The 72089-nt window shown below is 40.1% G+C and overlaps 1 protein-coding gene, 1 long non-coding RNA gene and 1 pseudogene across 2 annotated transcripts; 1 reads left to right on the top strand and 2 right to left on the bottom strand.

Annotated features, from left to right (window-relative positions):
• Nucleotides 1-29872: 29872 nt before the first annotated feature.
• LOC147612872 (uncharacterized) lies at nt 29873-33297 on the bottom strand. Its single transcript, XR_015263300.1, has 4 exons — nt 33156-33297; nt 32227-32302; nt 31103-31187; nt 29873-29952 (listed from the first exon to the last, which is right to left on the bottom strand). It is a non-coding gene; the product is annotated as an uncharacterized LOC147612872 (long non-coding RNA).
• A 1788-nt stretch (nt 33298-35085) lies between these two features.
• LOC147612871 (uncharacterized) lies at nt 35086-40684 on the top strand (annotated as a pseudogene).
• A 3229-nt stretch (nt 40685-43913) lies between these two features.
• On the bottom strand, nt 43914-44492 carry LOC147612870 (uncharacterized). The gene has a single exon (XM_086782120.1). It carries the CDS (start codon nt 44490-44492, stop codon nt 43914-43916), a length of 579 nt encoding a protein of 192 aa, XP_086638246.1.
• Between the last annotated feature and the right edge of the window lie 27597 nt (nt 44493-72089).

The following is a 72089-nucleotide window of genomic DNA, read 5'->3' as shown; positions in this document are numbered from 1 at the left end:
TATGCAATCGGTCACTCTTGAAGCACTGGAGGAGGCCGCCGAGGCCTACCTTATTGGTCTTTTTGAAGATAGTAACTTGTGTGCAATCAATACCAAGCGTGTGAGAATCATGACAAAAGACATGCAGTTGGCTCGACGCCTTTGTGGAGAAAATGGCCAAGAAAAATAGGGATTGAAACATTTACATTTTAATGTAAATGTGTCTATTATGAAAGGAAGAGATGCTTTCTTTATCTTGTTTCTTTAATTTTACTTAATGTTTGGACTCTGTTATTAGTTTTGTTATAAGCGAAGTACTTCTTCAATATAATATTTTGAATTTACATAATTATTGAGTTGAAGTTCATAGTTGTAAAAGGGTGTGAAAAGGGCCTCTATACGGGGAGCCCACACCTCGTATTTTCACACCCTTCTGGACTTCGTAGTTCATTTTTGTTTTAAAGCAAAATATGTCTTGAGTGCCAAAAGGGTGCAAAAATTTGTTCTACGGGGAGCCTGCATCACCCATTTTTGCACCCTTCTGGACTTCAAAATTTGAATTGTGTTAAATCCTAGTTATAAGTTTTGTTTATGATCTACTTACGTTCACATTGTGATCTATTTGATTTTTTGGACTCTGTGTGACAGCTGTGTGCATTCATATATGCATAACATTAGTGGGATGACTAACACATGATATCAGATTACCATGATTTTCATGATATCAGATTAGCGTGTCAGAATCGTAATCAGGTTCGTCATTGTCGAACTCGGAACTAGTAACATCTTGAGATTCTTCTAGTGTTTCTCTTATACATAATGTATCAATTAGGTAAGTTGATTGATCAATCACAATTTGCACACGTTCAAGATTATTATTGAAAGATATTTGATCATTCTGATGAAACAGTAAGTGCCATTGTTGAGCCTTATGTAGCAATTGAACATTGGGATTTAAGTTATTGAAACTTTGTGGGTTGAAAACATTATATCAAAAAGATGCTGAGTTGTTTTTTCTAATACTAGCTGGAGTCGCAATTGGCTTTGTTTAGAATTCACACTGTTAATTCTCCCACTTGGTTGCGGTCCGTTTCTTCATCAAAAGAGAACACTAGGCAATTGATGATTTGAAGAAATGGTTGAAAATGTTAAAAGGCATGATTTCTAAATTGGGAATATAGTGGTATGTGAACCAATCCATTGAGTATTGGAATGAAGTCATGGTGAAGACAATCCTGTCCGCCAGGACGAGTTGGATGAATGTGAGATTTTCATCCCAAACTTAGTCCCAAGTTGTTTGTTGTAGACAGTCAATCAGAATAACGGATCCTTGAATCTCCATAGCATATGATCCAAGAATCCATTGAAGGATTTGGATTTGTATGATGTTGTGTAGTTGACTAATGTGGGCAAGAAGCTAAATTTGTGCACCATTGTTCATGGTGCTGGAAGCTTGGAGAGAAATGAAATGGTAAGGGTGTGATTGTGTGACACAGGTACGTGAAACTTGTATCCTTGGATAAGGGTTTATATGCATGTAGGCAGGGTGTGGTAATAATGCTTCGGGGTGACCTGGCGTGGTACCCAACTAGCCGCGCCGTTGGTGGGTGAACTGGCGTGGTGGCTAATTGTGGCTAATTGGTGGCCAACTAGCCACCAACTACATGCTTAAAAAAAGAGAATATGAGACGCAAAAAGATTAAAAGATACACCCATCCCATATAGAGTTTGAGGGTTTTGTGTGAACATTAATTAGCTAGAGTAGGTCATGTCCCTAGTAAATTTCAAGAGATAGACATGAATGGATCAAGCCATGGGGATACCTCTTCGGGGGAGTTCTTTTTTTGACTGGAAGACCTCTTTGTCTAGTGGGGGACTAAATTCCCAAACTACTGATGTATTGATAACTCACAAGTAAAATGCTTATAAAAAACTAGCTATTTGCTTTACGACATAGAGAAAAGAATAAAAGTTAAGGTCAAATTATAAACATTTTCCTAATTGCTCATGCATATGGGTATGGCTAGACAAAGACACATTCCTATGTATGTCCACATAAGGAGATGACTACGCATATATTAAGGCTTGTGTGCACTTTGCAAACCCAGTCATTGATCTCAAATATCACTATATTGTTCACTAGGTTTTGACTATGAATCTTCATTGTTGACGGAGATAAACTCATAAGGTTGATTCAAGGTTGATTCAAGTAAATCTTCAAGAAGTTTTTCCACCCTTTTGGATTTTTTAGTTCATTTTTGTTTTAATGCAAAGTAAGTTTTGAGGGCCAGAAAGGTGCAAAAATGGCCTGTACGGGGAGCCCGCATCATGCATTTTCGCACCCTTCTAGACTTCCTAAATTGATGTGTTTAATCCTAGTTATACATTTCATTGCGATCTACTTATGTTCACATTGCGATGTACTTAAGTTTTGACATGAAATACTTGTGTGCCAGAAGGGTGCAAAAATTCCATGTACGTGCTCCTCGTTTAGTCAATTTTTGCACACTTCTGGCCTTTCTTTCTAAACTTCAAGAAGTAATACACCATCATGGTGGTTGTAAAGACTTTTCCTCAATAAAAGACAATTCCTATAATGAACAATAGAAAATAGCGGGCTACAAATGGTAATTTGTATTCATATAAAAGATTACACATGTGAGGAGGGAATTCTTTTTACAAGGGATGTTCAACGCTTTTTGGCTATGGGGTGGTCCCCTGTTACAATGGCTTCGACAATGTCCTTTGCACACCGCTACCCAACAAAGGCCAGGAACAAGTTGCCTAGCACCAATCTAATGTAGAAGCCTTCCTCTCACCAAAAAATGTAGCCTCAATAGGCTGGATAGCACTCAGAGAAGCCAAATCCTTGCAAAAAACAATACTATCTATAGCAATATGCTCCAAACCTCCAACCAAGAGAATGTACCCACAACTTGCAAAAAACACTACAAAATAGACTAGCCACCAAAATATGATCCAAACCTCCAACCAAGAGACCGTACCCACAACTTGAGGCCATCGGTCAACCGCTCCAAAAGAGGGGGTTGAGAAAAAAAAATGTAGATCTGATGAGCTGCCAAAAAATGCAAGGAAGAAGAGCTCACCACACAGTTGAGAAAATGTTATAAGATGGTGCAAGAGAGAAAACGCAAGCCTCTAGGGAAACCTAGAGCTCTAATACCATGATAGAGTGGCACAAGAAAGCGGAAGCAAGAAACACAGACTAGAGTGTCCGTGGAGAGAGTGCACATGGAGAAAGATGAGAGAAGTAAACAACTAGCACTAGATACCTCAAAAGGAAAAGAAGAGGATGTTGGAATATGATCAATGTAATGGATTAAGGTTGAAGGGCACATCATGTAATGGTGAGAAGGAAAAGTAAAAATGTGGAATCTACTTGGAAAGAGGACACACCCCACTTGGAGCAAGCGAGTTCAAGAAGATGCCTTGTAAGCAAGATTGTAGGAGGTCATATGGAGGGAATCCCCTTGGATACCTTTGGGATTATGTAAGCAATGATGTCACCATCTCATGTATTTAAAGGCTATAAAATGGATCCTTCATTAATGGAAAATCAACGAGTTTTTTTTATGTCATGATTATGCCCTCATAATGTTGTGATTTATTGCCTACTTAATCTTGTTTAGTGTCTCTAATCACTCTAGCTTCATGGCTCATTTTCATCAATTACATCCCCCATAATCTAATCCTCTTGAATTGTGTAGCTTAGTATTATATTCCTCTTGAATTGTGTAGCTTAGTATTAGAATCCTAACAGAGGATACAGTAGAAGTGCTCCCAAGGCAAGGGACATGGCAGTCCCATAGGTGAAGGGTGCATACAAGGCAACACACACTACAATCCAAGATGACGTGGAATGAGGGAGTAGGGGGCATTTATATAGGCCTCCACCCTTATAGTCAGCTCACTACAACATGCCAACTTGAATAAAATATGCCCAATGACTAGAAGAAAGATGCACCACAATCCCATGAAAGGAAGTCACCTAGGGCTAGCCCACATGAAAAGGAGCTCGCTGATTGATAACAATATGGGGGCACTCCCTCTATTGGGGAATGGTGCCCCCCACCATGTCAAGGGTGGCCAGCCCACAAACAAGGGCTAGGATGAACCTGATGAACCTGGAAAAATGGGGAAAAATAGGGGGAGGGTCCCAAAACCTCTAGAGACACCAAGAGGACCTCATGGCACCGTAGATGGGGTTGAATTTCTAACACTAATTATGTAGGCTAGGAAATCATGAAACCATGCATAGCCTATGACAACATTAAGGCCTAATCATGTATCTATTTAGTCCAATGCATTAATTAAATTTTGTGGGTACCTATTCATTTTTGTGTTCTAAGGTCTATTAAGGTTCTTGATGTACTTTTTTCTAAGGTCTATTAAGGTTACCCATATAAATAAAAATCTTGATGTACTTTTTTCTAAGGTCTATTAAGGTTACCCATATAAATACAAATCTTAAAAATATTTCCACTGTAAAAAAGGCTCTCCATGTTTTATTTTCCTAAGGTTTTTTATACCTCCCACCCTCTCCTCCGCCCCTCCTCTATGCCCACATGGCCTATAACCCACCCTCGTGCCCGCCCATCCTCCCCCCTCCTCTCCTACCTATCCTCCGGCCCTTTCCACGGCCTTGCCTACTCTGCGTGTGCCCCCTTCCTCCTCCGTGGCCTCCTCTATAGTCCTACATTGCACCCTTTCTCTATGCATGTCCACCACCTTCCTTAGCCATCTATGTCTGCCCACCTTCCTCCTCTATGCCCCTCAGCCTGCCCACATTCCTCCTCTTGCATGCCCTCGCTTGCTCCTACCCACCCTCTTGCCTCCTCTACACCCCCTTTATCCATTAAAACTAATTAAATTAACTTGATAAAATAAACATTAAATTAACAACTAATTAAAATTAAGAAAAGGATTAGGGAGCCTACCTCTCTTAAGCGCAGTTAATGGAGGTCCGCTCGGTAAAAATGGAGAAAATGAAGGGGGTGGGGGCTCCTTATAGCTCTCCTTATAGCTTGATCGAGGTACATGAGAACAACTAGGATTGCATTCAGGACCTGGATCGAGGTCCAATATGCAATCTTGGCCGTTAACTACCTCGATCGAGGTGTATGGATGGCCATGATCTCATATATACCCGATTGAGGTAGCAACTAGGATTGCATCTAGGACCTTGATTGAGGTCCAAGATATGCAATCTTGGCCGTTGCTACCTCGATCGGGTATATATGAGATCATGGCCATCCATATACCTCGATCGAGGTAGTCATTAGGAATCGTTTGGGGTCTTCTTGGGCCCTTTTATTTGGACGTTTAGTGAAATTCTTACGATTCTAATCAAGCTTTGACCAAGCTGGAAGCCTAGGCCTGAAAATGCATATTTTCTTTTTTCCATAAATAAAAAGAGCCTCAAAAAAGATCTAATGATTAGATCCTCTCACCTAGGGAAGGAATGCACCCTTTAATGCTTGGAGGTGGCTTTTGGCTAGCACTACCCCACTCTTCCCCATGTAGATCCTACACCTCATCTCTCAAGGAGGGTTCCAAAAAAGGCGGCACTCCTCTCTCTCCCTTTTTGGAGGTACTGTTGAGGTCTCTCTCTCTCTACACGCTCTCTCTAAAATGCCCTGGGTGGGTTTTACTTGGGTAAACGCTTCTTTTCCTCTCTCTAGAAGCCCATGCTACCAGATCTGCATCTCACATAGCCTCTCTCTATTCTCTCCCATCCCTCTCTCTTATGAGAAGCCATTTCCCTCCCATTTTGAGCTCTCCATGGCCTCTTCTCTCTCTACTGTTGTGTAGGGGTGTAAACTTGCACATCCTTGCTCTCCCCCTCCATTCTTTCTACCTCCAACCTCTCCATCTTCACTCCCATGATAGCCTCTCTCCTCTCCCTTCCCACTCTCTTCCATGAAGCCATTTCAGCTCTCTATGGTCTCTTCTCTGTCTACTGTGTAGTGGTGTTTATCTGCAGAGCTCCATTCCCTCTACCTTCAACCTCTTCGTCTTCACCCCCACATTTGCATGCACTCACTAGGACAGAGGAGCTTCAATGCAGCTTAAAGCTTAAAGCTTAATCAAGGTAATGGAATCCTAATGGGTTCTGCACATTATCTTGTTTGTGTCCTGGGCTCCTATTGTGTGTTCATTTGTTGTTATGTTGAAAGCAGGGAATGTTCTCTATGGTCTCTTCTCTGTCTACTATGTAGTGGTGTTTATCTGCACATCACACAGGAGCTTCAATATGCAGCTTAAAGCTTAAAGCTTAGTGAAGGTAATGGAATCCTAATGGCTTTTGCACATTATCTTGTTTGTGTCCTGGGCTCCTATTGTGTGCTCATTTGTTGTTATGTTGCAAGCAGGGAATGTTCTCTATGGTCTCTTCTTTGCCACTGTGTAGTGGTGTTTATCTGCACATCTCCATTCCCTCTACCTTCAACCTCCCCCACATTTGTATGCACTCACCAGGACACAGGAGCTTCAATGCAGCTTAAAGCTTAAAGCTTAATCAAGGTAATGAAATCCTAATGGCTTCTGCACATTATCTTGTTTGTGTCCTGGGCTCCTATTGTGTGCTCATTTGTTGTTATGTTGCAAGCAGGAAATGTGAGGAGGCACTGTTGGGCATCAACACCTCAGACGAGTCTGTGCACATCATCGACAAGAAAGCTATCATGAAGATGATAGCTGACCTTGCACAAAATAGTTGTGTGACAGGCCCTGTGTGGCACAGACTAAAGTGGTAGGCAAGGAAGGTCCTCTCCCATATTTTCATTGAGTATTGTGTGTGAATCACTAGTGAGTGGAACTACTACAAGCCCGTTAACTTTGTGAGCTTATGTGATGTTTTTGTTTGCAGTGCTTGTGGTAAACTGAGTCGTCGTTTGTCTTCTTTGATTGTCTTTTGTCTTTTGGATGATCGGCGCTAGGGGGTTTGGTCTGCATGGTCAGGCCCTCGTGGAGGGTGGCTCCACACCTCTCGCCATGTGTGCGTGAAGTGCCAGTTTTTTTAGTGTTGAAAAGAAACAAGAGGGAGAGTTGTTCTTGGCCCTTCAATGAGTAAGTACCCCTTGCTTTCTTTTGTGAATGCAATATGGATCTCTGTTATACTAACAAGTGCTATTCTACAGGAGGCTGGTGCACACAAGTGTCACTCCAACCTTGTAAGTGGATCCAATTACTAATCAGGCAATGAGACAGATGGATGAAGAAGCAAAAGTGGTAAAAGCCTGGCAAGGACCGGAGTTGCAAGTTCCAATGACAATATGTACCCAGAGCAATGGGTAGAGAGAGGGGTAAGTGACTGGGAGTTTAAGAGGTGTCCTTGGTGGCTAGATTATTTACTCAAGCGTGTGCCAAGAAGTGAGGAGCTTCTACAAAAAGGTGTCAAATTGTTCAGAAGTGAGGAGCTTCAATTCTTTAAGGCGACATATTATGAAAGTGGTGAGTGGGGATATCTCAGATCTAATGCACAAGATCATGGATAGCCAGTTGTCGACGGTGTGGCTCTGTCTGGGCCCTGACGTTATTCCAGTTGTAATTTTTATTATTAACAATTTTCATTAGCAATTTCATTAACAACTTAAAATGGTCTTTTTATAACTTAAAAGTCTCTATTTTTGTCATTTTCTAAGTTTAGCTTGCTCTCTCTGTCTTTCAGTCTCTCTCCCAAACTCTGCATCCTCACGATCCTCATGTATACTCTCTCGATAGTCTGCACCATGGAGCAGCCTGCTGACCCTAGTGGTGCAGCGGATCAGAATGATATTTTCACCATTGAAAGCATATTCGGAGACCTTGGACCACTTCCTTCCGCGACCAAAACTCCATTCCCTACACCACTCGAAGTGGAGGAGGAGAGAGCGAGAAAGGCAGAGGCTGATGCAGAAGCCAATTGCATGGAAGAGAGGAGGAGAAAAAAGGAACAGGAAAGGCAAGAGGAGGAGCAAAAGAAGCGCCTATACAGGAGGAAAGGAAGTTTAAAGCCAAGGCAACAGACATAGGAGCTGGGACAAGCAAAAAAAAGCAATGATTCAAGCAATGTGCAAAGCGCAAGTCCACTAGAACAAGTGAGGAAGCAACGCAGAGGGAGGATCGCAAGAAGAAGTACAAGGCAGACAAACCACCTTGGGGCCGACGGCCTCAAGCCCCTCCACCCCCCTCAACCTAAAAGAAGAGACGATTCCGACCAAGGACTATGGCCCTACAAGAAAGTCTCAAATTCTTCGTGCCATTCTTCCACCTTTTGCTCGGCTGGTGAAAGAAATTATCGATGAATATTTGGACATGTAGCAATCAGGGCATACATCAAACTACCAACTGTAGATACATATGGCACCTTTGCCACCATCTCAGCCTTATCTGTATTAGAATTGGGACAATCTTTTTTGCTAGATAACTTCACATATGAAGGCAATGGTGTACTCAATGGCTTCCCACTTTCCATATGAAAGTGTATGAGCACCTTGTTAATGTATTCTGTCTGAGACAAATGAAGCAACTACTGAGATCTATCTTGTTGAATACGCATGCCCAAAATATGACTAGCATCACCCAAATCTTTCATATCAAAATTTGCATGTAATTTTGATTTCAAGGCGATTACATCATCACTACTTTTACTAGCAAGTAACATATCATCCATATGCAGGATCAAGATAATCAAGCTACCATCTGCAACTTTGTTAGTGTAGAGGCAATGATCAAAGTCACTTCTTTTGAAGCCTTGAGACAGCATGAATGAATAGAATTTATGGTACAATTCCCTTGGTGCCTGCTTCTTAGGACCATAAAGGATCTTCTTGAGCTTACACACCAAATGCTCTTTGCCTGCTGTCTCAACAAAACCCTCTGGTTGCTGCATATAAATATCTTCATGAAGATCACCATGCAAAAACACTGTTTTCACATCCATCTGGACAAGCTCCATGTGCTCTTTGGCAACCAATGCAAGAACACATCGAAGAGTGGTCATTTTCAGAACTGGTGAAAATATCTCATCAAAGTCCACTTCTTGTTGTTGCTTAAATCCTTTAGCAACCAACCGTGCCTTATACTTTGGTCGACCATCATTGGTAATCTCCATCTTATAAACCCACTTACATGGCAAAGCCTTTTTCCCACTTGGTAAAGCCTTTTTCCCACTTGGTAAAGCCTCCATGAAATGTTCAACTGGTTCTATCACGTTCTGGTTGGAAAAAAAGGCAAAAATCTCACGGTAATGTGTCTCTTAGGCGTCAAATAATGAAAACTGTTAATGCAAGAAGAACTGAAGGATACAATAGATCAAATGCTAGGGAGAGACTACGGCAGTGGGTAGCAAGCAAGCGTCGGTGTGGTTCCTCATGGGCTTAAACTCTCTGATTATAATCTTTTTGTGTTTTTAAATTTTCTAAAAGTTTTAAAAAATTATATTTATAGACATATTTAAGTCATTTTTCATTTATAACCACCACATTTCAATTTTTTCTTTGTGCTCTACTGTCTCTTGCCCTTCCACTATCTCTCGCACACGTACATACCTAGGCCATGCCAGAAGAACAGGAGCAAGACTTGCGGTTTTTTGATCAACTCGGCCCACTACCTGCTACAGCAAAAAGGACAAATCTACCTATAGTAACAGAGCAAGAGGCAAAGGAGATGAGAGAAGAAGAGTGCACGAAGGAGGCTGAAGAAGCGCAACGCAGGAAGGAAGCTGAAGAAGCAGAGCCTAGTAGAGAAGCAAAAGAAGAGTAGCGTTGAAAAGAAGCCGAGGAAGGTCAAGGGCAACCATCGGAGATTGTTATTGAGGCCGACACCCTAGAATAGCTAGAGGTTATCTTACAGAACAGGGAGGCCAAGCTCTTGTCCTATGGCATCACGAAAGATACCATTGACAAAGAGGTTGCTCTTGTGAGGGCGGCTTGGGAGACAGAAATGCAAAAGAGACAACAGCCCAAAGAGGACGCAAGGAGGGCAAGCCAAGCATAGCCACAAGCAGCCACAACATCCAGACGTCCAGTCAAGAAGTGTGGCAAAAGAATGAAGGGCAAGTTTCGAGACTAACTAGAAGAGGAAGAGCGTGCACAAAAGAAAAAGAAGTTCAGTTTGACCACCATGGGAGAATCAAAGACCACCACCGCCTCCACCAGTTACAAAGAAGAAGAGAAAATGGAGACTTGGGACAATCGCGCTATGAGAGATTAGGAAATATCAGAAAAGCACAGATCTTCTCATCCCCAAGGCACCATTCTCTCGACTGGTGAGAGAAACAATGGAGAAATTTACTGACAGGGTTGACCGCATATAGAGCACAGCTCTTGAAGCTCTTCAAGAAGCTGCTGAAGATATTGTAGTTTCTGTTTTTGAAGACTCAGTGCTGACTATGGTACATGCCAAGAGAGTCACTTTGAAGCCTGTAGATATGTCCCTATAGCGTAGCCTTCTAACTCAATAGGCTAACCCACTTTGTTATTCTCCCTACAAACTTTTGTAATGTTCCCAAATTCTTTTGTAGCATTTTCAAACATTAATGAAAGCTTTTTGAGTTGTGTTACATTCTTTGTTGAGTCCAATTTTTTTTGTATGCTCAGTGCCAAAATGAATATTTCATTAAAAAAAATATAAAAGCACTATACACACAGGAAAACACACACACACACACACACACACACACATATATATACACACACATATATATATACATATACACACATATATATACACATATACACACATATATATACACACACACACACACACACACATATACACACACACACACACACACACACACATATATATACACCCTTATTGAGGGCCTTATGAGCCTCAAGACCAAAAAAATAAAAAATAAAAAGCCATGTACGCTATGGCACAAAAATCGGTAGTTTGACTAGGTCAAACTGTCGATTTTTGCGCCGTAGCGCACATGGAATTTTTATTTATTTATTTTTTATTTTGTTGGTCTTGAGGGGCTCATAAGGCCCTTTAGGTGCCCTAATAGCCCCAAAATCTTATATATTTATATAAGATATTATATATATATATATATATATATCTTATAATAGCCCCAAAATCTTATAATATCTTATGTCTTATATATTTATATATATCCTATATACCTTATATATATATATATATCTTTTATATATATATATATATATATTTTATATATGTATATATATATATCTTTTAATACCCCCAAAATCTTATATACATATATAGGTACACACACACACACACACACATATATATATGTATATATATATACATATATGTACATATATATACATATATGTACATATATGTACATATATATACATATATGTGAGTGTGTATACATCTATAAATATAACACTTTTTTGTACCGCTCTAACCTAATCTCGAATACTTTTTTTAATCACGATCACATTTAAAATGAATCCTAAACAATATTTTCTATGAACACATGAACAAAATCTTGAAATTGCGAGGTTTGAAATGGTGTATCACAAGTACGCCAGGAAAAATCACAACTTACAATGCACAACAAAAAAAATGTATTAAACTTGGAAGAGAAGTTTGCATTACATCTTTTTAATAAGCTCTTGGAAGAGCTCAGGAGAGAGAGTTCTAGAGGCTGGTTTCTGGCCTAAGCTTTGGAATATATCACTTGGCTCATTGATTCCTTGAGCCAAAGAAAGGGCACAATGGCTTAAAACTGAGCCGGGATGCTTGCCCGTAAAGCAATACAAGGCAGCTTCCCTAGCTACCAAAATACATTTATTTATGTTTGAGACTTCCCTAGCTACCAAAATACATTTATTTATGTTTGAGGCTAAGGGGTTCTCCGACAAGACTGCACTAAAGTGCTTTACATTTTAGGAGCTTGGCATAGGCAATCTCTGAATAGTCTAAATGAAAAACCCGCACTATGTCGGCTCTGAGGGCAGGTATATAGTGCCAAAGAGATGCATCTCGACCCTCTGACTTTGGCCGCGTTCCTCCTACGCGCATAGCAAACTTGTCAACATGTCAATATAGAAGTTAGGAAGCGTGAAATGATAGCAATCTGTCGACATGTCAATATAGAAGTTAGGAAGCGTGAAATGATACAACTAAAAATAATTTGCTCTACAAATAAGAAGTTAGGACATACCTCAGTTGCATCGTCACTTGCAACTAGTTGCTCATTTGTCAAGTTTATGCTTCCTTGGTCTTGAGCATCGCTAGCAATCAAGGGCATGTGTGGTTCAAAGGCAGCTACGCTCTCATAGAATTGCACATCTTGCTTTATTTCAACGAGCGCTTTGGCCACTACATCTTCCAAGGAACTGCTACCAATATCGTATGCAAGCGCTTTTGTGAGGTTGTCATCTTCAAAAGAGATTTTCATTTTCCCTTTGTCTTGACCCCCCAGCATTCACGGTAATAATAGACAGTGCCTCATCCTCGAAACCCGAGTGTCTTGGCAATGTCATCCAGAAACAAAAATTCTTTCCCATCAATAATGATTGGATGCAGACATGACAACAAGGTCTGGGACCTCCTCAAGTACTTCATCGCCCTCTAGAACCAGGTCCGGAACCTCCTCGGGAGCATTCTCTTGTAGAGCCACCAATGCCATTGAGGCCTCCCATTGTTCTGTAACATTCTCTTCCTTAGCATGGGCCTCTTGGACCTGCTCCATTAGCTTTGCTTTGCCCTTTTCTTTTTCCTTGCCACTTTCTTTCACCACACCCTCTTGTAATACAGAAGGACCAAAACCATGTCCCAGCGCTCAGGAAAGAAGTGCCAATGTTGCCCATTTGTAGATCCAAGAGTAAGTCTTCCTCCTCATTCCTATAGTCCTTTTCTGTGAGGGATTTTAAAAACCTTGATAGGCGGAATCTAAAATTCTTGTCTTCCCTGAATATGTACTTGATGAGGTCAACCGGAACCCATAGGCCCTCATCACCCTCAAACATGATGGAGTACGTGCTGATGTGTTGATCCATATACTGAATGACATCTGTAAAAGCATCCGCGTGTAGATTCATTGTTGCACGCACATCAATTGCTCCCTCAAACATACGAACGATCTCATCAACCCTATGAAGTAGCTCAAGCTTTCCTAGCTGTGCAATAAGTGCGTCAAGTAGAGGTGCCATGACTATGAGTGATTGCAAGAAATAGAGAGTGTGTGATACAGAAAGGTGTGTGAAATTGAGAGAAAGTGTTAGGAGAGAACGATAATTGTCAATTGATGAAAATGAGTAAAGTATCGTTTATAAATGGGCGACCTTGTTATAAAATTTTTAAAAACTTTTAAAATTTTTAAGTACCAAATTTTTTTGAAAAAATGGTATGCGAAAGCAAGAACGTATCCTTCCATCGTCTCGCAAGGTCATTTCTAATTTACCAGTGGCTCAAGCCACAGGTGCTTGTGTGACCAACCTTACACTATCATAAAAAAATAAAACTTGCACAAGACAATTGAAAAACCTTAATAAGACAGTGAGGCAAAAAAATTGAAATTGTATTTACTTCAATCCAAGATTACATATCTAGTGGTTATTTGATAGCTACACAGCCAGGGAAAGTAATTTCTCTACAAAAAGAAAAGATCGTTCTTGCCTTTTGCGCACTACTCTACCATTGATTATCAAAGCAAAATCACCACTCAGTGAGAATCGAAGAACTAAGTAGTCACGTAAGTTGGCAAGGGACCAGTCATCATCATTCACAGCAACATCTTCTACATCCCCACCTTGCATGGATATATGTAGCACACCTTGTTCTGTTGAGGTTGTGTCGGAGTCTAACGCCTCCCATTCTCCATTTGTAAGCTTCCATCGCCTGTAAGGAAATGCAATGGACAACTGTTGCTTGCCAATATGGTAGTGCATCACAACCTTCTCAACTATTACTCCGCATCTGATGGTGTCTCCATTGTGTTGAACAACTTTTTTATCCCATGCAGGTGATAAGAAACAAGTCAGAGCTCTCTCCCCCTTTGCAATCCATAAAGTTGGGGTGCGATGTGTGTCACTTGTACGGAATAGGTACACAAAGAGGTGTAGAGGTATGAAGCAGGTTATGGTTGCTTTGTGACATCCATATGTGCACTTCATAGCATTTTGCACCTTGCTTTCTATTTGTAAACAAGCCATGGCCACTGAAGCATTGTCTGGAATTGGCCATTCAATAGATGTGAGAGTTGGTGTAGGTTCTGGAACTAATTTTCCAGTACCATTTGCTGTCGTGGGAACCTTATATGTATCCTCATAGAAGAAGATGTTTCGTGCAAGAAGTTGTGCAGCTGGACACCCTCCAAAGATTAAACTACCAAGCTCCACATGGTATGCTTCAAAGGTTCCTGAAATTGCCTCCATAGGCTCCCACTCACTATAGTTTGAGGGAAAAATATCTACGTAGAGGAACCCAAGAACAATCAAAGTAGTGCTCAGTATACCATTATTAGCACACAATTGATTTAAAAACAAGAATATAAAGTGGTGAAATGACTTACAATTTGCAGGAAATCGTTGACGTTGGTCATGGTCTGCTAGTGTCAGCTCTGTTGCCTTGTAAACATGTTGGACCTTGGCTAGCTTTTTTCGATCATGATCTTGTTTGAGCTCCAATATCCACCCTTTCCAATGGTGACTTTGTATATCAACGTATCGCTTTGACACCTTGTGGGTTCCTCTTGTACTAGGCTGCATCGTAATCCAATTCCACTTCTCGTACTGTTTGTATATCAACGTATCGCTTTGACACCTTGTGGGTTCCTCTTGTACTAGGCTGCATCGTAATCCAATTCCACTTCTCGTACTGTTTGATGTTCCAGTGCCCATCCTCATCTTGACCACTGCTACAAGAGAGAGATTGAATACAAATCGGAGGCCTTTGAGCTCTAGAAGAAGACATCAGATGTATATATTAGGGAGATTATAAACCTTGATGGAAAAGGAAAATAGAATGGTCAGAAAGAAACTTAGACTAGGGAGATGTACAAAAGAGAAGGAGTTGTAGCGCGCAAGTTCCAAGGGCTTGGCTGTGCTGTTTACTGCACTTTGAAAGAGGATATTAGAGGGGGTGAGAGGAGACAATTAGTAAGATTATGAGAGCCAAAGCATTTGCAACTCAAGCTTCCATAGCTTGGCTATGCTGTTTACTCTATAAAAGGAGGTTGGAAGGTAGAAGGAGGAAGTAAGGAAATGTAAGTGAGGATCAAACTTCCATAGCTTCTAAGAGGAGGTTGCAGATCAAGCTTCCATAGCTAAGCTCTGCTGTTACACTCTGTAAAAGGAGGTTGGACAAGGTAGAAGGATGAAGTAAGGAAATGTAAGTGAGGATCAAACTTCCATAGCTTCTGAGAGGAGGTTGTAGATCAAGCTTCCATAGCTAAGCTCTGCTGTTACACTCTGTAAAAGGAGGTTGGACAAGGTAGAAGGATGAAGTAAGGAAATGTAAGTGAGGATCAAACTTCCATAGCTTCTGAGAGGAGGTTGCAGATCAAGCTTCCATAGCTATAGATCTAGGTTTCTGAGTGAAGAAAGAGGTAGATCAAGAGGTAGATAGCTAAAAGAAGTAGTCTAGAGAGTGAAAAACGCCTTGCTATGAGAAAGGGGGAAGAGAGAGCGTTTTGGAGGGAACGTGGGAGAGAGGGATAGTGGAAAGTGAAGGGGAATGTGCATTGAATACAAGATAATGATGGGAATTCAGTTTTGGGCCTCTATTACTTTAGAGACCTGTCCTGGATACAGGGCCTAGCCATTTTTTTATAGTTATTATTACTTATTTTTTATTTAAATGATGCTTCATATACCAGCTCAATAAAGGTTTTTGAGGTGGTGTGTGAGCTGGCATTCATGGAAAAAATGTAGGTATGTGATTAGGCATATGAGTTGGGCATTCATGGAAAAAATGTAGGTATGTGATTAGGCATATGAGTTAGGCATTCATGGAAAAAATTTAGGTATGTGATTAGGCATATGAGTTGGCATTGATGGCATCTACATGGTAGGTGATGTCATTTGGCAATACCTCGACCGAGGTATACACAAGGAAGATGACATGTCTATATGATGATGTGGTTATTGAGCTTGGTCGAGGTTTGGTTTGTCATTGACGTGGTTCCTGAATAAACCTCGATTGACGTATGTTTTTGGAGGGCACGTGCCGTTCTACTATGGTTTGGAGACCTTGCTCGAGGTAGGCCACCCACTTGAAATGGCTATGCATGGGGTGTCACGCTTTTATAAAAACTACACAAAATTTGTCACCCTGATCTTGCAACCACCCCATAAAAAGATGCTAGATATTAGAATTTAATTTTACAACTGTCCATAAAAAGATGCTAGATATTAGAATTTAATTTTGCAACCGTCCATAAAAAGATGCTAGATATTACAATTTAAAAATAGTATATTCATGTTTATATACAAATTCATTGAGTCAAATTATAGCTTCTCTATAGATTATATTCATAAAACAAGAGTAGCCTCTACAAGGCACAATAAGAAACATAGGTTTCTAAAACAAGCAAGCGTAGATTATATTAGCAAAAAGGGTAGCCTCTACAAGGCATAACAAGAAACCTACATGCAAGAATCAAAGATGAACAATTTTTTTTATATAAAAGATTCAAAAGGTTTTCAAAATATAGACTAGAATAAATTTAGGGAGCATATATTGGGCCTAGCACTTTGGTGCTATATAAGTTACATATGTATGATTCAACTGTAAACAACTTAGATATATAAATTTCATATTCAATTGTACATGAATATATATAAGGTATATATATTATTTAATTTTATGTATTTTTTATTATATTATTTGATAATCAAAGGATCCTTTCAATAAGAGTAAATTTATTTGAAGCAAGGGTGAAGAAAAATGTTAACATCCATGGATATATTTACATTAATATATTTGTTCTCTACAAAAGTATACATTTGGTTAGCTTGGTCGAACATCTAAATCTTCTAGCCATGATGTAGAAAAGACAAGGGATAGAGCATGTAATCTATACAAACCCACCATACATTTGAAGCATTAGAAGCTTTTGAAGTGGGGACATTAGAACATTTTAAGTGAAAAGTATTTAAAACATACTAGTGCATTAAAGTTCACTTTTGAAATGTATGAAGCATTAGAGCCTTCGTTTACAAAATAAAAAAACATTAAAATCTTAATTTGATTGAAGCTTCATGGTGTTTAAAATATTTAAAAGCTTCATTAGCATTGCAACTTGGATAAAAGAAATGACCCCTCTTCTCTCTGCAAGACTGCTAGGAAGTTCCCAAGGTTTTTTTTTTCCAAGTTGTGATGCTATATTCAATTGAATGAAACATGGAAACCTACTCATGTGAGTGATGTGAGTCACATGTGTGATGGTAATGTAGCTTGAAAGAGTTGTGTTTACAAGCTTCATTGGTATTCAGAAGCTTTATAAGATTCATTGGTATTTGCTTGAATTTGAAAAATAGTTTTTACAAGATTCATTGGTATTTAGAATCTTTACAAGCTTCATTTGGCATCAAAACTTGGAAAAAATGACCCCTAAGATCCTCCCACCAAGGGTCTAGCTTATACCCCTAGGAGGCTCCCATAGATCCTTGGTGTGAGAGGATCCTAGAGGTCATTTTTTTTTTCTAAGTTTTGATGCTAATAAATCTTGTGATGTTATATTCACTTGAGTGAAACATAGAATATTGCTCATGTGAGTGAAACATAGAATATTGCTCATGTGAGTGAAGGAGGTCACATGTGATGCTCATGAAGAGAAGTGCATTTAAAACATAGTGTTTACAAGCTTTACAAACTTCATTAGCATTTAGAAGCTTTATCGGCATCACAAATTAAAAAAACAAATGATTGTTACGATCCTCCCAAGGGTTTGTGCTAGAACACACCCCTAGGAGGCTATCTGGGAGGCTCAAAGGGGTCATTTTGTTCCCAAGTTTTGATGCTAATTGAGCATGTGATATTTAATAGAGCCACATGTAATGCTCATGAAGCTTGAAAGAGGCATCAAAGGGCAATGGGCTTGAGGAGAGGAAGGTAATGATGCAAGGGATGCATAGAAGGAAAGAAGTTTTGATGGAGTCACATGTAATGCTCATGAAGCTTGAAAGAGGCATCAAAGGGCGGCATCAAAGGGCAATGGGCTTGAGGAGAGGAAGGTAATGATGCAAGGGATGCATAGAAGGCAAGAAGTTTTGATGGAGGCGAAGAGTAGGGCTAGCCATCCCCATCAATAAAACAAGGTCATCCCCATCAATAAAACAAGGTTATTATGGGAGTTCTAGGATTTTCATAGGGTCCATAATATGTGGGCTCAAGGGTAGCTATAAGAGCCCCCAATTATGCTTAATAACTACTTGTTGATGTATGCAAAGATAAGGAATAAATTCCTTACCTTTTTAAAGATTTCATAGCAATTAATCAATGTTTTACATGCTAAAGTCCAAAAGCAAAGCATCATATCTTTCAAGTCTCAATGAATATTATGATCATATTGAATATTATGGTTAATAACTGCTTATTGAAGATTATGGTTAATAACTACTTATTGATGTGTACAAAGATAAAGCATTGATTCCTTGTACTTTTTTAAAGATTCCATAGCAGTATATCAAATTTTTACATGCTAAAGCCCAAAAGTTAAGAATCATACCTTTCAAGTATTAATATTGTAAACACATCTCTTATTGGAGAACATGGTTTACATATTCAATTATAAAAAATGGGTCTGAAACAAAAATTATGCCATTCACCCAACCTTATTCAATGCTTAGAGGTAAGAATGCTTGTTATGCACCTTATAAAGCACGGCAAGCACATCCCAAGATTTCTTGGCACATTTACATGTCATTGAGTGAATATGAGGGATAATGCTTCTTTTCACTAAAAGTTCCACAATGCATGAGCATGTGCATCCCTACCATCCTACCTAGCTTGGTCCACTATGGGAGGTGCATAGATAGATGCCATAGTTACATGTGAGCTAGAATCACCATCATCAGAACTACATGCATTATGTTGCACTGGTAAGACAAGACGTGCTTCAATGCCAATAACAAAATTCCAAATCCCTTTAGTAACCAATGCATGCCACATCATATAAAACCAAAGAGGATAGTTGGTGCGTTGGTGCCATCCAACCTTGTCCTTGGCTGATAGCATGTCATATACATCATTTCTAATGATTTTGACCTACAAGTAAACTCTGTATTCCCAAAGAACTACAAACAATATAGAATCTCCCAAATATATCAAGTGCTATGCCACTGAGTGAAATCTATATGACTGCCAATAGATATGAAAATGTATGGAAAATTTCAAAGTGTAGAGATAGAGATTTATCTGATCAAAATGATGGTTGTTCTATATGACTGCCAGTAGACCTGAAAATGTATGGAAAATTTCAGAGTGTAGAGATAGAGATTTATTTGATCAAAATGATGGTTGTTCAATATAGTATGTTTGTGATAGCATTGTCTAGAACTTTCTACGAAAAAATTACAGTATGCAAATGGCCCCCAAAACGTGCTCGAAATGCCCCGAAACCTACAAAATTAATGTTAACTTTGCTAACTCAATATTGGGTATAGTTTCCACACCCACCATGAGGATAGGTCAATCTGAGATGAAGATAAGTGCTAGGAGACCTTGTTGTGATACCAATTGTTAGAGCGGAGGCAGCGCGGGTGGTAGCAACACACACACACACAAGTGCAATAAGAGTAGTGAGAAGCACAACACTAAAGAGTAGATTGATGAGAATGAGTAAAGTATAAGTGAAGTGACATGACATATATGGTCAATTACACACTCATAAGAGTGTGTTCACATGATCGAGGAAAAAAACCTCCTAAAGAGGAAAAAAGTGCCTTGACCCATTATTAGGCTAAGTCCACACATCACTACCATATAAATGGATATAGCCCCATGGAGAAGAAGTAAGTGCATGGACCTTCTATATCATCAAGTAGTGCATAGAGAAGAAGCAGAGAGTAGAAGAGCGTAAGGAGGAGATAAGAAAGTTTCTAAAATGCATGATAGAGAAAGAGAGAGAAGGACTACATTGAACTGGAGTAGTACACACAGGGTACATGTTTACCACACTAGCATCTCAATGAGAGAAGTTCACCATGAAAGCTTGGAAAGAACTCAAGAAAGAAGATGGTTCTTGTAATTGTGATTAACTGTAAAAAGATAAAATGATTATGATTAGGGCTGGCATAGTTCACTTTTATACCTTGGCCCCTTTTCACACTCACTTACACCATGGCCCCTACACTTTGCCTTGCCCATATGTCCATGGCCTTTGGCCCATTACACCCTTTTTTACATGTGCTTTGGCCCATGCCCATGTCCATTGACCCATTTTCCATGTCCATGGCCTCCATATATATAAATACATGGTGTCCACCACATTACAAACCATCCCCACTCAATAGGTTTCACACATTTTCCATGTTCATGGCGTCCATATGTATAAATACATGGTATCCATGTCCCACATTACAAACTATCCCCACCCAATAGGTTTTGTCCTTGAAAAACCATAATATATACATGTCACAATCCGTATGGATGGAGAATATGCCAAGGACGACCCATGAAAGTCTCAATTCACATCCAATGATGTGTAGATGTAAAGAGGTAAAATCTTTCCAAGAGAGCATACTTCAGCGATATGGCCTCAAAAATCCACATGTAATGCTCTCAAACCAGCCCACCACAATCACCAATCAATGGAAAAGTAGGATCCATCCGAATGCATGATATAAGCACATCTCAACTATAGTATCCATTGCACATCTCAACTATAGTATCCATTGCACATGGCATAATATGGGCATGTTCACCTAGATCAAATGGAATCTATGGCACATGGCATAATATGGGCATGTTCACCTAGATCAAATGGAATCTATGAAATGTAGTCCCGTGCACTATCTCCTAATCCAATACAAATTCACCATGTGTTAAAGTAAATCCAAGATCAAAATCTTCCTGTGTATGTAAAAATCTCTCTGCCTTGTAATCACCATTATGCATCTCTAAGAAGTATCATTGAACTCCTATGACAAATCCATGCATCCCCAAAGAAGTATCACATATATCCAAAAAACTCTAGTTGATGATTAGGAGCATTATGTTCATTATCATCAACACATGGAGTAGTGTGGATACATGTGTTGCATAAGAATCACCATATGAGCACCCCATTCCCAAACTCTCTCTCTTTTACCTTCATGCTCCCCACCATGGCTATATCACACCAGCCCATCAGTTCTTCTTACACTTCACCACCTGCAGCCTGTCAGCCCACTTACCAATTGTGCTCACCAAGTCGCTTCCTCATACTGCTGCGCTCCACATACACCTTGCACCTTGACGCCAGTCCACCGCTTTTAGTGCCAGGCCCACACTCGAACACTGTCAGCCCGTCAACCCAGTCCCAATCATCCACCTTCGCTTCTCTCCTGCGCTGTCAGCCCGTCAGCCTCAGCTGCTGCTGCAGCTCACCACACGACAGAAGGCACCCCAACTCTCCACACGATTCATCTCCTTAGCCCAACATCCCTGCGCCGCCTGTGGTTACACACATCCAAGCGGCCCCCCCTTGGCTTCGTATAGCACCTGCGCCTCCGAGAGTTCCCCAGAACCCCTCCTTCAAGCAACTCGGCGGCCTCCTCAGCTAGCCACCCAGACACACGGAGGCTCCTGCTGTCTTGCGCTACCCCCCAAAAACAACAAGGCCACCACCTTTCGGTCGGCGCCTTCCCCTGCAACACCTGCAGTTTCGCCTGGGCGGCTCCCACACGCCTGCCCTCTTATGCTTCCTCACTTGGCGAACTCTCTTCGCCCCTTCCCTGAGTCTGTGGGTGCAGCTCGCCACCCAAACACATGCGGGGCCTTCTCTTCCCTGTCTCGGCGGCTCCCAGCCGAATCCACCCGCGGGGCTGCTCCAGCCACTACACAAAGCACCAGCGCCCTAGAGCTTTCTCTCCTGGCATCCAACCCCTCGCCAGGAAATTCCTCTGGCGGATCCTTGGCTTTTGTCGTCCTGTGGCTACACCAGAGAGCCCACACTTGCTACACGGCGAGTGTTAACATCCTTCCTTTTTGTTTGCAGACAGCTGCGCCGACTCATCCACCACCTTCTGGACTATATGCGCTGGCAGCCACTCCCTCTTCCACGTAGCTCTGCCCTCTTATGGCCACGTTCTATTATTTTTATCTCTTCTAAGGTCTAAGAGAATGGCCACACCCACCTCTTCACACCAATACTCAATACTACCTTGGCCACATCCTTATTTGCCCATGTTCCACACACCTTCTTCAAATGCAACTTAATGCCCACTCCATTTGGACGCGCACACAACTCAAGTGGCCAAACAGTTGAGACCATCTCCAGCAACCCTCGTTCCGGACAGGCCTGCGCTCCTAGAATTTCACCATCTTTCCTGCACATACACTTCCATCAAAACCCATAGCCTAATTGCCACATCCACAACGCCCACACTGAGTCAATGGGTGCTCCCATGACTTTATCACAACACGAACATCACTCATGTACACATGTACAAGTTGAGTTTGAGGTTCCCAAAAAACTACACACATATTTAGCAACCCCCTTTTTTCTGTTGAGACATTTATGTCCAGCTGCACAAACAGAAACCACTTATCCCCCTGGATCAAACAGAAACCTCGGTGCATCTACCTTCCAATCCCTCAAGCATTCTCCTCCATCAAACAACCATTGATAGATCCTATCATGACCTACTTTCAGAAACCCCCTTTGCTCTTTGTATATGGCCTCATCACCATCACTTCCTCCTCCATACCAGTTCACATAACCTTGTGATGGAGACCACCATTCCTCACCTCTACTCCCCTCTGACACATCCGAGTTCCACTCATAATCATATACCGAAATAATAGACATCTCATCATCAACTTCCATCTCACGGTCATCCAATCTGCAGCCCACATCATTGGCTTCCAACCCTTCCTCTGGGCAACCTGCCAGACTCGAACTATAACCAAACCACTCATCCATATGCTGAGCATCCACATATGGTGTGTCCACTATTGACCCATTTCCTTTCAGCCCATCAACATCACACACAGCAACCTCATGCACTGTAGACTCATCATTGTCGCTTTCCTGTAGTTTCTCCAGCTTCAAGACCATTGGCGATCCTCCAAGACTCTCCACATCTTGCACAGGCATCTCTACCAAGTCCAAGCTCCCCAAACTCCCAGGCAAAGCATCTTGGTCCCCCTGACCAACAACAATAGCCTCACATGCATCCTCACCACTGACAACCAACTCATTCTCTTGGGCAGCATGACCAGGAACACACACCTTATGATCAGCATCCGCACCTGCGAAATCTATCGCACCGTCATCCAAAGTCGCATCCCGCTTATCATCAGTCACACCATCACTCCCTCCCTGCACAACTGGTATGCAAGCATTTGTTTCCTTCTCCAAGGAAGCCAACTTCAACAGATCATCTAGTGCACTATCAAGTACACTGTCCAGCTCACCATCCACACTCTCACAAGCTGCAATATCCAACTCATCACCCGGATCATCCATACATACTCCATCCCCACAGCATCTTCACTAGTAACACCTTGATCATCACACTCCACCTTGACTGGCTGAAGTACTGGCACCTGCAAGTCATTACTCTTTTCTAAATCAAAGAGGTCATCCAAGTCATATCCATACTTAAACTCATCGGGTTCCTCAGCATTAGCATCACTTTCACAATCCACAGCACCATCAATTATCTCATCCTTCTCCTCCTCATCTTCTGAAAGCTCTTCAGGGCTGATTCCAGAAACCTTACTCTTCTCCATTCCCAACAGATTAATCTGTCCCATACTCTACTCTGCAAATGTGACCTCATGGACCTCACAAACACTGGGCTGAATTGCATCCTTCACCTGCATATTAGGGCCACTCACCCTATCACTCATTCCCCAAGACAATTGATATATTCCACCATTAGCTTTGGCTGGTCTCTCACATTGCGGACTGATATGACCCCACTCACCACAATTCCGGCATTGCACATCACACAGATACCCTCTCCCTCTTCCAATATCTGCTGAATTTCTTTCAAAACCAGATGATGCATCGGTCTTCCTCCCCATATCACTTATGCCTCTTCCTCTTCCTGCAGACTCTATCCAATTCACACTTACCAATTCACACTTAAAGACTTCATGAGCTCCACTGCTTCATGAACCTCCCTCTTCAAAGAATCCTCCTGTTTAGGAACAACAGCAGCTTTTCTTCCAGGATGCATACCCTCAATCTGTGGCACCTTCACAAACCTCTTCGGCTCTTCCTGCATAGCCTCAATCTGTGGCACCTTCACAAACCTCTTCGGCTCTTCCTGCATTCCCATCTCCCTCAAATGCTTCACCTTCCACTCCTTCTCACGAGCAACTCTGACAGCCTCCTCAAAGCTACCCAGGTTCTTTAGCTCCACTTTCAGACGGATCGTTGGCTCCAGACCAGCCACAAACCGCTCCTTCTTTATCATCTGCGGGGGTACTTCAGGAATCAGAGCCTCACACCATAGACTCCACAGTCTACCAAACTCTATCAGATATACTGATCCACATCCTGACCATCCTTCTGCTGAATGTTACACAACTCCTTCCACACTTCATTCGGACTCTTCACATGGACAAACTGTGCCAAAAAGGCAGCTCTGACTACACGTTACGGTACTCAGGATCTTGTCTCGATGAACATTCCTGTGTGCAGTCACAAATATCTGTAGCCATGCTTTTGCATCACCCTGTAATAAGCAATAAGCCAAAATCTGAGAAAGGATCTTCGGGGTTGCCCTGTCTTTCATCAAAGCTGTAAACTCCATCTTCTCCAGAAACCTGGTTGCATTCTCCTGTGGCAATCCCCAATACTCTGGAAAATCTTGAGCCATCTTTCCAAATCTTGCTTCACACAGCCCCTATCTTCTTTCACAAACCAGAGGAAAATCTGCTCCTCTGTGGAGGCACCAAAAAGTGATGGCACGGAAGCGGTAAAGCTTATGCCTTTATAGAATGCCACACTTCCACACACGCATGCAAACACACCAGAACACCAGACCAGAGAGCATGAACAAGACTTATTTTTCAGAAAGGACCTTGACCTTTACAGAGGTGGATATCCCAAAATATCCCAGACACCAGCTTCATCAAGCACCCGCTCGCAATCAGCCCTCTCCAGCTCCTGGTCGCTCCAAATCCCTTCGCTCCTTGCTTCTCTGCAGCAGCCGACCTCTTCGTTCTTTGCACTGCACCTCAGCTGTCCACTCTCTGCTACGCCACCAGCTCACTGCCAGTTCTCAAAGCATAAAACCCGGTCATCATCTAACTTTGTCACCACCAGCCCAAAGCCAACAATACCAAGGTGGCTCGCCTACCAGCTGGAACCATCAGTCACAATAGCCATCTTCGGCGGTCAAAAACAAACCAAGGCCCCATTCCCAAACTCTCTCTCTTTTACCTTCATGCTCCCCACCATGGCTATATCACACCAGCCCATCAGTTCTTCTTACACTTCACCACCTACCCTGTTGTTGCAGCCCGTCAGCCCACTTACCAACTGTGCTTACCAAGTCGCTTCCTCATACTGCTGCGCTCCACATACACCTTACTCCTTGACGCCAGTCCACCGCTTTTAGTGCCAGGCCCACACTCGAACACTGTCAGCCCGTCAACCCAGTCCCAATCATCCACCTTCGCTTCTCTCCTGCGCTGTCAGCCCGTCAGCCTCCCTCAGCTGCAGCTCACCACACGACAGAAGGCACCCCAACTCTCCACATGATTCATCTCCTTAGCCCAACATCCCTGCGCCTGTGGTTACACACGTCCAAGAGGCCCCCCCCTTGGCTTCGTATAGCACCTGCGCCTCCGAGAGTTCCCCAGAACCCCTCCTTCAAACAACTCGGCGGCCTCCTCAGCTAGCCACCCAGACACACGGAAGCTCCTGCTATCTTGCGCTACCCCCCAAAAATAACAAGGCCACCACCTTCCGGTCGGTGCCTTCCCCTGCAACACCTGCAGTTTCGCCTGGGCGGCTCCCATACGCCTGCCCTCTTACGCTTCCTCACTTGGCGAACTCCCTTCACCCCTTCCCTGAGTCTGCTGTGGGTGCAGCTCGCCACCCAAACACACGCGGGGCCTTCTCTTCCCCGTCGGCTTCCCAGCCGAATCCACCCGCGGGGCTACTCCAGCCACTACACAAAGCACCAGCGCCCCAAAGCTTTCTCTCCTGGCATCCAACCCCTCGCCAGGCAATTCCTCTGGTGGATCCTTGGCTTTTGTCCTGTGGCTACACCAGAGAGCCCACACTCGCTACACGGCAAACATCCTTCCTTTTTGTTTGCAGACAGCTGCGCCGACTCATCCACCACCTTCTGGACTATATGCGCTGTGGCAGAAGCCACTCCCTCTTCCACATAGCTCTGCCCTCTTATGGCCACGTTTTATTATTTTTATCTCTTCTAAGGTCTAAGAGAATGGCCACACCCACCTCTTCACACCAATACTCAATACTACCTTGGCCACATCCTTATTTGCCCATGTTCCACACACCTTCTTCAAATGCAACTTAATGCCCACTCCATTTGGACGCGCACACAACTCAAGTGGCCGAACAGTTGAGACCATCTCCAGCAACCCTCGTTTCGGACAGGCCTGCGCTCCCAGAATTTCACCATCTTTCCTGCACATACACTTCCATCAAAACCCATAGCCTGATTGCCGCATCCTCAACGCCCACACTGAGTCAATGGGTGCTCCCATGACTTTATCACAACACGAACATCACTCATGTACACATGTACAAGTTGAGTTTGAGGTTCCCAAAAAACTACACGCAACGCATTGACACATGGGATTTGGTTGCATTACCACAGGACAAAAATGTTATTGGTTGCAAATGGGTTTACAAAGTGAAATGCAAGTCTGATGGTTCCATTGAACGCCATAAAGCGAGATTGGTAGCTAAGGGTTATGCACAAACCCAAGGCTTGGACTATGATGAAACATTTAGTCCAGTGGCAAAGATGGGAACAGTGAGAGCAGTCATTGCTATGGCTACAGCAAATGGTTGGGAAATGCATCAAATGGATATGAAAAATGCATTTCTAAATGGTGATCTATAAGAAGAAGTATATATGGCACAGCCAGAAGGATATGTACACCCAAGGTATCCCACTCATGTATGCAGATTAAAGAAAGCTTTATATGGCTTTAAGCAAGCACCTCGTGCTTGGAGTGATAAGATGAGCAGATATCTTATCTCTTTTGGATTTCAGGTCTCTATAGAGCAGATTCTTCACTCTATGTGAAGAAAACAGATCATGGGATTGTCCTACTTGTCATCTATGTGGATGACTTGATTATCACAGGAGATCATGCTGTAGATGTTATGCATGTCAAGAAGGCATTGAGTGGGCAGTTTGACATGAAAGACTTGGGTGAATTGAGATACTTTCTTGGGATTGAAGTGATCAAAGACCATTCAGGTACATGGTTAGTGCAACGCCAATATGCATTGGATATGTTGGCAAAATATGGGATGACAGGGTGTAAGCCAATGAGTACACCTTTGGACAAGAATGTGAAGTTACGAGCTGATTTTGGTGAAGAGTTGGATGATCCATCTATGTATAGAAAGATGGTTGGAAGTCTCATTTACATGACTATCACACGCCCGGATCTCAGTTATGCTGTGTGAAGTTACGGGCTGATTTTGGTGAAGAGTTGGATGATCCATCTATGTATAGAAAGATGGTTGGAAGTCTCATTTACATGACTATCACACGCCCGGATCTCAGTTATGCTGTGGGGCTAGTACACCAGTTTATGTAGAGCCCTAGAAAACCTCATTTGGATGCAGTGAGATGCATTATGCTATATGTAAAGACCACTACACATTATGGTCTTCTTTATGAGCATGGTAAAGGCTTGGATATACATGGCTACACAGACACAGATTGGGCAGGTAGCTCATATGACAAGAGGTCTACTAGTGGTTATGCCTTTACACTTGGAAGTGCCGTGGTGAGTTGGAGTAGTAAGAAGCAACCTACTGTTGCTTTATCGAGTACAGAGGCTGAATACAGGGGTACAGCCATTGCTACATGTGAAGGAATATGGTTAAAGAATCTCTTGGCTGATTTGGGTGAGCCTATTGATGGCAAGGCTGTCATTCATTGTGACAACATGAGTAGCATACAGTTAGCCAAGAATCCAGTTTTTCATGCGCGGACCAAACACATAGAGGTCCATTATCATTTTATTAGAGAGAAAGTGCTGGATGGTACAGTGGATCTACAGTATGTGAAGACTGAAGAGCAGGTATCTTTACAAAGCCACCACTAAGCATGGAGAAGTTTGAGTACTTTCGTTACTGAATCAAGGCGCTTGCACTTAATAGTAACAAAGTTGGTACACTACTAGAAATAGGCATAAGCATAGAAATATCAAAAATGTCTTAAAATATGTGTGGTGCTTTTTGAAGTGATTACTAGAGCTGAATTGTTAGTATACACTCAATGCTCGTCTCTCAGTATGTATCTCACATTGATGTGTAACGCACTTTTTTAAAGGTCCCCAGTATGAGAAGTAGACATTGGTGCACATGACTTTGGTGGGAACCTCGGCATAGACGTCGATGGGATCATTCTTTTGTGACCATTGATTGTTAGGAGATGGTTAGGGTTATCGAGTGTTAGTAGGGGTCCTTTATTAGTGGGTTCTTTAGCCATGTTCTTGATACGTGGGGTGGTGTACACGGGCGGTGATGACCATGTCTATGCATCGTAAATAACTGACCATGTTATGGACATAGTCATGAGTTAAGGTACCCAATGCTTGTGAGAACCCACCCCCTCTACACTTAGTACACCCTCCATACAGAGTCTATCTAGATCACCATCTAAGATCTACACAAGAGTGCACGGGTGGACACAGCCATCATATTTTATCTATCTCCTTGTTTGGTATAATCAAAATTTTAAAATTCTCTCCATTCTCTACTTATTGCATTATCTTTTGCATATTCTCTTGCTAGTCTTTTCGTTATGCCATATTCTTATATAATTAACATGGATAAGGGTGATTAGAGCTAATAATGCTTGATTAACATGGATAATTTAGGTGATCAAATGATTAGTATGAGGTAGGGTGTGATATGGTAAAACTCATGCATAAGCTTCTTATGCATAAAGCTTATGCATAAAGTTTATGCATAAGCTTTATGCTTGAACTTTATGCATGAGTAGCTTTATGCATAAAATTATGTATAAGAAGTCTTATGCATAAGCTTTATGCATAATAAGTCTTCTGCATAAGCTTTATGCATAAGAGGTCTTATGCATAAAGTTTATGCATAAAAAGTCTTATGCATAAGCTTTATACATTAAGCTTTATGCATAAGAAGCCTTATGCATAAAGTTTATGCATAATAAGAAGTCTTATGCATAAAGCTTTATGCATAAAATCTATGCATAAGCTTTATGCACAAGAAGCCTTATGCATAAAAGTTATGCATAAGAAGTCTTATGCATAAGCTTTATGCATAAACTTTATGCATAAGCTTTATGCATAAGAAGCTTATGCATTAAGCTTTATGCATAAGACCTTATGCATAAAGCCTTTTAAGCATAAGCTTTAAGCATAGAGTCTTATGCATAAGTTTTATGCATAAAGTCTTATGCATAAGACCTTATGCATAAAGCCTTTTAAGCTAAGCATGAAAATTTATATATTAAAATACAAGACTCCCCCGCACCAAGAGGTGCAAAATAAAATGGAAGAGTTTAGCAACCAACCTTGTGAGGGGAATGAGCTCGCTTGCTCATCTTGTAAGCTTGCTTGCTCGTCTTGTGAGGGGAATGAGTTTGATTTCTCTTGAAATGAGAACTTGATAGAAAAAATCTTAAAAATAAAACAACAAATAGTATTACACACCTTAAAGAAAGAAAAATATGCATGAAACTTAAGCTCTATTCATGAGAGGCTTATATATAAGAACCTTATGCATAAGAAGCTTATGCATAAGAATCTTATGTATAAGCTTTGTACATAAGAATCTTAAGCTTTATGCATAGAGTCTCATGCATAAGAAGCCTTATGCATAACAAACCTAAACCCTAAACTTTATGCATTAGAATCTTATGCATAAGAAGTCTTTTGCATAAAGTTTATGCGTAAGAAGTCTTATGCATAAGACTCATGCATAAAGCTTATGCATAGAGTCTCATGCATAAGAAGCTTTATACATAACAAGACTAAACCCTAAAGTTTATGCATAAGAAGATTATACATAAGCTTTATGCATAAGAAGTCTTATGCATAAAGTTTATGCATAAGAAGCCTTATATAAAGCTCATGCATAAAGCTTATGCATAGAGTCTTAAGAAGCTTTATGCATAACAAGCCTTATATAAAGCTCATGCATAGAGTCTTAAGAAGCTTTATGCATAACAAGCCTTATGCATAAGACACTTATGTATAAGAGTCTTATGTATAGAGGCTTACACTTATGTATAAGAACTTTTATGCATAAGCTTTATGCATAAAGAAGCTTATACATTGAGCTTCATGTGTAGAGGCTTACACTTATGTATAAGAACTTTTATGCATAAGCTTTATGTATAAGAACTTTTATGCATAAGCTTTATGCATAAGAAGCTTATACATTGAGCTTTATGCCTTAGCCTCTTATGTATAGAGTCTATGTTCAAAAGCTTTATGCATAAGACCTTATGCATAAGATCTCACTCTCATAAAGCTTTATGCATAAAGCCTAATGCATAAGACCTTATGCATAAAACTCATGTCTAAAGCTTATGCATAGAGTCTCATGCATAAGAAGCTTTATGCATAACAAGCCTTATGTATAAGACACTTATGTATAAGAGTCTTATGTTTAGAGTCTTACACTTATGCATAAGAATCGCACGCATAAGTATCTTATGAACAAAGAGATTAAGCATAGAACTAAGCATAAAGTTTCATAACTTAAAATAAAAAGCTCCCCCACACCAAGAGGTGCAAAATAAATTAGAAGAGTTTAGCAACCAGCCTTGTGAGGCGAATGAGTTCGCTTGCTCGTCTTGTGAGGGGAATGAGTTTGCTTGCTCTTGAAATGAGAACTTCATAGAAAAAATCTTAAAACAAAACAGCAAATAGTATTACACACCTTAAAGAAAGAAAAATATGCATGAAACTTAATCTTTATTCATGAGAGACTTATGTATAAGAACCTTATGCATAAGCTTTATACATAAGAATCTTAAGCTTTATGCATAAGACTCATGCATAAATTTTTATGCATAGAGTCTCATGCATAAGAAGCCTAATGCATAACAACCCTAAACCCTAAACTTTATGCATAAGAATCTTATGCATAAGCTTTATGCATAAGAAGTCTTATGCATTAAGTTTATGCATAAGACTCATGCATAAAGCTTATGCATAGAGTCTCATGCATAAGAAGCTTTATGCATATAACAAGCCTAAACCCTAAAGTTTATGCATAAGAAGCTTATGCATAAGCTTTATGCATAAGAAGTCTTATGCATTAAGTTTATACATAAGAAGCCTTATGCATAAAACTCATGCATAAAGCTTATGCATAGAGTCTCATGCATAAAAAGCTTTATGTATAACAAGCCTTATGCATAAGACACTTATGTATAAGAGTCTTATGTTTAGAGTCTTCCACTTATGCAGAAGAACTTCTATGCATAAGCTTTATGCATAATAAGCTTTTGCATTAAGCTTTATGCCTTAGTCTCTTATGTATAGAGTCTTATGTTTAAAAGCTTTATGCATAAGATCTCACTCTCATAAAGCTTTATGCATAAAGCCTTATGCATAAGACCTTATGCATAAAGCCTTATGAATAAGACCTTATGCATAAAACTCATGCATAAAGTTTATGCATAGTCTCATGCATAAGAAGCTTTGTGCATGACAAGCCTTATGCATAAGACACTTATGTATAAGAGTCTTATGTTTAGAGGCTTATACCTATGCATAAGAAACCTTATGTATAAGAAGCCTTATGCATAAGAATCACATGCATAAGTCTCTTATGAACAATGAGATTAAGCATAGAACTAAGCATAAAGTTTCATAACTTAAAATGAAAAGCTCCTTGATACCAAGAGGTGCAAAATAGATTAGAAAATATTGACAACCAACCTTGAGAGAAGGGATAAAAGCTTGCTCTCGTTGTTCGTAACCTTGCTTTTGGAATGAAAATGTAATAGAGAAAACCCTAAAACAAAACAACCAAGAACATTAGACAATGCATAAAACCTCATCAATGAAAGACAATGCATAAAGCCTCGTGAGAGAGAGAAAAAGAGAGAGCAAGAGAGAGACTTATGCAAGACTTATGTAAGATCAACAAGACCAACCTTTGTGTGTCACACAAACCTATAAAAAATATATATATATAGTTAACATTAAAATTTAAATTTCTTATTTGAGATAGGTGAAAACTTTAATATAACATAATCAAAAACAACACAAAAAGACATTAACAAAACAAGCAAGAGCAAAGAAACAAAAGACAAAAGCTATGGAGGTAAGCATTTTACCCTAACTTTTAACTTTATGCATTGCTTTCCAATGTAGATGAATGAAAAATGAATGAAAGAAAGAAAGACAAAGGTTGAAAGAAAAGAGAAAAAAGAATAAAGAGAAGAAGGGAGAGAGGAGAAAGAAGAAGAAAGAAAGAAGGAGAAATCTTCAAAGAAAGGAAGAGAAGGGAAAAATAAGAGAGGAGAAGAGAGAAGAAGAGAGGAGAACGGAGAAGAAGAGAGGAGAAGAGAGAAGAAGGGAGAGAGGATAAGGGAGAAAGAAGAGAGGAGAAAGTGGAAGAATAGGAAAGAGAGGAGAAGGGAGAAAAATAGGATTGAAGAGGAGAAGGGATAAGAATAGGGAAGAGAGGCGAAGGGAGAAGAATAGGGTTGAAGAGGAGAAGGGATAAGAATAGGGAAGAGAGGCGAAGGGAGAAGAATAGGGTTGAAGAGGAGAAGGGATAAGAATAGGGAAGAGAGGCGAAGGGAGAAGAATAGGGTTGAAGAGGAGAAGGGAGAAGAATAGGGTTGAAGAGGTAAACTTACCTTCTACCAAGACAAACATTGAAGTTTCTAATCATGGTTGAGGGAGGAAGAAGAAGAAAGAAGCTATTGACCCCCTATGCATAGCTTCTTGGATGTGAAGCCATAGCTTCTTGCATGTGAAGCCACAGGGAAAAGCGGAGGAACTAATGCCCTCCACGTGAACTTGAAAATAGAGGAACGCGTGGTGCGAGAGGATCCAATACACAAAAAAATCATAACATTACGCGGCTATATACGCGGCTATGGACGCGATTGTAGTCGTGCACATAGCCGTGTTTGTAGCCGCGCACATAACCGCACCAGTAGTAGCCGCGTGCATAGCCACGTCATAGAAACATAAAATTATATCAAAAAAATAGAGAACCTTGAACCTCCTCATGCATTGTGTGTATGTTGTGTATATACATATTTTAAATATGTTTTATATGTGAATTATGTTTAAATATGTGTCTTATGTTGGTTATAGATACCAAAAGATCAAAGTTCATCTTCATCGTCCAAAAATGAACCACCACATGGATGGACTAAGTAAGAATGGTTGAGGCAAAAAATCTCGTGTCCATGTACACGATGCAAGGGGGCAATCGTACGCTTACGGCAATAAAACACGTACAAGATTATGGAAGATTCCAAGAGCACAAGCATTCGAGTTCTCGAGTAAGTTTTTAAAAAAAGATATGTTTGGTTGAATTTTTTCATTATGGTATCGAAATTCATAAGTTTCATTAATTATAGGACGAGGATGGAGAGGAGACTTGTCAAAGAATGAGGGAATCAATGCCTCACTACTATGTCATGAGTGGATGATTACGTAATGAATTTAGAGCCCATCAAGAAGATTTTGGTATATGTGGTGGTGGTGGAATGAGTGAAAAAGTCTTCCATAATCAACAAATGTCACATGAAATCGAGGATGAATTCATCATGGATGAGATGGTTAATGATTCTTTGAAGATGGGGAGGTTGAGAAGGAAGAGGAACTCACATGGAATGAAGCACAATTACGACAAGCCGCGAGCACCCCGCTTTATGAAGGGTGCCCATACTCAATATTTTGTGCGACCTTGGAACTACTCAACTTGCAAACCATGTATGGTTGGAGCGACACTAGTGTGACAAGTTTGTTTCGGTGAGTGAATATCGTACAAGTCTTGTAATCTAATGGTGGTTTATTTTATAATGGAGAGATATAAAGTATATTATAGAAAATATGATAATGTAGGCTTATGAAGAAGATGCTTCCTTCGGACAACAAGATGCCAACTACAAGGTCGCATGCTAGGAAAGCTATTATGGCTCTTGGCATGGATTACGAATGTATACATGCATGTGTCAATGATTGTGTGCTATTCAAGGGTGTTCATAAAGATGTGACGCAATGTCCAAAATGTGACGAGTCTCATTACCAAAGTGAATTGCAAGGGGCAATGATCCCTTAAAAGGTCTTGAGGCATTTTCCTATCATACCCCGTATTCAACACATGTTTCAATGTAAATCTATTACCAAGCTCATGACATAGCATGCACATAATCGCTCCACGGATGGCACAATGAGGATCCCCGTGGATGAACCGGCATGGCAACACATAGAAGAGAAGTGGCCGATATTCAAAGAGGAGCCACGTCACTTGCGGCTTGGATTGGGAATGGATGGATTGAATCCATTGGTGTGAAATCAACATCATGGAGTACATGGGCGGATTGTAGTAGTAAACTATAATCACCTCCATGGAAGTCAATAAAAAAAGGTCATGTAATGCTAGACCTTCTTGTTCCTGGAAAGCATAAGGTCAAGAACATGGATGTGTATATTGAGCCTTTGATTGAGCCTTTGATTGAGGAGCTAGAAACACTATGGCATGGCATCCATGATGTATCAAGACCACTTTCACAATGTAGTGTGGAGGTGAAGGCAATTTTAATGTGGACAATGCATGACTTTTCAGGATTCGGAGACTGCTCCGGTATGCTTCTTTCTTTGATCACCTAATTTGAGTGCATTGTTGATAAATTTATGTCCAACTCATGTAACTATATTTTACAATGAATAGGTCTTACAACTTCCAGCCATAATGCTTGTCGAATTTGTGGACCATCGCTTGTTACATCAAGACCATCTAATCTCAAGAAGGTCATGTATGAAAATCATCACCGATTTCTTCCATATGATCACATGAGAAGTTTGTTCCCTCAACAAAAGGTGTTCCTCCACATCCTTTAAGTGTTGGTGAGACTGGGAAGTGGTGTGGAGAGGATCATCCAATACGCCTGCATCGGGAATAACAAGGTACTCTATCTTCTTTCGTCTTCCATATTGGACAAAGTTAAGAATTAATCATCTTCTAGATCCCATGCACATTATAAAAAATGTGGCATCCAACATTTTGGATCACATAATTGGCAAGAGAGATTCTATTGCCATTTGGGAGGACTTGAGGTTGATTGATCATCTCCCTACCACTTGGCCAAGCGTTCATGAGAATGGAAGGGTGGTCTTACCCAAGGCACCTTGGATCTTGACAAAGAAGGAGCAGAAGAGAGTGAAGGATCAAACTGGATCCTTTTGTACACCTACTGGTGTTATGCATTCTTTGAAGGGAGCATTCACAAGAACAAAAAAAAAGGAGCAACACAATTGTATGGCCTAAAAACACATGACTGGCATAAGATGTTACAGGTATGTTCAATCGTCATATCTATACTTTATTGGTTTAATTCATTGACAAAATGATGAAATATTGATTATTTTTTTGGTGATATATAGTTCATTCTACCCATATGCATTAGTGGATGTGGAGATAAAAAAGTGTGCGAGGTAATATACAAAATGGAACCATTGGTGAGGAGGTAAACTATTCAACAATAATCGCATGATTTTCTTTCATTATTATGCTACATGGCATATGATTATTCTTGCTAAGTGAAAGCATATATCTACATCTTAGGTAAATAAGTTCAAAGGAGATTTATCCATTCTCTATTGATGCGGTTCGAGTAATGGTAGTGGAAGCAGTTTGTATGCTTGAGGAGAACTTTCCAAGAACTATACTCAGTAGTCAACTACATCTTGTGGTACACTTGGTAGATGAGGTGTCCATGTGTGGTGTTGTGCGCAGGCTAGATGGATGTTCTTCCTTGAGCGCTTCATGAATAACTCGATGTTGGATTTGAAGGGAATAAGCAAGACTATGGGGCATCAAACATGATTATGGTCATGATTATCTCATGATTAGGAACAAGCTTAAGGCTAAGTGGAGAGAAGATAATTGAACATGGTTTAGGCTTAAGCAAATAAACTCGAGTGTGATCTTCATTAGCAAGACTATGGGGCATCAAACATGATTATGGTCATGATTATCTCATGATTAGGAACAATCTTAAGGCTAAGTGGAGAGAAGATAATTGAACATGGTTTAGGCTTAAGCAAATAAACTCGAGTGTGATCTTCATTAGCAATGGCCTCTTATATAGGCAATGAGTACAAGACCTTGTTGACATCATCTATGATGTATTACAAGCATAAGATACCATCTCCTCCCCATGTGGGCTTGCCATAAATGAACAAGATGCCCTCTAGGCTATTTGAAAATAGGCGCCTTTTTCTAGATGCCATATGAGTAAAATGATCAAGGTAATGTTGCCCCTTTTAACCTTTGAATGAGTTCATGGACTTGGGTGTGATATTTCCTACAAACCCTCCTTCAACCAAATCCATGACAATGCTACCTTTATGATGGCAATTCTAGGCTCTAGTTACAACTTACAAAACTAATTATGATGACCATGCTGGTGCCCATAGGTCTTACTCCAGTTAGGTTTACAATGCTAGCAATGATGGATGATGCTAGAATACCATAGTAAAGCTTACAATGAGATAGTTATGTTTAGGATGGAGAGGTTTTAAACATAGTAGGGGCAATTCCTGATTTTACTCAAAAAGCCCATTCATCTTGGATGTAGTTGGCCTCTTCAGAGGCCTCTTCTTGTTGCTCTTCTTTGTCTTGGCTTGCGAGGAAAGCCTTTTGTGCTTTTTGTTTGAAGAAACAATTTTCCTCAATGTGATTATCCTTGCCACAGAATCCACAAGTCTTCTTCTTTCCTTTTGTGTCGATGAAGTTCTTCTTCTTGAAGTGTGACTTGTTGTTGGAGAAGTATGCCCCTTCAACTATCCATGTCTTCTCTTGCTTCTTTTTGTACTCCTCAAGGAGTGGAGCTTCAATGGCTCCTAAAGTAGGGTCAGGAAGGTTCATGAGTGTTGACACTAAATGTCCATACTCCTCATATGACATGCTTTTCAATAAGACGGCAATGGCATCTTCATCATCTATTGGTGCTCCGTTAGCTGCAAGTTGTGACATTAGGCTTTTCATGTAATTAAGATGAGAAGGAAAAGATTGAGAAGATTTCATTTCAAGTTTAAAGAATTGGATTTTCAGCCCTATCTTGGAATGCTTCCCTTTTGCCCCAAATAGTTTCTCTAGGATTTCCCATGCTTCAGCAGAGTTATTTGCATCAGAGATATGATGTATGTAGTTATCACTTAGACCCAATGCAATTATGGCAAAAGCTTTCTCATCCCTAGGTACCCATCCTTGCTCACCATCTCTAGTGGTAGGTTTTTTCTCCTTTCCACTAGCAACCCCCCAAAGACCTTTCTTCATGAGAATGAACTTTACTCTTACATGCCAAGTATGAAAACCTACCCCATTAAATTTATCAATATGGAATGAGGATGTAGACATGATGATTAAGCAAGGTCTTACCACTTGAGAATCACTCAAGGACAGTGTCTAGTGCTTTTACAAGATTAGATTCCTTCACCAAATAGATGAAGATTGTTTATGAAGAATTCAGACCAATCATACCCTCTTGAAACATTGGTTGCTCTTGGGTTGTAGACATTGTTTTTCACCCGTCTCCTAGGCTTTCTGCTTTTTCTCTTAGGCTTCAAATATTGCACATTTGAAGACTCGGCATCAGATGGTGCAGGCATTGTGATTCAAAAATTAATATAAACAATAACATCATCATAATATAGTAATATCATCAAGTACATGGTGATCAATGTGACAAATGCCTTCAAAATAATTTTTCAAAATTGAGTCACTTGGAGTTCTTGAAAGAAGTAGAGGCCTAGGTCTAAACACCTAATGCTTTAAGCACTTTCAATAGCAGTGATTTGAGACCAATTAAGCACAAAACATCAGTGATTAAGTGGACTATTCACTCATTCATTTACTGTTAGTAAATGAAGTTCCAAAGGCTATGTCAGTCCTGTAGCCACCAAACCATGAGACCATTCAAAAAACTCACCGGATGGGCGTGTTCGCAGCCTATGAAAACCCCCGGGGCTCTGAGGAATTAGCATTTGATGAAGCGATGGCGATAGAAGAGTGTTTTTTCCCAAAATAAAAAGAGATGGCTTCTGCAGCAATGCCGACGGCTCCAGTCACTCCCCACCTAATCCCTTCCGTCATTAGCTTTGTATTCATGTTGAGAAGGCACGGCCAAGAGCTTGTAACGATTCGTGAAGAGAGCGATGAGCTTGATGCTCCATGAGCTGCCTATATTTCAGGCTAGGAATATGGAGAGGATATTAAGAGGGTGATTAAGCTAATGAGGTGTTAATAAAAAGCCTAATGATGGCCTAATGATGGAGATTTGGATTATGTGAACCTAAGTTCTGATACCAATTGTTGGATTTTAAGGGAATAAGCAAGACTATGGGGGATCAAACATGATTATGGTCATGATTATCTCATGATTAGGAACAAGCTTAAGGCTAAGTGGAGAGAAGATAATTGAACATGGTTTAGGCTTAAGAAAAGAAACTCGAGTTTGATCTTCATTAGCAATGGCCTCTTATATAGGCAATGAGTACAAGACCTTATTGACATCATCTATGATGTATTACAAGCATAATATACCATCTCCTCCCCATGTGAGCTTGCCATAAATGAACAAGATGCCCTCTAGGCTACTTGAAAATAGGCGCCCTTTTCTAGATGCCATATGAGTAAAATGACTGAGGTAATGTTGCCCCTTTTAACCTTTGAATGAGTTCATGGACTTGGGTGTGATATTTCCTACACTTAAAAGATTTTGTAAGGCAAAGAGCAAGACCAAAAGGAAGCATGGCGGAGGATTGGTTGGTGCAAGAAGCTCTTGTATACATTTCAGAGTATCTCTCTCGAGTGGATCCCGACATGCCACGATTATGCACTAATAACGAGGATGATGAGCGGATCATGTCACATGTACCACAAGGAAAAGGAAGATCAAAGACAATGGATCGAATAATGATGAACAAGGTGAATACATTTTGTATTCTCAATAGTGAAGTTATGAAAAAGTGGGTTGCAAAGTATGAAGAGAGAAAAAAGGTAAGAAATGAAGAGAGGAAAGCTTTTAGGAGGCATTCAAGATCGTTACCTTTTCCACCCAATCTTGCATCACTTCGAAAGGAATGTAGCATTGAATGGCTTGATGAAGAAATGGAAAATGTAGAAAAAGATGGAGAGGAGGTCAGACAAGAAGAATGGGAGTACGCAAGAGGATGCGAGCCTCAAGTAAGTATTCCTACGTTTTATTCTCAAACTCAAATAGTATCACCTCATATGGTTCTTAATCCTTACATATATATTTCATTTTGTAATGATGGTAGTACAAAGTATACAATGCCATGTGGTCCAAGGGAAGACACTTCCGCACTCAACATGTAGATTCAAACAGAAATACACAAGATTGTGGAGTAATGGCAAATTTTGAGCAAGAGAGTGGAGCAATGCTTCATTATTGTGGAGTAATGGCAAATGTTTGAGCAAGAGAGTGGAGCAATGCTTCATTATTGTGGCATGATTCAAAACATCATGAAAGTTGGATCTAGAACATTCCACATTTGTATAATGAATGTCAAGTGGTTCAAGGACGTGGTTGGTCAAGGTCCTCAAGCAACCATAAGGAAGCAATCAAGTGGGTTCATGGCAATCGATTCAACAAAGTTTTGGCGAGTGGATAAAGACACATTTGTGCTACCTCAACAATGTGAACAGGTAAAAATTATCAATTATATTTATTTAAGATTTTAAATTTTTTTTATCATTACATCTTTACACTTCAAGTGTTTCTCTTACTAGATTATGTTTCATCCGGACTTAAATGATGATAAATGGTGGTATGGCATCCAAGTTACTCCTCGTTCAAATAGAATTTTTCAAGATGAGAATGTCATAGAGCTCATGGATGAAGTGGGAGTCGAAGATGAACATGTCGAGATGGAAGTCGAAGATGAAATTGAGGAGCATGAAGATGACGAGTCTGAAATACCACCAATCGATCAAGTTAAGCAAGATAGAATAGAATCTGAACATGCTAGTGATGATGATGATGATGTAGAATTTGATACTAGTGATGGGATAGATCTTTTCATTGATCTTTCAATGAATGGAGGTTTAGATTTTGAGGTAGACCAATTCGCATGTATGGATTTAATTCAAGACGCATCCAATGTGGAGCCAAGCTCTCGTTAAAACATTATTCTTTTTTTTTGTAGTTGATCGTTAGTCTTTCATATAAATCTATGATTATGATGTTGATCGTTAGTCTTTTTTAGTCTTTTGAACATATAAATCTATGATTATGTGGGTGACAAAAAAATGGTTTTTTTTTTTGAAAATTGTCTTCTCTGGAAGTTTTGCACTCTAGAATTTTTTCTGTATTTTGTAGTGACGCAGCTATAGACGTAGCTATACATGCGGCTATACGCATGGCTATAGCCGCGCTCCTATAGCGGCACATATAGCCGTGCCTACTTTATTCTTTGCTATCATGCTTTTTTTCACTGTGGTTTGACGTGCCACACGGTTACGTTGCGCGGTTATGCTTGTGTCCTGTTGTTGTAGTGTAAACATAGTTACTTTTCGACAAAAGGAGGATGGGTTCCCAATGTCAAATGTACAAAACTAAACTAGATGATAGAAAGCCATGTTGGCCTTGCCCATGAAGTATAGTAATATGTAGTCATAGAGCCCTTTGATTGCACTAGGGTACCCAAAAATTTAATCATAATTTTAAGTAATTTATAGAACTTAGAGTAGAGAAGTAAAATTTTAATCATAATTTTAAGTAATTTATAGAACTTAGAGTAGAGAAGTAAATTAAGGTATAAGTAAGTTTTGAGCATCAATCAAGTGTGAGCCACCCACACTTATCTTTTCCATTTGTATATAATTCATTTTATCTACTTTGAAATCTTTGTTGTGAATTTTCCTCTTTATTATCCTTCTTCTTAAGATCAAATGTGAAATATTTTTATGATTTGTGAGTTACATTAAATTCTTGTTATCATAGCTTTGATTGTTATAAGATTTAAGTATGTGTGTGAGTGTTTGGATCTTGTTTTTCTTTCTATTACCATTGTGAGCACATAAGCTTACATAGAGCCTTTTTTGAGTAGAATAGCACACATTTCTGCTTGTTTCATAGTAAACACAAGACTACTGTGAATACTCATCATGATATGGGTCTTTTTTGAGTAGAATAGCACACATTTTTGCTTGTTTTATAGTAAACACAAGACTACTGTGAATACTCATCATGATATGGGTCTTTTAGGCCATGAGAAAACCTCTAGAATCAAGTAGAAGTCAGTGGGAAAGAGGTATGTAAAAGAGATGGGGAAAAAAACATTGATAAGGATGATGTCCTTATGGTTCCATGTGTAATATTGTTACATATAATGTAAGTATGAGGCAGGGTGGCCTTTTGTTTCCTTAATAGGATCAAAAGGAACATATCCTCATATAAGTTGTATATCAAACAATATCCACCATCACTAAACTCTTTAATTTCTTAAAACAAAGCAAGTAACCTTTTTATTAGTCCCCTCTCATGAACTCTTTATATATTCCCCAATTGTTGACGGTTGCATAAAGATCAAATATACCACCTTGAAATATTGATTCACCCATTAAACACCTTCATTTCTTATGTTGTGAAGAATGTAGCTATTAATATAATAATTCAACCAACATTGCCTCGAAGTTGACCTCAGTGGGAATATAGAAATGAAATATTATGGAAAGAAAACTGTAGGATGGAGCTCACCATAAATATTATGGAAAGAAAAAATGTAGAATGAGCCTTGTTATATGAAGAGAATAAAACTAATATGGAAAAAATGTAGAATGAGCCTTGTAACAAAGAGAATAAAACTAATATGGAAAAAAAATTGTACAATGAGCCTTGTTATGAAGAGAATCAAACTAGAGTGTAGAAAAAAATATTGATATTTTTACATAATGTAAGTAGGAGGCAAGGTGACTTTTTTATTTCCTTAATAGGATCAAAAGGAACATATCCTTAACCATATATACATATCACAAAATATCTACCATCACTAAACTCTTTGTTTTCTTAAAACAAAGCAAGTGCCCTTTTCAATAGTCCCCTCTCATGAACTATATACGTAGTCTCTCATTGTTGATGGTTGCATAAAGATCAAATATACCACCTTGAAATATTGCTTCACCGATTCATTTTTTATGTTGTGAAGAATGTAGCTATTAATATAATAATTAAACCAACATTGCCTAGAAGTTGAGCTCAGTGGTGGAAATAGAGGAATGAAATATTATGGAAAGAAAATTGTAGGATGGAGCTCGCCATAAATATTATGGAAATAAAAAATTTAGAATGATCCTTGTTACAAAGAGAATAAAACTAATATGGAAAGAAAACTATACAAAGAGAATAAAGCTAATATGGAAAGAAAAAAATTTAGAATGATCCTTGTTACAAAGAGAATAAAACTAATATGGAAAGAAAACTAATAAAAAATTTAGAATGAGCCTTGTTATGAAGAGAATAAAGCTATTAAATATATAATCTATGTGAAAGACAAATGATCTTCATAGGATTAAAATGGGGATGATTTAAGCAATCAAAGTGTTATTTGGGAAAGAAACACACAAAAAACAAATTGTACCCCGTCCATAAATGAGTTTAAAAAGCATAAAAAAGGTGTGGAGATAATTGTGCAAGAGCTGGAAAAAAAGTGGGTCACTCGTGGGATGAACAATGAGACATAGTGAAAAATAGGCAAAGTTTTCGTTCAATGAAAAAGAGGTAGCATAAAGATGTGTCCCACCAATGTGCACTCCAACCCTCCCTCTCATTGGTCTATCTTCTGTATTACTGGCAAATATGATTTCCCCCCTAGTATGAGGCCCTTTTTAATTCCAAATATCTCTTGATGGTTAGCTATAGCTCACATGGTGGTGGGGAGAGTTTTCTATGTGGAATAATTATGGAAGTATAGCTCAAACATGATATGTCATGACATAAAACAAAACCCTATCAACAAAGCAATACTCAGAAAAATGTTTATGGTAATGTTCATTAGTAGCTTTAGATTATTGGGACAAAATTGAAAAAAAATGCATGATATCCTAGTCTAAATTTGTCATATAAATTAAAGAAAACCAACCAAAATAATCATTTACTTTAGATTGATGGGACCAACTCTAGAGAGCATGACGTCATAGTCTACATTTGTAAGGCTCAAATTAAAGAAAACCAATCAAAATAATTTGTCGCCCATATTTTAAAGAATGATATTTTTTATTTAAGGCTTTGAGGCTAAACGTAATTTTATTCCTCTTACATACATGTGGACGGGCTGTTCCCCATGACCCCTTAAAGAATGGACTTTTATAGATATTATACTTATAAAAACTTTCCTCGCGTTTCTACACCTACTTATTGAACGTTGTACATAAACCAGCCGAAGCTGTTGCCATGGTCGTCCGGGCTGAGAGCGCCGAGGGGGGTGGTGTATGCGACGCCGAGGCAGAGATCAAAGTCCTCTGTGCCGCCTGTGATGGGCTTGCTGCTGAGCTTGCCGATGTTCTCCAAGCCAGCGGCAGAGAAGGTTCCCTTGAATGGCAAGCTTGTGCCGTTGATCACGAACGTCTCCGTGACGAACACAGCACCGCCAGTCTGCTGCGCTATGGTGAAGGTTCCTTGCACGCGCCCAAGGAGCTCTGAGTTCAAGTCTTTCTTCTTGAGCAGGGGCATGTCGAAGCAGAAAATGGTGCCAAAAAGAAAGGGTTGACCTCCGCAGGTCACGGTGTTGTAACCAGTGGTGCTGTTAGCACCCTGTATAGCAAGATAATTAAAGAATTCAAAGCTTGGAATGCGGGCTGCTTGAGCTTCAACGCCGTGGCCGTGAGTCAGGGAGGGAGCAAGCAGAGCAATCACCATAGCCAAGCTAATCAAGCGAGCTAGATTTGGATTAAGGTGATCGCTTGTTGATGAGCTCATATCGACAGCCGCCATAGCTTATAGGTGATTGATGCAGGAGTGTGAGAAGATTGTTGTGTTTTGTAGGTGTAGAAATCTAGCCTAGAACAAAGATGAGAGAGCGCACAGGAGGAGACCGTGTAGACAAGATTGAATTAAAACCAAGATGTATTAGATGGACCCAAGAGGGTGAATATATACAATGGAATGAAGGCCGTTGGCCTGGAACAGAATACCAACTAACGGCTGTAGTAAGATCCGTTTACATCTAATAAAAACATAAGTTTTAACTTGACTAAGGTTAGGACTTAACCTTTGACACACCCCCCTAAAGCTAAGTTTTTATTATGCTGTAAAATGATGAGCTAAGAGACACTAGGCAGTAAGATCAATAGCATTGTAATGTTTGGCCTTAGGTACTGCCTTAGTGAGAAAATCTGCCCACATAGCAGTAGTGGGAGTATGCTCTAGGTACATGTGGCCTTCTTCAAGCAAATCTGTGATGAAGTGGTACTTTACGTCCACATGCCTAGTTTGCTCATGATGCCTTGGAGTTCTGGCTAGAATGATGCATGACATGTTGTCAGAGTGAAAGGTGAATGGAGACAACTTGATAATGCCAATCTCCTGAAGCAATCTCTGAAGCCAGATCCCTTCTTTACATGCTATTACAGCAGCTACATACTCAGCTTCAGTGGAAGAGAGAGCAATTGTACCCTGTTTCTTAATTTGCCATGAGACTGCACCTCCAGAAAACATGAAGACATAACCAGTAGTTGACTTGCGAGTGGTAATATCTCCCCCTCAGTCTGCATCAGACTAGCCATACAAGGTGGGCTGAATCAAACCTGACTGAGAGAAGGTAAGAGTGAAATCCCGAGTATACTTGAGATAGCGCAGAAGGCGCTTGAGAGCACGCCAGTGAGGGAGCCCGGGTTAGACATAAACCAGGAGAGAAAGCCAGCTACAAAGCATAAATCAGGGCGAGTGCAGGTTACCAGATATTTGATGCTGCCCAAGACATTACTGTAAGGGATGGTCTGCATGTAGGACTTCTCTGATTCATTGGAAGGTTCCATATCAATGGACAACTTCAAACTGAGAACTAGTGGAATGGGAACCCCACTACAGCCATACATGCTGTAACCGAGAAGTATCTCGTCAATGAACTTGTCTTGTGAGACAAGCTTGATGAAGTGACCATTGGGGTCATGCAGAATCTGGACACCAAGGCAACAATAGGAAATCGGGCCACCATAAGAAAGTGGGAAGACTGCAAAAATTTCACTGTGCTTCGTGTAGAGCTGACTCCTTGTTACTAAGGAGAATGATGTCATCCACATAGAGGCCTAGGACTAGGACCATGGACCTATGGGCCAAGTAAATGTGAAGGGGCCAAGGCCATAAGTGGATGTGAAAAGGGAGGCCTAGTATAAAGGTCGATTGTAATGTGGCTAATCATAATTAAGAAAGATAATCATAATTTGCAGGTTTCTAACCTCCAAGAATCCATGGTGTCTTCTCCCATAGAGGATGCATGTGTGTAGTCCATTTGAGTGCAATGGTTAGGGTTTCTTGCTTTGCAATATCTATAGAGCTTGATTCCATATCTATTTGTGTGGGTGGAGTGTAGAGTTGGTTCTATCAAACATAGAGCTGGGTCCATCTCTCTCTCTCTCTCTTAGCAAGTCTCTAGAGAAAAAAATGATGGCTTGATTAGCAAGTCTCTAGGGAAAGAAGCGATGACTTGAGCATAGATATGGGTCCCTCTATCTATCTATGAGCAAATCTAAACCTTTCGTATAGGATCTGATTTCTTGCACACGCCTCTTAGACAACCACAAGCTACCTCACCCAAAGCTCTGAAAGAGTTGAACAAGTGTGATAAAAAAAATAACGAGGTATGAATTAGGACATCTAAGAGCTACCAAAATTAGATCCACTAGAATTTTTGTGACTTTTTTGGCAAGCTGTAGAAAATTGTGTTGTTGCAAATCACAAGGTTTTTTGAGAGCTACAATTTTCTGTAGAATAAGGTCGCATTATGTAGGCGAGGAAATTATGAAACCATGCATAGCCTATGAATACAACATTAAGGTCCAATAGATAGAGTGGCACAAGAAGCAAAAGCAAGAATCACGAGCTCGAGTGCCCGTGGAGAGAGTGCACATGGAGAGAGATGAGAGAAGTAAACAACCAACACTAGATACCTCAAAAGGAAAAGAAGAGGATACAATATAAGTGCTCCCAAGGCAAGGGACATGGCAGTCTTGTCAGGTGAAGCATGCACATAAGGCAACACACACCACAATCCAAGATGATGTGGAATGAGGAAGTGGGGACCTATAGTTGGCTCACTACAATACAATACGCCGACTTGAATAAAATATGTCCATGACTAGAAGAAAGATGTGCCTCATGAAAGAGGCCCACAAACCCATGAAAGGAAGTCGCTTAGGGCTGGCCCATATGAAAAGGAGCTAGCCGACTGTACCTAGAAGTCTAGAAGAGGCTAATAACAATATGGGGGCACTCCCTCTACTAGGAAATGGTGCCCCCCACCATCTTGAGGGTGGTCAGCCCACAAACAAGGGCCAAGATGAATCTGATGAACCTAGAAAAATGGGGGAAAATAAAGGGAGGGTTTGTTTACCCATTTACATAGGCCTTCATCCATAGAGAGCAAAGAGCATTCACACTACATAGGCACATGGGTTTCATTTACTTTTGTACCCTCCATCCCATTTGGCCTGGCCCAATGCTTGGATATGAGGATTCAATGGGGAGCACGGCCATTCAGTTGTCCAGCCATGTGATGACGGTGATCCCCATGCCTGACTTTTTCTCCACCTCCTAGTCAGAGGGGGGATGTCAAATATGGGAGGTGATCAACAGTTTGACAACTTGGCACATCTGGAGGGTGAGATGATGGGGAGGCCATAGAGCACCGGACGACCTTGCCAGCGGAGACTTTTCACGCTATTTGGATTGACATAATTCACACTCTTAGAGGATTCTGGGGGACACTTCAGGGTGACTGTGATCGCATGAGGAACTGTCGTGCAAGGCATTCCTGCGCACTTGGCAACCGGCCCCTTCTCACTCAAAAGGTTGAAGACATCAATTGGCATTATAGGCCACTTGTTTGGCTTTTCCCTCCCTCATCTTGTTGTGCTTAGGTAGCCCCCCTCCAAGAGCAACCAACAATGGGGGTAGGGCACATGTTCCCCTGTTTTAGATGGGTCACTTGCTCACTTGGGTCACTTGCCCGCTTTATGAGTTGTAATGAGAGGAGAGAGAAGAGGTGTGGGTGAGTTTATCCCATATGCATATGGGTGTGAAGGCACCTAAAAGATGTATAAAAGGTGGATGTACTTGAGTCTTTATCATTATTGTTGCAATACAACTTGTACTATTTCTCTTACCTCTTATTTTCTCATTAGTATTTTTCCATTTTTATCTTGTTATAGATTGGGCAATCCCTACCTATGCCAAGACCTTGCCTCTAAAGTTTCTACCAAAAGTGGCCATAACAAGGGACTTTTTTACTTGGATTATATAGGTAATTGTCTGGCCGATTGTAGACACACAAATTGGCTTTGAAAGGGCTTTCAATACAAAAAGGGGAAGCCGGCGTTTGGTGTGAAATCCTTGTGGATAATTACAATGTCCTAAAGTGGGATCAAGCCAATGTCGTGTTTAAGGGCCAAGTATGGGCCCACGGTACCACGTGTGCCCCCTCCCCGTGTAGCCCAACTGTCCACCACCTCTACCTCAACCTCTTGCTTTTCATCCTCATCTACATCGGCCTTTTGGTCCAAGTTTATATTGGACTTGGACTCGTCGATTTGTGTGGTTGTGGGCTGCCACCCACCATCACTGTATAGGGCAAAATGGCAAGGGAGAGGTTTTGTTTTGCCGCCTCGAACTCCTCGTCCATAACACTTGCCTGTTCTGCACGTTTAACTACCTCTAGGGCAATTTCCACTATCTCCTCCAAGGAGTCTGTCACACAATGGGAGGATGTTCTCCTATATTGGAGTCATCCAAGGGGAACTCTGATTTGACCTTTAGCATACTTAAGCATTCATCCGTGTGGATCCTGTAGGATTTCTCAATGTCATGCATAAAAATGAAGAGCTCTCCACCTACAATCACTAGACATAAGGAGTCAATATTGATCTCTGGAATGGGGGTGGAGTCATCTTCTTCTTCCAATGCCTTGCCGCCTACTAATGGATTCTAGTTGTCAAGAATTCTTGGCCATCACCCTCAGGAAAATCTTTGAGTACGAGCACACCTTTGATTGTTGCAGTGGAAGATGCTACCCTGTCTAGCCCGCCTTGGTCGATGATGAATCCCCAAGGTGTAGTTGGGGCATCTTGACTTCAGCATCCTCCTCTCCTTCTGAAATGAGAAAAACAAAACACGTTAGGCACCATGAAAGAAACTTGTGGCCAATGTCTCCTCTATGTAGCTTGGAAACTTGTTTCTCAAGACACGAATTGTCCTGACTGCATCACCAACCCTTCAAACCTTCTGAGACATTTTTGGAAGGGCTTTTCATTCTGGCGAATGTACTCCAGGAGGCTCAAGAGCACCCATAATTATGCCTTGATCATTTCCTATAGTAATTAAGTGCGGCTTGAGATGGGTGTCCATGTATCTCAAGGTGTTTGCAAAGATATTTGAATGTAGTGCGGCTTGAGATGGGTGTCCATGTATCTCAAGGTGTTTGTAAAGATATTTAAATGTAGTTAGATGGTGGAGTCCCAATCAACCTCACGATTGAACATAATGTGCAAGTGCGAGGCCTGAGGGAACTCACTATCATGCAAAAATTTGATGAAGCTATCATATGCAGCCACCATGATGAGGGGGGGTGATATTTCGAGAGTGTAGGTGCTTGGTGCTCTAGAGAGAGTGAAGGTAAAAGTGACACAATGGGGCCTTGGGTGTGGTTTTTATAGAAGGGAGGGCCCTTTTCACACTGGACCAAAAAGTATGAAAAAACACTAACAAAAAATGCATCATTTGAGTACTAGTCTCTGAGAGAGACCAAACATAACCTCTACATCAAACCAAAGTACCTCATCAACACACCAAAGATAACCTCTTCAACAATGCACGAATTATAACCTCTACATAAATGAGAGTACCTCTTTAAGACAACAATGTACCTCTTCAACTCACCAAAGATCGATTCAACAAAGCAAAGTACCTCAAAAAACATATTTAAGTAGAAAACTCTGGAATGGAATGAGATTACAAAACAACTCCAATTTGGAGTGAGATAATAAAATGAAAGTGCCGTACAAGGACACTTTCAATTAGGTCCCTTGAGTTAAGGTTACATCATCCTGCCCCCGATCAGAGAACACCTTGGTGATTGCTTCCATCCTCCTTCCAACCTATCCTAACATTTAACACAGTAAGTGACATAAGATAGATATGAGGGAACTCATGTTTAAAGAACAAACCATCCTTACCTTCCTACCTTGCACTTTGAAGCAAGCATTGCTGACTCAATCGTACCCTAAGATGCGCAAGTGTGATCACAAACATTCAACAAGTTCCAATGCTTACTTGCTTTGATAATCTCTACCCCCCTTACTAGGTAGGCCTATAGAGAGATCTATAGGCTCGCAGCCTCCTCTTGAGCTTGTAGGGGTATCCATGCTCCCTTCTTCCTCATCAACCACTTGTAACAAAAATGAATACACAAAGTGGCACATGCTCACAAAAATCATAAAGAGACAATGGACTGCACTACATTGCACTTGAAATGCTCCCCTTTGTGCTCCTCTCCACAAGGTCCCACCCTTGGCCAAGCAACGCCATCTCTTCAACACCCACCACCTTGCACATGTACATGGTAGGCGTTTGTGTGCACATAAAAGCTTGAAATAGGTGGGGCATGCCCAAGTAAGACCCACTGATCTTGATGCCTTAGTGTACTTCAAAGAGGCTTGTATATCACTAGCCATATTTGCTTTAAGAGAAACCATAGTCCAAACATCAGCATGCATTGAGTGCTAGAGAGAGAAGGAGAGGGGATTTCTTCAAGCTTACCAAAATCGCATGTCACATGTAGGCACTCACATATAGGCACTACATAGTTGTGTGTGTAGAAGAAAACTTTCCAATGACCAAGGTTATAAGGGGCAATGTCAGAGAATACCCCATCCCCAATATGGGTGTGCACGGCATAGAATGTTCCTATTAGGCTTCTTATGGCCTGCTCCTCAATGAAGTTGGAAGGGAAAATCTCTGGATACAAAAAACCTAATAATAAAGTTGAAAAAATAATAATTCAAAGATCATGTAAAGTAATCTAATAGAGATAAAAGCATAAAGTTACAAGGGAAAAAAGGAATATGCCGGTGCAAAATGAAATGGATGATGCGGAGTACACATGTTGTATGAGGGCCACCAATCCATCATGCCTTGTTTCCTTGAAACATATAGTAGATGCCCCTTCCAATGGAGCTCAACTAATCCATCATACCTTGTTTCCTTGAAACATAGTAGATGCCCCTTCCAATGGTGCTCAACCGCATTTCAACGCCAAACTCGATGGGGTTCAATGGCACTAGGCTACAAATAGACCCAATCTCCCTTCTAAAATTGCTTCCCAAGCCAAGCACTGTGCTCATCTCTCATATTGTGCAAGATCATAGACTCAACCTCATCTCTTGACGTTCTGCTTGAGGATGATGCACTGCCTCCATGGATGCTTATGCTGCAATAGTTGAGGGGGGGAGAGAGGGGGGTAGGGGGAACTGTAGATCCACCTACAATAAAGAGTGTGTGTGTGTTTGTGAGAGAGAGAGAGAGAGAGAGAGGGAGAGGGAGCTAGATGTGGGTGAGTTGCAAATCTGAGCACAATAGAGAGAATGAGAGGGAGAGGGGGAGAGAGAACATGTTTGTGTGTGTGTGTGAGAGAGAGAGAGAGGGGGGAGAAGGAGCTAGATGTGGGTGAGTTGCAGATATGAGCACATTAGAGAGAGAATGAGAGAGAATGATAGGGAGAGGGAGAGAGAGAATGTGTGTGTGCGTGTATGAGAGAGAGAGAGAGAGAGAGAGAGAGAGAGAGAGAGAGAGAGAGAGAGAGAGAGAGAGAGCGAGAGGTGGGTGAGTTGTAGATATGAGCATAGTAGAGAGAGAATGAGAGATAATGAGAGGGAGAGGGAGAAAGATAATTTGTGTGTGTGTGAGTGAGAGAGAGAGGGGGGGAGGGAGCTAGATGTGGGTGAGTTTGCAGATATGAACATAGTAGAGAGAGAATGAGAGAGGGGGGAGAGAGAGAATGTGTGTGTGTGAGTGAGTGAGAGAGGGGGGAGAGAGAGAATGTGTGTGTGTGTGAGTGAGTGAGAGAGAGAGGGAGAGGGAGCTATGGGTGACTTGCAAATCCAAGCACAATATTGAGCAAAAATGGAGGTATACGGGTTGGGTAGGGTTTTTAGAGGGAAAAAATCACTACTTGAAATTTTTAGAAAAAAACTCATTTTTAAGGTTTTTTGACCTATGAGTTTGACGGGCTGACAATGGAGGGACCCCCTGCTTTTTGAACCCTACCCCCTTACTTTATGGAGCCCCCTACACCACCCCCCTACTTTATGAAGGCCAATCCCTACTTTTTGAACCCCACAAATGTAATAATGAGAATGACAAGCCTAGTTGTCCCCTCCTTTTGGAGGCGACCAAATGTGCACACTCCTCTCTTCCTATTAGTCCATTGCTACTGAGGGTCATTAGCAAAGGGCCCAAAAGATGACCAAAGGCTTCCTGATGGATGCGAACAAGATTTCTATTTAGAGGGCACTTGCCATTGTGGTGAACACCCCAGCAACTTTGTCTAGCTGGCAATCTTATAGAACCCCAACAATCAGGCTAAGATCGAGATCCAACAACTCTGCATTGGCAATTTTGAGCACACTTTCTAGTAGATGTGCAGCAATAGCTATCCTCTTTCTAGCACCTGTGTAATTTTGAGCACACTTTATAGCAGTTGTGCTATCCTCTATCCTACCATATTGGAAGAGCGAGTCTGGAGAATCTCCATGTTTACACTAAGAGTAGGCGGGTGTCATTGCCTTGGTGGACGACCATGCTAGTGCTAAACTTAGCTAAGGATTGCATGAGGCGTGTGTGAGCAATATTTTGCATGGTGAGAGCCTAGATACCCTTGGCACAAATGAGCTCTTGCAGATTTGGCGGGGCACATTGCCATCTACCTAACTCAACTAGGGCTTACAAGCAAGTAGTAGGCTTCAGATAGCTGGATGAGGGACACCAGATGATGTTGATGCTAGAGCTTTGATAGAAGATCAATTTTTGTTTGAAATTATACCTCCTCCCCTATTCATAAGTGGGGTTACCTCTCTTAATAGCACAATAGTGGTTTTGTCTTCCAGCACACCCTTTTAGGCCTTGTGCAAGACTGATACCTCCTTGGTGGAGAAGACCCCATCAATACCATCCACTTTTTTGGCATCACAAATTGATGGATGCCATGGTGAGGATAGTTTCTTGAGGAATATCATGGTGGTTAGGGCAATTGTTGTTGCAATGGATTTTATGATTGCCTATGCTTGCTACATGCTATGGTAATAGTATATGATGGAAATTTTGATGAACATATGATGGAACTTTTGATATGTATATCACTTTTGGGAATCTCACTTGGGAATCATGTGGAGCAATGGAAGATGAACTCCAAGCATGAGTTCATGATATCATATGTAAGTACTCCAACCTACTCTCTCTACATTGCTTTCTAGTAGTCAATTGTAATATTTATTTTGTTACTATAATCTTCATTTTGTTACTAGAATCTAGCATGTTGAGGGTACTCTTGGCTAGAGGAATAAGAGAAGTCAAGGGAGAGTGTTTTCTTGAATCCATATATCCCTGAGTTCCTTGGAAAAGGGGATAGCTAGAGGATTAGATACCCTCATTTGGATGTGTGTTTTGGATTTTCTTCTGTGCCTTTAACCATGTTCTAGACTCCATCTTGCATGAGTAAGAGGATAATCTGGGGTAGATTTACAATTGAGGAAAATTGGGACAGATACATCACTGATTTATGATGAATCGACGGTCATCAGTAGGAAAATTTGACAAAATCATCAGATCTAATCGATAGCCTCCATTTAGCATGTTGGAGCATTATTGAAGCATGGAGATAAAATCATCGATGAGTAAAGAAGCTCTCGATCGGAGTAGTCGACACAGTCGTCCGATTTAGAGGAGTGCAATCGAATCAGTAGCTTGCAATAATTGGTGCGGTTGGAGGAACAGTCAGCGCCCAATCAATGCAATCGGAAGATTATAATTAACAACTTGAGAAACATTACTGATCTTGGAGGCCCAATTTCAGTAGCAGATGATTGTAGATTTGATGAGATCAACTTGAATGCTTGATGAAATATATGGTCTTAGATTTGAACCATAGTATGTTGGAAATATGATTTGAAGCTTAATTTTACCAAAGATTGTCGAACCAATGTGGCATTGTGAATCATCAATGATGAGAAAGCCTTTGGATTTGAAAGAAGTTCATAGAATGAGCTCTGATGAGCTGATTCATAGAGAGTGGGCTATAGTCATTATGATTATAGAGGCTAGATACCAATTGTTGGACTGATTCATAGAGAATGCACTGATTCACAAAGAATGGGTTGCAGTAAATATGATTGGAGAGGCTAGATGAATTAGTGGTGGTTGGAGAGGCTCTAATACCAATTGTTGGAATTGCTATGAAGAGGAGCAACCCAATAATTATGGTAGATTGCCTAGGGATATCCGGACAAGAGACTAAACCCTCGGTTCTTTCAAAACCGAACCCGAAAAAACTTCCCTCGCCCAGAAAGCACGGCGATTCCTCTATGATATTTTTATTCTAACATAGTCAAGATCCTTAACTAACCAAACTGATCCGACCGAACCCGTAAGTCACATGATCAGATCAAGAAAAAGACTTGCACTTGGATCATGGAGACCAACGTTTTTTTCATCATTCGAGAGGCACAACCGTTGATTCTTTTCCATAGAACAAGACTATCGGGGATTTACTTCATCTATCGTACCATAATAGAATTGAGTCTCATTTTAGGGATCCATCAGTCCAGTCTAATCCCATAGGTTAGCCAACTACCCAACCACTTTAGTGATAGGATCTATTTAGAAATTTGGTTATGTTTTGCCCCGGGTACCAGGGAAAAGAGTTCCCAGGGTTCACGAGATCGTCAAAATGCTTCCCGAGCATTCTTGACATAAAGCAGTCATTTAAAAACAGGTCATAAATATAGTTTCTAACGAACTCTCATCTTTCCACATTATTCCACATCATTTCTCATTATTCCACATTCTTCTACATCAATTCACATTGCTTAATCCACATCCAATCATATGTATTCCGATCGTCCTTCATCCATTCTCATCTAGTCACATCATATTACATCTCATCACATCTATCCTCATCACATCTCATCCATTCACATCTATCCATATCCATATCCATATCACATCACATCACATCCATTCACATTGCATCTCATCCATTCACATTTATCCTGATTCACATCACATCACATCACATCCATTTCACATCACATCTATCTCGATTCACATCACATCTCATTCATTCACATCTATCTCAATTAACATCACATCACATCACATCCATTTCACATCACATCCATGTCACATCACATCCATTCACATCACATCTCATCCATTCACATCTATCTTGATTCACATCACATCACATCTCATTCATTCACACCTATCCCGATTCATATCACATCACATCATATCCATTCACATCACATCTCATCCATTCATATCTATCTCAATTCACATCAATTTACATCACATCTATCCATATCTATATCACATCACATTACAACCATTCACATCACATCTATCCATATCTATATCACATCACATTATATCCATTCATATTGCATCTCATCCATTCACATCTATCTCGATTCACATCACATCACATCACATCCATTTCACATCACATCACATCCATTCACATCACATCTCTGTTGAAATATACAAGTGAATAGTGTGTGTGCGAAAACAAGTCCTTGGTTAGAGGCTGTAAAAGAGAATCTGTAAATGTGAGAGAACCTGTGAAAAGGTGAGAAGAATCTACTGGGAGAGAATAAAGGGTAGCATGAGAAGATTTAGAAAGTGTGGAGATATTTTGGGAGAGGTGGAGAGAATCAAGCAAAAGAGGTAGAGTGAATCAAGGAGAAATCAATGGGATTAGATGCTTGGATGTAAACTCTATAAATTGAGGCATTGGCCTAATGAGAATTTGCTGGTTTTTGATTATCCATGCCTACATTAAGCTATTTGTTAATTACTCACTAATCACATCTTAATTATCGTCTAATCACTTTGTTAATGATGTTGATTCTAGCATTTGATCCACCATAGCTCATCACATTGCTGTAATTTTAACATGGTATCAGAGCCTAGCCTAGAATCCATCAAGTTTATGAGCCCATTATCTAGTTAATTAAGATTAGGAGATAATTAAAAACTAATCAATTTTTTAGTTATTTTCAAGAAGCTTTCTGTACTCCCAGCTAGTGGAGGAGCTCCCTCTCCTTGTAGGCTCAACCATTGCCCAAACCCTTCTAGCCCAATATAACCAACTCATTTATGCTCTAGCCAGTCGAATCAGATGCGCAATCCGCTGGCGCATCTAGGAGAAATCACGTTTTTTTTCAGCGTAGTTTTTTCTGAGAAAATTGCAGATCTTGTCTACTCCAAATCAAATTGATCTAATTCCTCATGACTCCAGGGGTTTTCAAGCATGCTCTACAAGTTGGTGAAGTTAGAATTTGATTTGATCAAGTCTACAGTGAGATCCAAGCTCTTCATCAAATATGTAGGTGACTTTGGTAAAATAGAGATTAAGCATTCAAATGTTTGGTCAAATCTTGTGTTTCTTGGCTTAATCCTGTACTATTGATGGCCTTGAAAGCATTTGAAAGTCAATATTAGGTAATTCGGAAAAAATCTCATATTTTGGGAATCAATTACTCCTTATAGTTTTGGACATATCTCAAACATACCAACTCCAAATTTTTCATCAGAGATCATAGATTTAGATTCTACTCTTCAATATCTTTCCAATGATATGTCACTTGAGGAGGTTTTGACAAACTTTTGGACAAGTTCACCATGATCCCATTTTGCAAATGGGAATGGGATTTTTCCCAAATTATCTAATATGGTGTTTTGAGCTCATTTGAACTCTAAGGCCTCAAATTTGGGCTCCCCGTGAAAAGATGCAGGGGGGAAGAGAGCTTGAGCTCTTGCAAGCACACACACACACTCACAAAACCCTAATAGAGAACACACAAGGTGAGAGGCTGAAAATCTTCTTCTTCTCTACTCAACACTCAACACACCATATACAAGATAAGAGTACACACAATATGAAAGGTACTCAACCAAATACATACACGGGTTCTCTTTAGTGTGAACCCGACTAAATGAGCTGGCGCTATAACTATGCCAGTCTCTAGAATGGCTGTCACACAGCCTGTCATCCCGCTGGCCGCATATCACCCAAGATCTCACCAACCATGCCAGTGGTGTAAGTGTGGGGCCTATCCCCCAGGCGGGTCATCAGTGTCCACCGCCTCACTAGAGCTCGATATCTCAACACTCCCCCTCGAGCTCAACTCCATCTCATGTACACCAAGCGAAGCCCTGAATCTGCGGAGCTTCTCTGTACCCAATGCTTTGGTGAAGATGTCAGCTACCTGATCCTCTGTGCTGACATAAACAAGGTCAAGGTCTCCTGCCAAGACCTTCTCTCTGACGAAGTGGTAGTGGACCTCTATGTGCTTCGTACGAGCATGAAAGACTGGGTTCCTGGCCAACTGTATACTGCTAATGTTGTCACAGAAAATGACAACTTGTCTATCCACTGATAGACCCAAATCTGCAAGTAGCTTTCTCAACCAAGCTCCCTCACATGCTGCCATAGCAGCTCCTCTGTACTCGGCCTCTGTACTCGATAGAGCAACCGTAGGCTGCTTCTTGCTGCTCCAAGTCACAGCAGCACTCCCCAAAGAAAACATGAATCCACTGGTAGATCTTCTATCTGAGATACTACCAGCCCAATCAGCATCTGTGTACCCATGTACACATATCTCTGTCCCAGTCTCATAGAATAGTCCACAATGCAAAGTAGACCTCACATACCTCAGTATGCGTCTCACTGCAGAAATAGGCTTACAGCCTATCATACCATACTTGGACAACATGTCCAAGCCATACTGTCTCTGCAGTAATCCAATACCATGTGGTGACCTAATCACCTCAATGCCCAAGAAATATCTGAGCTCCCCCAGATCCTTCATCTCAAACTTCTGTCTTAGCAAGATCTTTACATCAAAGATCTCTGCATCATGGTCCCCCGTAATGATCAAGTCATCTACATAGATGACAACAAGGACAACTCCTCTATCACCATGTCTCACATACAGCGAGAAATCTGCATTGGCTACATGAAAGCCAATAGTGACAAGATATTCAGAAATCTTGTCAGACCATGCTCTTGGTGCTTGTTTTAAGCCATACAAGGCTTTCTTCAACCTGCAAACATGCTCGGGGTGACCCACATCTTCATAACCAGGTGGCTGCAACATATACACCTCTTCTTGCAAATCCCCATGCAAGAATGCATTCTTTACATCCATCTGATGTAAAGACCATTGCTTTGATGCAGCCACTGCTATCACAACTCTCACCGTTTCCATCTTGGCAACTGGGCTGAAAGTTTCCTCATAATCAATCCCATATGTCTGCGCATATCCTTTGGCTACCAATCTAGCCTTGTACCTGTTTATGCTTCCATCACTGTTATGTTTAACTTTGTACACCCACTTGCATCCAATGGCTTTCTTGCCTTCTGGCAATTGCACTAAATCCCAAGTTTCATTTCCATATAGTGCATCCATCTCCTCATCCATAGCTTTCTCCCAACACACATTTCCAACAGCCTCATCAATGCATGTGGGCTCAACAACCTGCACAACCTTTGCCATATATGCATAGTGATGTGCCACATAACCATCATATGTAAATCTCTGCACAGGGTTCTTCACTCTCCCTGGTCTTCGTAGCTTTTCATTCATGGCTTCCATAGCCTTCTTTACACCAGGTGTTCTCATAGCTGGGATCCCAAGCTCCTCATCAAGGCTCATATCTGAGCCACTAGACTCTCCATCAACATGAGAATGCCCTGCAGAAATGTCAGGCATACCAAGGGGCTCAACCATTTTCTCTTTTCCTTTACGTGATGTAGTAATCACATTTGTAGGACTGGTATTATGACGCAGCCTGCCACTCCATGGTCTATCAACAGACCCACTAGATGAGGACTCTCCTGGTCCACTCAAAGACTGTGATTGCTGACCTGCATTCTGTGCAACCACACTTCCACTCACATCAGCCCCAATAGCTTCTTTTTCAGCAACATACCAGCTGCTCATCTCATCAAACACAACGTCCCTGCTTACCCTCAACTCACGTGTAGCAGGGTTATAACACCTGTATCCCTTTTGCTCAAGGGAGTATCCAATAAACACACATTTTTCAGCTTTTGGATCCAGCTTAGTTCTCAGCTCATCTGGCACATGCACATATGCAATGCATCCAAAGACTTTCAGATGAGACAAATCTGGTTTTCTGCCAGTAAACCTCTCCTCTGGAGTTACATCATGTATGGCTGCAGCAGTTGGAGTCCTGTTCATGATGTATACTGCTGTAGAAATAGCCTCAGCCCAATAGCAATGCGGCATATTCTTCTCTTCCATCAATGCTCGCGCAATCTCTGCAATGTGCCTGTTTTTCCGCTCAGCAACTCCATTTTGCTGCGGAGTGTATCTGCATGTAAACTGTCTCCGAATACCATTCTTCTTCAAAAATTCAGAGAACTCGTTGGAGAAGTATTCTCCCCCTCCATCTGACCTTAGGCACTTGACATATTTCCCTGTTTGCTTTTCAACCAAAACTCTAAAATTCTGAAAGTGAGTGAACACCTCACTCTTCTCTTTCATGAAATATACCCACACTTTCCTTGTGTGGTCATCAATGAAAGTCACATAATACCTGCAGCCTCCCATAGATATGGTCTTTGTAGGACCCCATACATCTAAATGCAAAAGATCTAGTGCATTTCTGCTCACATATCTGTTACGTGGAAACACATGCTTTGTTTGCTTCCCAAATTGGCATGCTTCACATATTTTCTGCATACCTTCCACTTTAAATTTTGGCAGCCCTGTCACAATTCCTTTTGTCTGCATAGACTTCAATCTCTGCACATTTACATGTCCAATTCTTTTATGCCATATGTTTGTGTCTGCAACAACTCCTGAACCATTTTCAAACATCGCAGCACTCATTTCAGGCATGTCTACATCCAACGTAAACATTCTGCCCACTCTGTTGCCTTTTGCAACCAACCTGCACTTGTCTTTAAAATCTTCAACATAACACCCATCAGGGTTAAACCGAACCTGCAAACCGTGCTCAATCATCTGGCCAACTGAAACCAGATTCTTTGTTATGTTCGGGACATGAAGTACATCTGCAAGGTACTTCACTTTGCCATCCTGCATAGACAATGGCACATCTCCAATGTGGGCAATTGGATGAGCAGTGTCATCCCCTGTTTCCACAAAACCTGGTCTTTCTGGGTTTTTCATTTCCTTGAACCACTCCCCATGACTCGTCATGTGGTTCGAAGCGCCTGAATCCACATACCATACATTATCTTTTTGTGCTGCATCAACATTTTCAGACATGGCATTCACGACATGCTGCATAACAAACAACCTTTCATTATCCTCATTATTTCTGCTTGAGGATGCATAGTTGTTTTGCTGCACTTTCCCATTTTGCATGTTATCCTGCTTCTTATAACATTCTAACTGCACATGTCCAGGCTTACCACAATAATAACATTCACGTGCATCATTATATTGCCTTTGCCAATTTCCACGGCCTCTTTGACTCCCCTTGCCTCTGAATTTGCCTCTTCCACCTGCGTGTTGTTGTTGTTGTTGTTGATTCTGGGACTGTTGTTGTTGCTGCTGCTGCTGACCATAATTCTGATTACCTGTTCGGCCACCTCCTTGACCGCGTCCACGGCCTCCTCTACCTCGTCCCCTTCCTGAACTCGTGTAGAAGGCCTGTTGCTCTGAACTGTTTTTGCCTTGTGAAGACTGTTGGTCTTCACCCAAGCTCTTCTCTTCGATAATCAGCATAGACACCAAATCTGTAAAGTTGGGAATGTTTTCCCGAGTCTGAATAGACGTCTTGAACGCCTTGTACTGTGGCCCGAGACCACGTAGACAGACCTCCACCTTATCATCATCTACTGACACACCAATAGATGCAAGGGATTCCACAATACCCTTTATCTTTAGCGCATAGTCATTCACAGACATGCTCTTTTTCTCCACAGTATGAAGCTCATTCTTCAACTGTATCTTGTGTGCCTTGGTATTTGTTTCATAAAGCTTTACCAAGGTGTCCCACTTCTCCTTGGGCGACTTGGCATCCTGAATATGCCCAATCATGGTGTCCTGTATGCTAATGGAAAGCCAATACATAACTTTCCTGGCTCCTTGGTTCCAGTCTTTAAACTCTTTTACATCTGCAGCAGTCGGATTTATATCCGGTATCTCCGGTGCCTCTTCATGCTCACCTTCTATGTAGTCCCAATAGCCTTTTCCCATCAGGAAATTCGTCAACCTGAACCTCCAAGCATGAAAGTTATTCTTATCCAGCTTCTCAGCCACAATCTGTGTTATGCCATCATTAGACATCTTGCCAAACACACAATTTCACCAGAAACTGCACTCTGGTTTTTCTGCACAACCTGCAGTATTTTCTGCAGCGGTACTGTAGTACTCTCAAATGTCACAACCAGTGACTTCAATGTGCATACATACACCCAATGGCAACTGTAGACCTCTTTGCAGCACCCACAATGTCTGCACAGTCAATCTGTCTTCCTGCAGTTCTAAAAACAGAGTTCTGCAGAGAATCGATGACTTACCCGCAGTGCTCGAAATTGCCCGCTTTCTGAAAAACGGAGGTCCAGATGCGCCCGAAACGCGTTTTCGGCCCGACAATTGAAGTCCGAAGGACTATATAGTTGCCCTACAGCTTTACTCCCGCGAAGAAAGCTCCTCAATCAGAGATCGTTTGCCGGTGCCTCCCGTAGAGCTCCCGACAAGGGTGTAGTTCACTAACACAATTAGGGAAGAGTAGTTGCAGCTCTTACCCTCGTACCGCTTCCTGTGGTTCTCTTGCTTGCAGCTCAGCCCTTAGCACGAACCAGGCTCTGATACCATGAAAAGATGCAGGGGGGAAGAGAGCTTGAGCTCTTGCAAGCACACACACACACTCACAAAACCCTAATAGAGAACACACAAGGTGAGAGGCTGAAAATCTTCTTCTTCTCTACTCAACACTCAACACACCATATACAAGATAAGAGTACACACAATATGAAAGGTACTCAACCAAATACATACACGGGTTCTCTATAGTGTGAACCCGACTAAATGAGCTGGCGCTATAACTATGCCAGTCTCTAGAATGGCTGTCACACAGCCTGTCATCCCACTGGCCGCATATCACCCAAGATCTCACCAACCATGCCAGTGGTGTAAGTGTGGGGCCTATCCCCCAGGCGGGTCATCAGTGTCCACCGCCTCACTAGAGCTCGATATCTCAACACCCTGCATACTTTGTTTTCCGCATACAAAACAGAGGATTAATTTGCTAATCAGTTAATCAGTGTTAATCACTGTATTTTGGTGCAATTGAGGATTCAAATCAACCATTAGGTATTTGATACAGATCCCTATAACTTCAGATTGCAATTCAGAGATGGTTTGATACTCCAACCATTCCATACAAATTGGTTACCCTTGATTTAATGTAATTTATGGTGATTTTATGCTGATAAATCTGTTGTGTAATCATCTCTTAAACACCAGATTGAGTTGTAAAAGGGTAGACACTGCCCTTGAATCTTGAAATTGGATCAAGAGATAAGACCCCCTTCATATTATCATGAGTACAGCACAAGAAATAAGCAAATTTAATGGGGAGCAGTTTTACACATGGCAGACAAAAACCATGTATTTGCTCATGAGGAAAAATCTATGGTGGGGGCTAGTTGAGGGAAGAGATGAATGTCCAGAGGTGAGAGGGGAAAATAAGTGGAAGAGCAGGAAGAGCAGGAATGAAAAAGCATTGGGACTCATTGCACTCAGTTTAAATGATGAAAGCATTCATCATATCACAGGAATACAATGAAAGCATTCATCATATCACAGGAATACAATGGGCAAAAGATGCATGGGATGAACTCAATAAATTATTTGGCACACAAGCTAAAAATTCAAAGATAAATCTATTAATGCAATTCTACAAATTGGATATGAACATCTCTTCACATCCACATCCATTTACATCACATCACATCCCATCCACATCTTTTCACATCCACATCCATTTACATCACATTCACATCTTATCACATCCACTCACATCCTATCACATTGCATTCACATCTTATCACATCGTATTCTCATCTTATTCACATCGTAACATTTTCTACTTTTGATACCGATGGGACTTTTTCTAAATTTCTGCCAATTGCTTAGCCTAGTTAAAGGTACTTTTTCTCAATGGATATTTTCATATTCTTTCTCAAATTTCTCAAGTGAAATATATTCAATATTCTTCTTTTGAGTAAAAGGTTCATGGGATTTACAAAAATCAATTCTACCCATATTTCCCAATAATGCTAGAAATTTCACTTTTGATAAATACTCATAATTTCAATTATGCTAAAACTTTCTTTTTTTCCATTTAATTTCTTGGATCTCAAATATCATGGGAATTCCTCTTTTTGCATTTAAATGATTGAATTCCAAATGTCATGGGAATTCCTCTTTTATCATAAAAAAAATCTATCTAAAATTCCTCTTTTCTTTAATAAAAATATCCATTATTTCAAATATGCCAAGAATTCCACTTTTACCATTTAAATGATTGAATTCCAATTGTCATGGGAATTCCTCTTTTATCATTTAAACTCTCTCATGCATAAAATAAATTTATCTAAAATTTCTCTTTAAATTAAATATTCATTATTTTAATATACCAAAATTTCTCTTTTTCCATTTAATTACATGGATCTCCATTATCATGGGAATTTCTCTTTTTTCATAAAAATAAAAAATATCAAAAATTTCTCTTTTCTTTAATTAATTATTTATGCATAAATACTAAAAATTGGTTTCCCATGAATTTGATGAAAATCTTTTAGCATAGGATTTCCAATCCTAGAATATGGTAGGAAGTCCTCTTTTAGCATTATGCATAAAAATGAGTTATGTATTAATTTCTAAAAATTTTACCATAGCTTCGTTTATTACTGATAATTTTTAATATTTTTAGAGAGAATAAGACTTTGTAATACAATTATGATAGAATAACTATCCTTAGACTTAAATCTAATTTATGGAATTAAATCATAAGTTTACCATAATTTTATTATCATAAAAGCATAAAAAGCCATTTTCCTAACCTCTAGCTTAACAAGCTTAGAGATTGATTTTGAATTAAGAATTTATCAATGAGAAGCATTCATTTGCTTAAGAATCAGTCATAGGAATGACTATTCTTTTGGGAGAGAGAGATATACACAAAAAGCATCCTAAGCATAAAAACTAACTTTTTGTGATTAATCATTAGAATTCTTATAGAAAGCTTGATTTGCATTGAAAACAATAAATTTGAAACTTCTCAAGCTTGAGAGGGGTTGAGAAGTGAAATCTTTTGAGAATATTAAATGAAAACCATGAAATTACTTCTTACCTCTTGATTTGGCTTGCTTTTTTATCTTAGAAGGAAGCCCCCAACCAATCAATTGGTTTAGTATGTTGAGAAGAAAGCTCCAAGGATTGTTGAAGAGAGAGAGCAGCTCCAATCTCTCCAAAAGTAGAGGACTTTTAAGGGATAATAGAAAATATAATTATTTTAATGTAATATTGGCATGGTACAATTCACATATTTTTTTACAAAAGACTAAGGATCTATTTATAGGTGAGGGAGGCCACTAACCAAGTACAACTGGGTTCTAAAATTTTCCAGGTTCAGTTTGACTCAATTTGGACAAGATTTGGACCAGTTTGGCTCCCTTTTTAATTTGGTTTGATCTAGGAGAGAGGAGAAATAAAAATATCACAATGTTTTTGAATTAAAAACTCATCCACATGTGTGAATTAGGTGCCTACCTCGAGTCTCCCCCTCCTTACCAAGGTGTCAAAAATTTATCATTTCTCTAAAATATCTCATTTTTTTAGTAATATCTCTTAATTTTTAACTAATAAACCTTGTACTCAATCAACTCTTCATCTTATGTGAGCATTTACTCATTTTTGGGTATTTTCTTTTATTCTTTGGATTTATCTCATCCCAACACTTGGATTAATCCATAGGAACCTTAATTGGAACATAATCCAGAAATTTCTGAAAATCTAGACCCTTAGGCTAAGGTCCCTTATATCATTTTTAATTGATTCCTATTGCACATTGGAAAGTTCATTTTGAACTTCTGTTTCAAGGGAAACCATTCTAGACACTAGGAGGATTTTTATATCCGAAGATATCTTAATTTTAGATTCTCTCTCTAGACATTTTTCTCTCTCTAGGCCAAAACAGGGTAAAACAAGATCTTTCTTCTATTTTAGAGAGGGGAATAATTACAAGAACATAAGGGGAGGTTCTTACACTTTCACACCTCAAAAGCTGGAGGGAGGAATCTTACAAAATTGATGTCTGGTCTACCTTGGATGCTATACGCCTAAGTAACTTAGATGTATTGCAACACCTACATATCTACATTCTAATGATTCTCTTGGGGCTTTCTAGAGAAATTTCTCAAAACACCAATTAAAAAGCTAATGTTTGGTCTAGTATTACAGAAGAAGATAAGGCTACCAACCAGTTCCCTATATAAGGTCTCATCTACAAGGTTTGGGGTGTCTTTGATAGAAAGCTTGAGATCTCCATCAGGGTATCAAACAACTACCTAATGGAGTTAGCAACACATATTCATGCCTTTAGGGTCAAGGTGCTAAAGTCCACATGGCCTAAGGTTTATGCTAATATTCACCTAGTAATTACTCATCCAAGATGTCCAATAATAGTAGGAGAATCCACGAATTAATTGATGGCCTAAGGTTAATACTAGTCTTCACCTAGTAATTACTCATCCAAGATGCCCAATAATAGTAGGAAGATCCACGGGTTTTTTGAATGAATTGATGCACCTACATAGCCTTAAATTTAGCCTACATTATTGAATATGGAGGCTATCATCATGGAGATGATCAGGGGAGAGAACCAAGGAGCACCTAGGCATGGATTATGATTTGAGGCCTAAATTTAATGAGACAACACGCTTGCTTCATCTCTTTCTCCTTGTTTACTATGTTAACTCTATGTGATCAAGTGTTAATATTTTTCTTTAGTAAGCTTATTATGGTAATTACATGGTCTTTCTCTCATGCTATGATCCACCATGAAGCCTTAGCTTTTCAACATTTGGTATCAGAGCATAGATCCATAGCCACTTTTCTTGCTTTAATCCTTGATCATCATTTATACTAATCATAATTAGTGTTAATCACATTTTAAATCCTTTTATCCATTTGTTGCATCTTCTCCATTACCCACCTCGTGTGTGGAGGCTTGATTTCTCTAGCTTTAGTCAACCAAATCCCAAGCCCTCTCTTAGGGCTCTTCCTAGCTCAAAGGAGACCAGGCATGGAGAGTGTCAAATGTGGCAGCGGAATTATGCACAGTAACCCGAGATGAAGAAAGACCTTGCGGGGTTCACCTAGAAATATGTAAGTATAACACGTGAGTTCAAATGAAGGGATTTTTTAATTCAAAATTTTAAGGTAAATTTATAGAAATACATTTATAAAAGGGGTTTTGTAATCCATTTTGAAAAAAAAACCCATAAGTTTATAAACAAAAAGGGGTCATTTTATTCATGAAAAATTTACAAGTAAGGGCTTTTTTAAATACACCTTCAACGCACGTGATACATAGAGTTTCTTAGTAGTGCAGCCCTTGAGAGAAAGATCTAGTCACCTTGCTTTTTTGAGGAAAACCCTAAAATTGGCTTCATTTATGCATCATAGTCTAATTGCTCTCACCCCCAAGGGTTTTTGGGCATAGTGTGATGAAAACAAACACAGTTGTGGGCTTAGAATTCCATTTGGAAGCTTCTAGAAGTCGATACAGCAATGTGTGCTTCCCAAAGAATACTATTGTTGGTAAAAGTGAGATTAAGAAGTTATTATTATGCATAATGCTATGTTTATGGGCTTCAATCCCAAGTATACACTACTGCTATTACTCACTCTTAAATTTGTTTTGAAGAAGATTTAAGCAAGACCTTCAATTTTAAGCTCCATTGGGCCATTGTTTTTTGCCCCCATAATAGTGACTTAAATCACTACTTGGTGATTATAATCTCCATTGATTTAGCTAATTAGTTATGGTCATAATTCCTTTATCAAAATCTTGACTAGAGCTAATCATCTAAATCTTTTTGGATGATTAATGGTTTGGATCTCACATTGCATCATTGCTAAAATTTTGTATACCATCACATTGTATCATTACTAAACTTTTGTATACCATCACATTGCATTTGTCCTTTGATTTGAATGGTCAAATACTCCATCCAAAATAGAGTATAAATCTTATGCACAAGCATTGGTTGGGACAATGGGGTTTTTTGGGCTTGTATGCATCATGTAATTCTTATCATCTTGTAAAGGGGTCATACACTATCTTGAGAACATTTTCTCAAAGATAAGACCTTGCCTCATGCATGGCCACTTTAGTAAAGATAGATAAGTTTGAAGGCCATAGATTCCATAAATAACAAACCAAGGTTAAGTTCACAAGAAAGATATGTGGAATATTACAAATGGGAGAAAAAAGAAACCTAGCACACAAGGAGATGGTGAGGCCACATGGGTTGTAAGGGATGAGAAAGCACTTGCCATAATTTCTTTGGCCTTATAGATGGGAAGCACACGTCTAATGAAGCTTGGGAAGGGTTAGATATTCTATTTGGAGCTCACATTAAAAACTTTAAATTATACCTTCTCATAAAATTCTTTGAGTTACAGGAGATTCACTTCCTATGCACCTAAATTACATGAAGAGAATATTTGCATAACTTGCTGGTATTAACAAAAAGACCATTCACGATGAAGATGTTGCCATTGTAGTACTTTTGAAGAATCTACCTCAAGAGGAGTTTGGTAACATTGTAGCCATACTCACTAAACTCCCTTCTCCAAAAATGGTGGATGTTGAAGATTCCTTACTTGAGGAAGAGAAGAAGATAAACAGAGGTAAGGACACTACTTCAAAGAGGAGGCCTTCTCCAACAAAGGTGGATTTAAGAATAGGGGACCCTTTAAAGGTTCACAGAAGGGACCTATCAAAGATTTACCAAACAATTCATGTGACTTGTAGAAAAACTAATCATGTTGAGAAGGATTGTTTTTACAAGAATAAGGCTCAAAAGGCCTATCTTGTAGCAGCCAATGAAGAAGAAAAGAAAGAAGCAATCTATTGTGAGGATAACTATGTTGCAGATGAATGGGAATTCTAGATCATTTAGGACTAAGCCCTTACTATTGGTCACCTCTTTATTCTAAGCATAATTGTCTACACTAAAAGCTTAACCAATATCCCACATGGGGACTAGCATTTGTCATCATAACTAGAGGTAAGACCAAAAGAGCACTAGCGTTGTAACAATAACTAAAACAACCTAATGGCGTTAGGATAGCCATCATAATATCATTTCCATGCATATTTGTTGAGGGGGGGGAGGGGGGTATTAGAGCTAGCAACACATATTCATACCTTTGGGGTCAAGAAGCTAAAGTCACATGGTCTAAGGCTAAAGCCATAGTATTCACCTAGAAATTACTCATCCAAGATGCCCAATAAATGTAAGAGAATCCACAAGTTTTGCTAGTGGATTGATGCACCTACATAGTCTTAAATGCCATAAATATTTTTTGAGGGATGGGGGGGTAGTGGAGCTAGCAACATGTATTCATGCCTTTGGGGTCAAGGGGCTAAAGTCCACATGGTCTAACATTAATGCCATAGTATTCACCTAGTAATTACTCATCCAAGATGCCCAGTGAGAATCCATGATTTTTGCTGTTGGATTGATGTAACTACATAGCCTTAACTATAGCCTACATTTTTTACCATGGAGGTTAGAATCATGTAGATAATCATGGGAGAGAATCAAGGAGGATAATCACCACCTAATCATGGATTGGGCTTTATGTAATCACATTGTACCTTTGCCTATTCAAGAGGCTGAAATTCAATGAAACAACAAACTTGCTCCTCCATCTCTTTCTTGTTTTCTTTACATTAACTCTATGTGATTAAGTGTTAATTTTTTTCATTAGTAATCTTATTATGGTAATATCATGAGCTTCCTACCATGCTATAATCCACAATAAAGCACTAGCTTTTAAACAATGCTTTGTATTTACTCATGCTGCTAAATGCGTTGAGTGTCTTATCTGCATATTTTTGTTAAGAGATGAAAATGTTTTATGGCTTCTACTGGACCGAAATCCCCAAACAATAATGCATGAGCCTAAGATCTATCATCTCAAACTCTACACTAAGCATCTATTGTGTTTGTGAGATCTTTGTTTGGTGATCCCCCATCAAGCTGCAGTCTACATAGAGAAAAATGACCATATACTTTCTCAACTCATAAAAGATATACAAATTTCCATTTAAAGGGTTTCATAGTAGATCAATACTTAAAAAAGTAAGCATCAATCCTCTGATACCATGCTTGTGGGGCCTATTTTTAGCCCATAGAGTGCATTTTCTTTCAAAATCGGCATGCACCTAGGTAGTTGTTCCACATAGACCTCCTCCTCAAGGTTCTCATTTATGAGAAAAGTAGATTTAACATCCATTTGGAGAACAAGGCATCCCCCTTGCATTGCTAATGTAAGAACAATGTAGATTATAGTTAACCTCAATGTAGAGCAAAACTTTCCTAAAAGTGAAAACTTTCAACTTGTGCAAAACCTTTTGTGACCAATGATGCCTTTGTAATTTTCCTAGGTATTATCAAATATTTATTTTTCTTTGTAAACCCACTTAGTGCCAACTACCTTACATCTTGGAGGATGATCTATAAGGCTCTACAAGTGTGCTTTTTTAGGATGGAGTCATATTCTTCTTGCATGGTTTGCCACTTTGGATCCTCGTGTGCTTCAATAAAGGTAGTAAGCTCTTGAATCTAAGTAGCTCTGTCATAATAATAAAAATACATAAGATTCCCTCAAGACATGTTTTAGGATGACATCATTTAAAGCGTGTCTCCCTTGATCACTGGCCAATTTTATTGGATAGCCAAAATCTTAAGTACCTCTATCTTCATAGAAAAAACATAAGATTCTCCTAAGTCATGTTTTGGATATGACATCATTTAAAAAGTGTATGCCTTGAGCTCACCTACCAGTTTTATTAGACATCCATAATATTGAGTGCCTTTGTAATAGAAAAAACATAAGGCTCTCCCTAGTCATGTTTTTGGATGCCATCATTTAAAAAGTGTATGCATTGATCACTAACCAATTTGATTAGATAGCTAAAATCTGGTCATTATCATCTCATACATGAATTTTTCTACTACTGAGGATCCATATTATCTCTTAGAGCTTTGGCTTTCACCCAATTTGTGTAGTATTTGTTGGAATCCATGGTGGCCTTGAGAAAAGGGTTAAGCACATGAGAAAAGTGGTGATTGGTTAGAAGATAAATTAATGGTAATCACATAGATTAGATAAAAACACCAACATACTGATAAGTTGTGATGAATACGGAAAGATGTGCATTAGATCATGGCCTACAAATAGGCATGAGTACAATGATTAAAAATATGATTAAATCCTTATCCTCCACCCTAACCTCCCTATATTGGAGCACCATCAAAAGAGAACCTCTTGCTTAGACTTGGGTGCAAGTGGATCCTCTCCACTAGCTAGATTCTCTACGAGTTAATTTAGCTATCCTATATGGCTAGTTAGACCAAAATTTTACTAACTAAGATGAGGCTTGACACGTTGCACCAAATGCCCATAGCCGCAATGTCACATGTAAGATATTTTGGTGCATATTTTCACTCAACACCCTCTCCCTCAACAAAATATTCATAGTTTAAAAAATAGCAATGCTAGTTTTAGTTACAAATAATGCTAGTTATGATGATCATCCTTGTTCCCGTAGTATTCGTCTAATAAGTTTACAACAAGTAGGTCTAGAATGCTATTTATGATGCTTAACATATGGTAGGAGGGATACCTTGGGTCGACTCCATTCCGCCTTGCTAATGTCACCACTCGGCTACACAAGCACATGAATGGGGTTAGCATCAAGCCAGGGAGAATATGTACCTGTACTTTAACTTAATCAAGATAACAATATAATTACTAAGTAAACCATAGGATACAAGAAACCACATCATCTTCTCGCCAGAAAGTAACAATTTCACAAGAATTTTGCTATTTTCAAAGCAAGGAAAAGTAGCACCCTCTTTCTTACTTAATTAATGCTAACATTAAAGGTTAATAAAAAAACCTCTTTTTAAATAATTATTAAGCTAACCTGGCCATTGGTTCCTTGTGGGACTCCCAAGGAGAGAGTTGGGGCCGCATCCGGGCATTCCCTCTAGGGCCATCATTATGCACGCTTCCCAAGGTGGCATTTTGGCATCTTTGAGGAAGAGACATTCCATCTACCTTCTTGTAGCTTGCATTGCTACAAACTCAAAGATTCAATTGGATTGCGAATCGGAGTTCGTTTGCTCATTTTATGAGCATAAAACTCTCACGTTGTCGTGCCATGGCACGTCTATGATGTGAAACCGTGCATGTGAGGCCATCAAATACACATCCAGATGCACGGGGTTAAGTGCCATGACGAGTCATTATATGATGCCATGTACATATGTTCATATTGTATATAAGGTTCAATAAGACAAGCTGAGGCTGAGTCAGATTTAGGAGTTTTTTGTATATGAGTATGGAGGATGATGTTTTTGCTGTTACTCAGAGCTCATGGGCAAGTTAGAAGCATCCAGTTATATATGATGGCATGAGGGCATACCAATGCACAAAGGAATGCATTTATGAAGGCATGGAGAAATACTTGAACGAGCAATTGGGGATTCTATAAATCACATGGGCCGATATGATGATTTATAAACTATGAAGGTGTCAAGAGAAATGGAGATTTAATGAGCATCACAGTGCCGAGGAGTTCATTGAATGTTGGGGAAATGTGGAGATAGAAAACTGCACTTGGACTTCATGGATTATCATGTAGAGGTACATGTATCTTATGTATATCTAATGTGGAGATAGAAAACATGGGGCTTGTAAGCATGTCTTCATAGGTGTGAGAATGCCTTGG

The sequence above is a fragment of the Cibotium barometz genome, chromosome 44 (assembly GCF_041138505.1).
Source record: "Cibotium barometz isolate CiBa-2024 chromosome 44, ASM4113850v1, whole genome shotgun sequence".
In the NCBI taxonomy this organism is placed as follows: domain Eukaryota; kingdom Viridiplantae; phylum Streptophyta; class Polypodiopsida; order Cyatheales; family Cibotiaceae; genus Cibotium; species Cibotium barometz.
Note: the sequence above shows the minus strand (reverse complement) of the source record. Positions and strands in the feature narration are given on the sequence as shown.

Excerpts from the sequence above, each read along its gene's own strand:
- LOC147612870 (XM_086782120.1), bottom strand. The coding sequence starts at position 44,492 with ATGGCGGCTGTCGATATGAGCTCATCAACAAGCGATCACCTTAATCCA.